Source organism: Polyergus mexicanus, unplaced genomic scaffold (genome assembly GCF_030449975.1).
Source record: "Polyergus mexicanus isolate NDT 795.1 unplaced genomic scaffold, iyPolMexi1.0 SCAF_22, whole genome shotgun sequence".
NCBI lineage: Eukaryota > Metazoa > Arthropoda > Insecta > Hymenoptera > Formicidae > Polyergus > Polyergus mexicanus.
Genome location: NW_027223342.1, coordinates 5,067,903 through 5,134,808, shown reverse-complemented (window position 1 = coordinate 5,134,808; position 66,906 = coordinate 5,067,903). Strand labels below are relative to the sequence as shown.

At 43.8% G+C, this 66,906-nt stretch overlaps 1 protein-coding gene and 1 pseudogene across 1 annotated transcript; both read left to right on the top strand.

The window, feature by feature from the left end:
• The first annotated feature begins 16,780 nt into the window (after positions 1-16,780).
• LOC138942312 (uncharacterized) lies at positions 16,781-17,362 on the top strand. The gene has a single exon (XM_070312448.1). The coding sequence runs from the start codon at positions 16,781-16,783 to the stop codon at positions 17,360-17,362; it is 582 nt and encodes a 193-aa protein (XP_070168549.1).
• A 21,189-nt stretch (positions 17,363-38,551) lies between these two features.
• LOC138942311 (uncharacterized) lies at positions 38,552-39,791 on the top strand (annotated as a pseudogene).
• The last annotated feature ends 27,115 nt before the right edge of the window (positions 39,792-66,906 follow it).

The window sequence follows — 66,906 nt, the reverse complement described above, 5'->3', positions numbered from 1 at the left end:
GTACTGCATCCTGCGCCCGCGTGTACAAAACGCCTGCGTAATGAGTTCTTCAATCCCTCGAGTCGTGCGATTCGGGTAATCATCGATTGTCGAATCCCGATCGATAATCGTGGACGTTTGATTCGGCTTTGCTCTTCTACCGATTCGATATATTCGTCGCATCGTTGCTCCCACGCAACGTACTCCTCTATCGAATTCAACCTTGCAGATTGCTCGCGTAGATTTCGTTCGGCATTGTTTTCCGCCATATTTCTAAATTTATGCCAAAAATTTTTGCTAACAAGATGCGCTTATTAATAGCTCTTGTCTCGGAACTCTTTGCGAAAATACTGACAGGGTATGCCTCTTTACCATGATTTTATATTCTATCTTGATGTTTCTTTTCATCATGTGTATCAACTAAATCTTTATTTCGCGATTTGTCACGTACATTTTGACTAATGTCGATTATTGCATTTTTTGTCGTCTAGAGATGATGTCGAATCCCAGGTGCATCGCAAAAGTTTCAAATTACGCTGCTGTCCAAGTATGTTAGTGCAATTTAACCTTGATAATTATTCTTATATTTCACGATTTTGTCATGTTTTGACACGCGCGTTTGGATATCTGAGGATGATATCATCGCGAAGCAGTCGCACATTAGCGCTTGAAAATTTTATATTATGTTGCATTTTTGTGCATTTGGCTAAATCTCACACCTGGTGATGATGTCATCGCGAAGCAGCCGTATATCGGCGCTTGAATAGAAAAATTGAAAAAAATATCGCGTCATCAATGATCTCCACTACATTGCAATTTTGCAACGCTAATACATACTTTAAATATGTTCAATACGTTCAGTATTTCATCGACCACTTGTGTGAAAGGTTCATATAACAATGTATCCCGCTGAAGAAAGCCGCATGAATTATTACGTTCCGATTCAAGATGCTGATGAAACTTCACCGTGTAAGAAGAAGAAATGTAACAAGTAAGTTTTAATTAACTTGAAGAATTTTTATACTTTTTAAAAATTTTTTTACACCTTTTAAATATTTATATAAATAATATTGTTTTTACTCCCTAGCATTTCATTCGGGCCTCGTCGCGCGGTTCGTATACTCGGAAGACGATACACCTTAACCCCGACGTCGTACAAATATTTGGACATTGGAATAAACGTTGGAGCTGTATCTTGCGTGGAATTGGTTCTCGGCGATAATCGGGGCAATCAAATAATATTGCCTTTTGAAATGTGGAAATCGCTAATGCAAAAACGTGCGGACATTGAACGGCTTCTACATTCGACTGAAATCCCATTGCGGATTCGAGATTTGACATTCGAAGTGGTTAAAATATCTGATTCGAATATTATAAAAATAGGATTATCCAATAATTCTTTACATATGAAACCGCCAACTCTATTCTATTTATTCGATTTTTAAAAATGCATAGATCATATGTATTACTGGTTATGCGAAAATACGCATACTGTAAATGAAAAATTCAAACAATTTGTAACTGTTTTACAACAGAATAATATCGCTAATGTATGCGACGCTGCAAAAACGATACATGAAAGTGATATGTTTAACAGCGAATCGCTCATAGATTGCGAGTTATTGACATTTGCTGTTAATGATGTTCTTCACGAGGCTTGTAATAAATAAGTTATTTTACTAATTATCTGTGAATTTAATTATTTATCCCATCCTTTATGTATGAATAAAACGATGTAATAGATATGCACAGTCTGCAAAACTTAAATCTTTCTCTCGACACACTCTGCTAAAGATGTAGAAAAATGATGAGGTAGATGAGACGTGATACTCCAGTTAGAAGGGGACAAAAGATATAAAACTAAAATATATATAATCGAGAGGAGTGTGTAACTTTATAATACGCAATCGTCTTCGCCCTTATGACGATCTTAACAGTATGTGTTATGGCTGATAAAGAAGTTATTGTTATTGAAGATGAGAATGTCATTCTCGAAGATGATAATTTGATGGAAATTGAGAATTTGTCGGACGATTCATCAGACGAAGACCGCATACTTTCGGAGGATTCCGATTACAATAGTGATTGCAGTAGTGTTATTATGGATATAAATCAACGTACTTTAAACCGAGTTGAAATATATAGTTTAGGTTCGGTAAAAATGTGCTGTATATACTTTAATTATAAAAGTGAAGACAACGAAAAAATTTGCACATGCTGTTTTATGCGTATTTCAGACTTATTTTCGAATATTCGTGTTGTGCGACAGCATGAAAGTGCATTTTATGACCTAATCCGTTTTGCGGAGAATGTAGAAAACCGCTGTACCAGATAATGCTTTGCTATATGTGCCCAATTTGCACTGTATAAGCTGGACAAAACTTGTGTTGTGAAAAGACTTAAATAGAAAATATGGGGGATTCCGAACATTTTGCGGAATTAGAACAATTTCTATGGGAAGATTTCATGCAGGTGAACTGGATGTGTGCATGCGAGTTATGGGAAAGAACATGCTTTAAATGTCTCGAGTGGTTGGAAGAACAGTACCGACTCGAGATGTTACAACAGGAGCATGGAATTCAATCGCTGGCTAGCCAAATCGCGCGACTTGAATGTTTGAGGCATTCGTTATGCAAAAAATACAACGCTTAGATGTCCGTGTCCCGGCGCTATCGACAAACACTCCTGTTACGTCAATTGTACAAATGGTGCAAGGTCAAGCAATCGGCTTGAAGAAATCTCGTACAATAGATTTGGATCATTGTCTGCGAGATCATTATACAGTGACGTCCAAGGATTGGGAATTTGATATATAAAACATTGCTGACGTCTTGTTATGGGTGAGAACCACATTGAAATACTCGAAGAATTGTATCTATTTAAAAAAATTTTATATTTGAATTATTTAATAAAATTTCTTTTCTGTTTCAGAAGGAGCGCCGCCTATATATTTTATATTTTTATTATTTTTTATTATTACTTTTATCACACACACACACACATACGCGCGCGCGCGCGCACACGCACACATTGTATTATATATACAATTATTGAATAAACTTATTATTATTATTATATTAAAAAATATCGATTATTTCTGCATCTTCTTCTTTCCTTTTCCCACATGCATGCCTCGCATTATCTCTCTTTCTCCCGCGAATGTCATCTTTTTCCCACGCCAATGCGGACGCTATCCTTCTCCTACACGCGTGCATGCCCCGCGCTATCTCTCTCGCACCGCCTTGCGAACGCCGTATCATCCACGCGCATGCTTCGCGCTATCCCTCTCTCTCTCTCTCTTTCTCTCTCTCTCTCTCTCTCAAGTGCATGCGGACGCTATCCCTCTCCCACACATTGCGAACGCCTCGCGCCATCCTTTTCCAACGTGCATGCAAACGCTATTCTTGTCTTACGCTTATATAGACGCCTCGCGCTATCCTTCTCCCACGTTCATAGAATATCATTAGCGCTATCCTTCTCTTACACATTGCGGACGCCTCGCGCTATCTCCCTCACACCTACTCGCGGCATCGTATCTTCGCGTTCCCTCTTTCCCGCGGGTCCATCGCTAACCGATTTCGTGCGGTCCCCCTGTCGCCTCTCCGCGGCCCCCGCGCCTACCGGTTAGGTAAGGTTAGCGGGTCCCTCGCCTATCGGTTAGGATGCGGCCCCCTCCCCCCTCTCCGCGTACCCCTCGCCTACCGTTTCGCCGCGTTTCCCCTCCCCCCTCTCCGCGGACTCCTCGCCTACCGTTTCGCCGCGTTCCCCCTCCCCCTTCACGCGGCCCCTGCGCCTACCGTTCCGCTGCGGTCCCCCTCCCCCCTATTCGCGGCCGCCGTGCCTACCGTTCCGCCGCGGTCGCCCCGCGTGACGTCATACCCCCCGCGCCGGTTTCCCCTCGCCCCTTACCCCCCCCTCTCAGAGGACCTGAGTTAGAACCCGCATAGATACACTAATTCAGTCAAACAGAGATTTTCTGATGCGGTTTTCTATTGGTCTATCAGGAAATTAAACATAATGTTTTGTCCATTGATGTGATCTTTTCTCAATTCCTTTACTAAGCTCACGCAATATCTTAAGTCGAGACTCTTCCATAGTTAATGTAAAGGCCGCTTTATAATGTGGATTGGCATTCATTTTGTTGATCAAGGCTAATTGATCCAAGTTAAGATAAATCTGCTGGAACTTAGGAGGGTAGTCAACTAAATGCGTTAGCTCTTGCAAATTCCGGAGAGGAACGATCGATAAGATTTTTCCTCGCCCTATCTTAATCTTGTAATTACAACTGTATTCCCCGTCATCGTTTAAATTAATCTCAATTATTCGAATTCCTTCCTCTTTAGGAACTGAGCTCGGAATGAATATCCGTGAGAGGGGCGGTGTGCTTGTTAATGGCAGCAGCTCTAATTTGGATACTTTTACTACCGTTTGTTCAATGACTTCCTGAAGTCCCGCAAGGTTTGCAGACACATTTGAAACTTGTGAAGTAAATCTGACAGTTTCTTCTGGATGAGCAGCGGACTCATCTATTAATGAGATAAATGACTAGTAAGAGCAGCAGCCTTATCTTCGAGAGTCTTTATCGCTGTAACAGGATTTGCCCATAAATGCCGTACACGACTAAGGAACTTTAAATATAGATCAAGGGCTTTAGGGTTTTCTGTCATATAATATGCCAGATCACATGCTATTTCTGGAGCATCTAGGTATAGTAGCGCGGGTAACAAGGTATTTAATCTTTTCCACAGAGCCATAGTTCTTGGGCAGTCTATTGATTTTCCGACTTCCTCGGCCCCTTTGAGCAATGTGAAGGCATCCATTTCAGACTCAGTCACTCGTTTAAATAAACTAAGATAGAGTCTCGTGTTTTCACCAAACGTGGTTTCATCCCATTAATGCGGATACCTGTCTGCAGTTGGAGAAATAGATGCAGGAGAGTGTGATGTTCCGGGTAAGTCTGGCGGAGGAATTGATGATGCGGTTGGTAGAGTAATTCTAAAAGCTGCATTATTGCTTGAACCTCCATCACCCATAATGGTTTCGGAAAGCGCAGAAGCACCTGACCTGAACACATGCTGGAAAAAGGCGAGAGGAGTGGCCTTCACTTGGACGGTGTCCAAACGAACGGTGGGCAAATAACGGTGTCCAAACGAACGGTGTCCAAATGAACGGTGCGCATCTTTCTGTGTCCAAACGAACGGTGTCCAAATGAACAGTGTCCAAGTGAGCGGTGTCCAAGTAAACGATGCATATTTTCTTATGTGTCCAAAAGCTACTGTATCCAAAATTACTGTGTCCAAATGCACTGTGTCCAATTGAAGCGTGTGCAAAATCTCGTGTCCATTTGTAACGTGTCCATTTGCACCGTGTCCAATTATACTGTGTCCAAGTGCACCACTCCCGGCGAGAGATGTGTCTTTTAATTGATCTTTCAGATCACTCTTGGTAGAAGTTAAGGAATCCAAGCTGGGCTTGTCTGGCTTTATGGATTTTGTTACTTTGGTTGATTTGGCTATCAATTTAGGATCCTTTGGAGTCGTCCCCGTTTCTCTTAGTCCAGGAAATTTGGTTGATTTGTCCATGAAGGCTGCCGAAAAGTAGACAGGTGCAGAGAAATTGTATTGATAATTCATATAAACTATATTTATCTTCTTCGTTAGCGTTTATGGTTACTACCTCTATTCTTTTTTATAATCACGTCGGGGTCACATCATTTATGGGTCACATCATTTATGGGTTGCTGCGTGTGATGTGCGGTTTTATATACAGTCTATATGCGCAGTCTCTATATACTATATATAGTCTCTATATACAGTCTCTATTCTTAATCCAATGTTATTTCTAATCGTGCAGATAGTGAACGAGTGGCTTTAAGGTATATAAAATATTTATTCAGTTAATATTACATTAATATCGCAAGTTGCGGTTGCACATGTATAGATTATTGTTATTATGCATGGGCTTAGATTTGCCCCCACGTTTCTTGGTCTGAGTCGAGGCGTCGGCCGTTTCCTTGGCCCCGGTGAACTGTACGGGTCTGCTCTGGGTATCACAATTTCTCCTTTTTACTGGAGAGGCCTTGATTGGCGAGATTAACGGAGGTGGTTGCCACGTGACCGTGGGTGACGCCAAGATCCGTTTCAACCGTGATGAAATAGGCCGGTCCTTCTGCCGTTGGTTATTCTCCTCGCGAGTGTTGTCCAGAGAATAGCCACTGAAAGGTGGCCAGAGGTCAGAGACTACGGGCGAGCCAGCGCTGATGGGAGAAAGCGACCCGTCGCTAATTGTGATAGGGGAGCAGGTCCCGATGATCGTCGGAGAGCAGGTCCCAGCAGATTATGGCGACCTGATGCTGAAAGATGGCGGTCTGGCGCCTGAGGATGGCAGACGAGCGCCGGAAAACTTCGGCGGTCTGGCGCCTGAGGATGGCGGACGAGCTCCGTAGATCTTTGGCGGTCTGGCGCCGGAAAATGGCGAACGAACGCTGGAAGGCGTCGGCGGCCTAGCGCCTTCGGATAGTCGGGAGGATCTTTCCTCCGTTTTCCTCCTCTTCGTGACTCGGTGCAGCGGCGTCGGTTGAGTCCTTCGCCGTATGGCGATTTCGGCTACCGTGGGTAGCGTGGGTGAAGTACCTTCTTGCGACGTTTTGAGGGCTTCTCGGCGACTGGCGCCGTGTTTTTCAACGTTAATAAACGACTTGCGTTAGAAAGATGAGGCGTCTAGCGCCAGGAACTTTCTACGTGTCTTTTCTTCGCAGGGGGTCTGACCTATATTCCGGCCAGACGGCTTTCCAGATTGGCTCCGGCGCCTTGCACCGCCTAGCGGTGCCTCCCGCACTACGCGCGGACGTACGAGCGCTTGCGAAAAACGCTAATATTCCGCGAATAATGTGCTACCGTATTTTTGTGGTTACCGTAGGTCGCCACATGTATATTATTTTACATCTTAAGTAGACAGTAAATGGATAATTTTAACTTTTTCGGACATTTATCCGCCCGATTTTTAATAAAAAATCAGTCCAATATCTGAATTCTCTATGTTGGGATTGTATCAAAAATTAAATTGATAGAAATAATTACATTTTTGATCTTCTGCCAGTTGCTCTTTGCAAGCTTTATTTACTTCTTATGACTGAAACTCAAATACGAGATGGGGCGCATCGCGCTTCGCATAACGGTAAATAAACGAACTAGCGGTTGAAATATGGACTATCTTTTTGTAAAGTTTTGAAATGTTTTACGCAGTAACATTTTTCATGAAATATTAAATAAATAATAATTTTGGATATAGCTAAACATGCACATTCAATTCAATTATTTGTTGTGTTTCTAGCCGCTAAGGAAGAGGTCTTTAGGGATTTATACGCCCAAAGGATTAGGATGCACGCTCGTAATAAGACACTCTCGGTCGTTAGGTAGAAATTACTATATTTTGCAAGATTCTGTACACTTTTCACTTATTCGCGATTATAATAGTCGGACGCGATATGTACGATACTTCGATACTGTGCGATAATATTACTGAGCGAGTGAGAGCGATGTTAATGAGCTATGTTACTGAGCTAGCTAGCTTCGGTACATCTCTCGTCTTTATTATATATCATAATTAATTAGGTCGTTGATTAGGGAGGAGTGTAGTAGTAGTAGTCTCTGACCGGAGCATGTCTCGTGCTCCGCTTATCAGTCTGTGTTGTCAGTTGCTTACTCAGCTTCCGAGAACTTGATCGGGACTTTTTTCTCTTTAGTTATGTATCTTTATTTTATTTTATTAATAATCTTTTATTCTTTATTCTTTCTTAATTCCTTTTCCTTGGGCTCTTTTTCTCATTTTAATATTTTGCTTTAGTCAGCTCTTTTCTAATGTTGTAATAAACCGCTTTCGCGAGGCGGTCGTGGGTAACTCGGTCGGGATCCGGGGCTCGTGAAAGGGTATCGAGAGACGAACGAGAGCAGCGTAAGATAAAATATAATTTATTGCGTGTAAGTATGTGTGTATACAGAGTGAGTGCATGTGTATAAACGCTGTATGCGTTGAGCGTATGTAGTTGTGTACGAGTAAGACGATAGGCGAGCGAGTGCGTGCGCGAACGTATAGTATAGAAGTATGATGTAACAATGTATTGAAAGTATGTATGTGATGCAAATGAAGATATGTGTGTGACAAAATGCACTCGTGTATGTGTGAAATGCGGAATCGGTTAGCGGTGCGGTAGTGTCGGTCGCGGTGCATCCGAATTACATGCACATAGGAGCGGCGCGGAGCGCGATTTCGGCGGTTCGATATAATATCGATTACACTAGCGGATCGTGATTTTGGCAGAGGCCGCTAACTGTCGGGCGATAATTTCGGTCGGGCCGGTGGGCGGTCCTTAGACGCGCCTGTATCGATTCGGGTGCGTCGATCGATGTCGCGGCCGGATTAGATCCTCCCCCCTAAGCGGGACTTAGCGCGCCGTATCAATGGCGAGTCCGATCGCGGTAATGTCTGTCGCGGTATCCCTGCGAGTTCGCGGATATCGCGGTATTGTTTTCGCCGGGATGATTTTCCCGTAGAAGGCAGGAGTGCAACGGCCGACGGGAACACCCGTCAATGGCAGGGAACTCCCTACCACTGGATGATCGCCGTTGCACGTAGGTGGACGGATGCGTGTGAGGTGTCGAGAACTCCCGACGGAGGCTGAGTACGCCCAACCTCGTGTTCCTCGGTCGCAACGATTTCAAAGGATCGCTCTTAGAGATGCCGCAAACTCTCGGCGGAGGCTGGGTACTCCCAACCCCGTTTTCTCTCTCTTTGAGCGTGCTTTAGGATCGTTCTGGATTCCAGGCGTCGTACTGACTCTGGCGGTTGCGGAAGATCTGGTCTCGAGATAGAAAATTGGCTCTTATTTATACCGCTTTTTCCGGCGGGTGCGCGTGCGTAATATGCCTGATTGTTTTAAGGCATATTGTTTCAAGTTGAACCGCCGCGCGCGACTCGGGTGGTTTCGGGAACGGTCGGTACGGTTACCCGAGCGCGGCGACGATTCCCGGTAAACAACGCGTCTTGACGGCGGTTATAAATTCAAACGACTTTCTCTATATCTTAAAAATGGGCGCTCGGCGCCTCCGCATTATGCCCGACCGGTGTTTGTCGGGCGGCGGACTTCCGGCGGATCGACGGCCGGGTAACGGTGGAGGGATGCATCGTTACAAGACGATGCGTCTCCTAAAGTCGAGCGAACAGACTAGGGCCCCAGATAGATCAACGACCGGAAGGATCGCTCTTACTCTATCGAAAGACCGTTCGCTCGGCGGTCCCTTTTCTGGTAAAGGAACTGAATCCTTATTACCCGGGACGGGACCTTGCGCGATTTCGGATAACAGGAAGAAGGTCGGGTTAATAAATTACTCAAATTTAAATTTTAATGTTACATTTATTCAAGAAAATAGAAATAAATGATTTAAAGAAAAATAAAATTTAATAAAAGAACATTTAATTCGATTTACGAATTCTTATTTTAACAATACATTTTCTTAAATTCTAATGTGTAGTTTGTAACGATGCACCCCCCATCGTTACCCGGCAGTAGACCAGCCGGAAGTCTGCCTCCCGGCGAACACCAGCCGGGCATTGGCAGAGGCGCCGAGCGCCCTTTTTTAATACACGAATTACCGCCGTTGTGATAAACAACCGTACGGCCGTTATACAGTCGCCGTTATGCCGAAAACCGAGCACAGCCGAATGCTGCCGGAAGATCCCAAGCGTCATCCGCCGAAACGCCGCGTCGTTTCGCCCAGAGGAAGCGACGCGTTTACCGTAATAATTACACGACGAAAACAACGCGTCGTTATCCTCATCCAGGGGCGAACGACGCAATTACCGCTAGACGCTCGGTGATAAAAAGGCAGCATTTTGGCATTTCAGTACCAGAATGATTCCTGAATCCGCTCGAGCAGTACGCTCCGAGCTGATACCAGAACCGATCCTCGAAAACTCGCATACACACGAAGGAGCGTGAGATTGACGCGTACGCAGTTTCCGCCGAGCATTCTCGGTCTCCTCGCCGCCTGCGAAATCCTATCGAAAGTCCGACCTTATCAAACGAAAGCGGAGAGTTCGCCGCTGTCTAAGATCCGACCGCTACCGCTAAACGGACCGTGGGCCGGCGAGTTCGCTGCTCTGTCGAGACTTCTCGACTTCATCTAGTCAACTTCTATCCGCGTACGGAAGCAGGACGGAGAGTTCTCCGCCCGATCGAGGATTTTCGATCTCCGGCCGCCTCCTTCCGCCCACCTGGGAATACGCGGATAAGAACACGCGAACGCACCGACACGGTTGTACCGTGATCCCGCAGTTATAATCGCGCCGAGATACGGAATTACATCACCCGATACAATTCTACGTGCTGTCAAAATAAACACGGCCTTGCCGTACATGCACCGATCGACCGCGCCCTGTTTTTTGCGAATTCCGCGCGCCGTCAAAATAAACACGGCCTTGCCGTACACACGCCGATCGACCGCGCCCGGTTTTTTACGCATTTCGCGCGCCATCAAAATAAACATGGCTTTGCCGTACGCTACCGCCGAATATCTTAAGCGGTTCGATATATCGAACATCGCGCACCGAATAACGAGCGCGAATTACATCTACCGCGTTGCATCATCCGCCGTGCGAGACATATTGTAAATCGATCATTGCCGAAAGAGGCAAATAAATACACTAGATTATAATTCAATCTTTTCGTGTGTCTCACCGAGTCCTGATCCCGACCGAGTTCATCCGCGCGCGCTCGCGAAAAGTAACCCCCGAACAGTAGGACCGTCCGGGACACACGATTTTTTTTCACTCACAAATTGTACCACTTATTGAACTTTTACGAATTAATCTACGCACTTTATCGATAAACTGAATTTATTAACGATTATAACGGTCAATCACAATCTACCGATTACTACCGATTAATTATTAAAATAACTCGAAGAAAGAAATGCGTTATTCGATGCGGAGACTGCGCGACGACAACAAGCAAGTTATGTCGGTACCAGCGTTGCCGGCTGCCAGTTGCCGAACGATTGAATGTATCACATTACGCCTGATCGACCCGGACGCTTTCATGTGTCCTGTGATCGGCTAAAGTCTTCGACATTATAAATTCGATAGTTTCGAAAACATGAAATTATAAAATATGAAAAAATAAATTCAGTTGATCGATAAAGTGCATGGTTTAATTCGTAAAAGTACGATATACTTATCGTAGTAGTTTATTTTGATAAGTAGTACAATAAGTAGTACAATTTGTGAGTGAAAAAAGTTTGCTAGTTACTCGTTGTATCACACGGAAATATTACTTATTGAGTCGTATGAGGGCGGGGTTGGGGTGGTGGTCGCGGCCGCGTGTGGACGTGTTTGGCGTGTGCTCCATGTACAATTATCGTTTATAGCGTGTAGGGGCGTCTCCTGACGTTTAGTTAACGTTTAAGTTACTCCGGAAACGGCTCTGCATCGACGGGCATACGAATTGTTAAAATGACGATGATTTTCGAGGAATTAGTAGACATAGAATACTCGGAGAATATTCGGAGATAATGGAGCATGTAATGGCGATCATACGGGCATATGCATGCCTACGGATGACGTGGAACTCGCGAGAATATAATGTAGTGTATCGCTGTAAATTTGTGAAGTGATTACGAACTTATTGCTCGGATTTTAAATATGTCGCGTGGAGCTAAATATCCGGTGGCATCATAATATTTATAGTGATTCATTGAAAGAATAGTGGTTGACAAAGACTGGAGTAATGCCGATCCTTGTGACGTCATCTCTGACGTGATAGGCTGATCGGAATCATTCCGGTTACTGCCTGTATCGAGGATCTTTTAGCTACCTTGACGGCTGATAAGGGCTTCGTACTTTATCTTGGCATACCCGGGGGACCCTCATTATCGGATTTATCGGATTTGCCCATTTATCAATTGGTAATAGAGGTAAATTTGTAACATGTCTTCTCCATGATGGGCTGGCTGGTCGACGTGGAGCAGACAGTACAGTATACAGAATATGGGGATCTCTCTGTTTTATGAGAGACATATAGTGGGGACTTACTCGACCTCTGAATAATATTTTATTTTGTGTTTCATTTACTCTATTTTGTTTGTTAATTGCCTTCTTTATTATTTTGTAATTATAGTTATTATACTCGCACATTTGTGCTTACTTATATCATAATAGTATAACTGTTATAGATGTTAAAGTATCATTTGATCTCCTTACGGTTTAGAATTGAGATACGGTATTGCTAACTTAACATACCTGAAACGCCACGGAATATGCAATGAGGGAACAATTATTATATAACGAAGATAATGCCGTACTTTTATTGCATACTAAGACTGTGAAACTTGCTCTAAGGTGAATTAATTCTAATTAAATGTGTTTTACTCCTCAGGAATTTACTGGTGGCGATCGCTTCAAACTGATATGTGGAAGTCTCAATGTATGACTTACGTGTGGAGGTAGGGTTAGGATGACCATTACCTGGATCCCTACATAATCTTACGAGGTCTTGAGAATTGTATTGTTGCGTCTTGATACTGAGGTACATTCAACGTATGCAGTTGTAATGTGTCCGGACATGTATGCATTGCGTCACCATAATACTGCTTTGTTCTTCCATTTTATCGTATTGTAGGTCATGCATTGACACTAATATTAACGAATCATATATGTCCCCAGGATTGATGTATTGCAGGTGTATTTGTGACTTGTGGTTGGTACAACTCGTATGAATTGTCTATGCACTTGAAGAGTGGTTGTCCTTAATGACTAAGAAAATGAGTTGAGGGTATGCTGCTGAGATATACTCGCGCCGGTGGACCTCCAGATCATGGGTGCTACCGGCGCGGGAGCTCTGGAAGTGGATTGTCTGAGTAATGTAAAGCGCATGCACCATAAAAGCAAGAACTTGCAGGGCGAAATAAGTGGTAAAATGAGACGGGACACAGAGAGAGAGCGAAAGAAGTGATCAATACGCTCATATATAAGGCCGAAGCTATCGGTGACCCAGCCTCTCTGAAACCAAAAAATAAGGAACTTGAGCCCAACTCGAAAAATATAAACTTGAGGATATCCGCCGGAAAAGAGAGATGGATGATATGAGGTCATTAGTCGAAGAGCTCAGAAAGGAAATTTTCGGACTAAAAGATAAACTAGACCGAGTTGAAGAGGAGAGAAAGAGAGAGAGAGAGAAGGAGAGATTCGCAAAAGGGGTAGAATCGAAAACACAGGGACAAAAAAATAGAAGTTTCCTAGAAAAGAACAAAGATACACTCAAGTTAATAACAATGACAACAATAACAGTAATATACTTACCTTACCTGGTGGAAGTGCGGTGGCGGATGCGCCCCCCATAGGGTTTCCATTGGATGAGGATAATTACCCAATTAAAAGGGACCCTAAAACTGGAAAACTCCGTTTTATGCAGAAGGTGACCCGGATGGAGCCTGAAATCAGGAAAGAAGACATGCTGATAGACATTGGAACTGGCAGTGACTCTGTTGAGAGTAAAAGCCCCTGCCAAAACGAGCCCCCAGATTGAAACCTAAAGTGATTGCGAACGTCCAAGTGGCGCCTCCAAAAGTAGGTGGCAGTAAGGCAACAACAGGAGGTAGTGAAGAACAAGAGCAGATCCAAGATAACGACCCCGAGGGGGAAAGGGATTCGAATGAAGAATGGAGCAGAGTTCAGCGGGGCGGAAAAAAGATTCTGAGGGAACGCGAGGGACAGGTGGGTGATCTCCCCACCACCCAGCTCAAACAACTTCTGGGAGGAAAGGCTAGCGTCGGAGGGGTAAGTGACCCCAAACTAGGCAGGGCTATCCGTAAAGCACCTAAAACGGCGGCCGTTATGATTACCGGCCGCACACTGAATTTTTCGTATGCGGATGCGTTTATGCGAGCGCGACATGCCATTTCGTTGGCTGAACTGAAGATTGACCGCATGAAAGTCAGGAGAGCCGCAAATGAAGGCACGATCATCGAGGTGATTGAGGACAAACTCCGTAACATCTTTAAAAAAAAGGCTAAGATAGTCAGACCTGCGGTTAAAGGAGAAATTCGCCTGGTGGGTCTAGACGACTCGGTCACTGGGGATGAGGTTGCATACGTCGTGGCTCTAAACGGCGGCTGTACCATGGAAGAAGTTAAAGTAGGCCCCATCCGACCATTGAATAACGGACTGCACACGGCGTGGGTACAGTGTCCTCTGGGTGCGGCGTTGAAGACGGCTAATAAAAGAAAAGTTAAAATAGGCTGGACTTTGGCCCGGGTAGACCTCCAGGATGTAAGACCTGTACAGTGCTACAAATGTTGGACATGTTAGGCAGGCTTGCACCTCTAAAGAGGATTTTAGCGGGCTCTGCTTTAAGTGCGGTGGAGGAGATCATATGGCTAGGTGTTGCACCCTGTCCACTTTCTGTAAGATCTGCTCCATAGAAGGTAGGGACCCCAAGCACAAATTAGGCTCTATCCGTTGCCCTATGGAACGAAAATCAGGTAGGGATTAACCGGTTCTAACGGTTGAACAAACTGCTGAGCGTAGTCCAGCTCGGGGGGCTGAAAGTATGAACCTGGATGAGCGTTAGGGTCCTGCAGGCTAATGTTTATAGGAGTAGACCAGTGCTCGGATTTAGTTGCACATTTCGGCCCGATTTCGTAGCTCACGCCTATGGGAGTGGTGCACTTGGACACAGTATAATTGGACACGGTGCAAATGGACACGTTACAAATGGACACGAGATTTTGCACACGGTTCATTTGGACACAGTGCATTTGGACACAGTAATTTTGGATACAGTTGCTTTTGGACACATAAGAAAATACGCATCGTTTACTTGGACACCGCTCAATTGGACACTGTTCATTTGGACACCGTTCGTTTGGACACAGAAAGATGCGCACCGTTCATTTGGACACCGTTCGTTTGGACACCGTTATTTGCCCACCGTTCGTTTGGACACTGTTCATTTGCCCACCGTTCGTTTGGACACCGTTCATTTGCCCACTGTTCGTTTGGACACCGTTCATTTGCCCACCGTTCGTTTGGACACCGTTCATTTGCCCACCGTTCGTTTGGACACCGTTCGTTTGGACACCAAAATTTGATTTAAATTATACGACGTAATCCACACCAAATTTTTGTTTTAAATAAGAAATAGGTTTGGGTTAGGTTATATCTTCCGGAAGTGGAGCCCCCCCGCAGGGGGGGCGGAACCCACTGTATCCATGCATGACATCCAAATATGCGAAAGGCTAAACAAAGTGCTAAAAGCAATGTAAAATTAATGACATCAGTATCAGAGATATATAAGTATGAATATATTTTATTTTGACAGATATTATAACCTTCAAATGTATCTCCTTTTCACGATTTCATATTTTACATAGATTTACCAGTATAAAGTGTTATAAGAATACTGATTATATTTTCCCAAAATGATTTTTATTTCTCTCCATCTGTTACATATTCAAACAAACAGTGCGCATGTTTCTGTGTACAAATGAACGGTGTCCAAACGAACGGTGGGCAAATGAACGGTGTCCAAATGAACGGTGGGCAAATGAACGGTGTCCAAACGAACAGTGGGCAAATGAACGGTGTCCAAACGAACGGTGGGCAAATGAACGGTGTCCAAACGAACGGTGGGCAAATAACGGTGTCCAAACGAACGGTGTCCAAATAAACGGTGCGCATCTTTCTGTGTCCAAACGAACGGTGTCCAAATGAACAGTGTCCAATTGAGCGGTGTCCAAGTAAACGATGCGTATTTTCTTATGTGTCCAAAAGCTACTGTATCCAAAATTACTGTGTCCAAATGCACTGTGTCCAATTGAACCGTGTGCACAATCTCGTGTCCATTTGTAACGTGTCCATTTGCACCGTGTCCAATTGTACTGTGTCCAAGTGAAGACCACTCCACGCCTATTGCCCCCCACTCACCGCTCGTACGTTAGCGACGAGTCATCAGATATGCGTAACTAAGGACCGCGACGCTTTGTCTCAGGAGCGTCCGTATATAAGAATGCCCAAATATAATAATAAGACAATACTTCTCTATAATTAAAAGTTTTTCTTCAATATTTTATATCAATGAAATATAAAATATTGAAGAAAACTCTTAAAATTTTGATAATTTTTGCGGTGGATTTAAAAAAATATTGTTTTATTTATTATATTTGGGCATTCTTACATATAAACGCTCCTGAGACAAAGCGTCGCGCTCCTTAGTTACGCGTATCTGGCGTCTCGTCACTAACGCACGAGCGGTGAGTGGGGGGCAATAGGCGTGAGCCACGGAATCGGGCCGAAATGTGCAACTAAATCCGAGCACTGGAGTAGACCATCATTGGACCTATTAATACAGTAAGCGAAGGAGACCAATACGGGACTGTTGTTGATCACGGAGCCTAACAATATTCCGGACTCGGCATCCTGGTATGTCAGTGCGGATAGGAGCGCGGCGATATATATAGACCCTAGCCTTATTAGAACGAGATGCCAGTTGGTTAGACAAGGATCTCGATTTGTAGCGGTGTTCTGTGGACCGTATTTAATCATCTCCATGTATATTTCTCCAAGCATTGGCTCTGGATGAACTCTCCGAAATATTTTCATCAAGGATGGAGAAAATTGTTTTGGAGGGCGATTTTAATGCTAAGGCTGAATTATGGAGCTCCCGGTTCACAGATGGTAAAGGATCCCTCCTTACGAGGTGGACGGCAGAACGAGATTTGCGCATAGCCAATGTGGGGGATAATCCCACATGTGTGCGGCCACATGGGAGTCGATCGTAGAGCTCACTTGGGTGTCCCCGGATCTGCTCCCCTTGATAAGAGATTGGTGTGTGGCTGAAGAAATGGAATCGTTATCCAAGCATCTATATATCGCGTTCACCATAAGCACGGACCGACCTCATTCACCTGCTGGCCGGTTGGCGCAACGAAGATGGAACCTGGACAAGTTCAACGATGACCTTTTTCTAGCGGTGCTAGTATGGAAGGGGCACACACCTGAGGTAGAAGATCAGTCGGATGTGACGCAGTTGGCAAACTGGCTGGATAGACTATTAGAGTACGCCTGTGATGCTGCGGCACCGAGAATATGGCCACGGAAACCTCGGCGAAATGCGTACTGGTGGCGGGATTCCATAGAGATCCTGCGTCGGCAGTGTATTCATGCCCGTAGGTTGTGGCAAAGGTCCAAAAAGAAGAAACGCTCGGAGCGGACAATTAACGACCTTGGAACGCTATACAAGGCCAAACGCAAAGAATTACGCACGGAGATCAATAAGGCGAAGTCCGCCGCATGGCAGGATCTTATTAGTTCAATTGATCAGGACCCATGAGGGGTACCGTACAGGATTGTACTTAAAAAACTTAAATCGGCTTCTTTAAGCATGACGGAGGTATTGGAACCGGAGATACTTATCGATCTTCTGGACTCTTTATTTCCAAAGTATAACCTGTTGGATCCGATTAAGGATTGGTCGGACTTTGATTGGTTGGACGAGTGGTCGGTCGCTTCAGCTGAGGTCCTCAGGGCAGTAAAGAAAAACGCACCATCCTCGAAGAAGGCTCCTGGTCCTGATGATTTCCGTTCAACAATCTGGAAGAAAGTCACAGGTGAGGTAATGGACTGGATTAGGCACTTATTCGACATGTGCTTTATGAAAGGCGAGTTTCCAAATGCGTGGAAACGTGCTAACCTGGTTTTGATCCCGAAAGCGAGCAAACCAGATGCTGCGGCGACGAGATTACCGAAGGTAAAACCCATTTGCCTATCAGATGAGATAGGGAAGGACTTTGAACGAATACTCGCGGAAAGAATCTATTTGTGGCAGATGGAACACCCGAGATCTGAGATTTCCAGAAACCAGTTTGGATTCAGAAAACAACGTTCCACATACGACGCGCTTCTCTTAGTTAAGGGAACTGTCTCGGCGGCGATCGAGGCTAGAAGATATGCGGTAATGGTTTCACTCGACATTCGGAATGCATTTAATAGCATACCGTGGCCAGTTATCCGAAAGGCTTTGAGGCACAGGGATTATCCGGTGTATATACAGAGGATTATCGACTCGTACCTCTCAAACAGAATTATATGTTACACCGGAGCACACGGTAAAAAAATGCGTTAGGGCTATGGAGACAGGTGTGCCTTAGGGCTCTGTCCTTGGCCCGGTGCTCTGGAATATCGCCTTTGATAGCGTCCTAGATGTAGCTAATGAAGACGAAAACTGTGAAATTATCTGCTACGTGGACGACACCCTTGTCGTAACAACCGGCAGAAACCTGAGGCTCACTTGTCTAAGAGCCAGTGTCATAACCACCAGAGTCGTAAATCGGATCAAGCGTTTAGGCTTAGGAGTGTCAACGGACAAAACGGAAGCTACCTTGTTCCATGGTAGAAGCGTTGAAGAACTACCAAGATCAATAGTTGTCAGCGAGACCTCAATTAATTACGCGAATAGTCTTAAGTATTTAGGCGTATATATCGATGTAGACTGGTCGTTTAGCGATCACTTTAGATATGTGGAGCATAAAGCAAACAGGGTGATTCGGATTCTGAATCGATTCATGCCAAACTTAAGAGGCCCGGATGAAAAGCGTCGGCGTTTATACGCGAACGTCGGTAATCCTGTATGGCGCTTCTATATGGGGTGAGGCATTGGCCTCTAGTAAACGACGGGCGATATTTAACCGTCTTCAGCGCTCGGTTGCGCAGCGCGTCATATCGGTGTACAGGACGGTGACAAGCAATGCGACCCTTCTCTTGGCCCGGCTTCCTCCGTGGCGTTTGGTGGCGTTTATGCGCAAACGAATATACGAAAGGGTAAAAGAGTATAAGGAGGACGGTGGAATATCGCAGGAAGTAATAGCGGTAATCAAGGAGGTAGAGCATGCGAGGATGCGAGAAGAATGGCGCGAGCACTTGGAGAAACCAAATACACCCGGATAGCTGACGAAAATTGCCGTTATGCCTAGACTGGAGGCGTGGTTGGATCGCGAAGAGGGGAACATGACTTTTCACATCAGATGCTGACTGGACATGGCTGCTTCTCCAAATTTCTATTCCGGATTGGAAGACGCGCGGATGCAAGCTGCGATTTCTGTGGAGAGGACGTTGATGATGCGTTGCATACGATTAGAGAATGTCTAGCGTGGGACCCCCAAAGGATCCGTCTAAAGCGGAAATTGGGACTACAGCGAGACTTTACTCTCGCAGACATTGTTGATGCTATTGTCGCGTCGGGTGAGGCATGGGGAGCCTTTTCCAGTTTTGCGGAAGAAGTTATGAGAGAAAAGGAAGAGGAGGAAAGACGCCGCGAGAGAGCGATAATTACCCCTCCTCCTCCCGGGGAAGACGACTCGGATTGGTGACCCTACTCACCGAGGTCGTAACCAGTGAAACAGCGATTATACCTATTTTATTATTCATATCTCACTGCGGCTTCATTCACACTTCGTTCATTTCACTTCATTTAACTCATTCACTCATTTCACTTCATTTAATTAATTCATTGTATTTCATTCTTCATTTTCTTTCATTTCATTGTCATCTCCAATTTTCATTTAGGCTACTTCATTTTATCCTATTATTACTAATTTCTTAGTTCTGCATGGTTTGGTTTTGTTCGTTTGTTTATCGTCGTTACGCTGTAGTGTTAGTAATTTATAGCTCTATATGGTGAGTAAATTGAGATAAATCATCACTGGCGGCCTTACTGTCTCGTTGGTTGGGTGCTGACGAGGAGTGGGGTTGCTTAGTGTTTATTTAATTCTGAGTGTTCAGAAAATATCGCGACTTTTGCGTAATCTCCTCACCATCATCTCACTCATTCTAGTCCTTCTCTTTAGTGTACTTTCTCTCTCCCTTTTCTCTCTCGTACGCGATCTCAACCCAATCCCGATGCCGGTCTTATCAATCCAATCAGCATCGCGCCACGCTATCAGCCAATCATAATCAAGCTCTCAGGAACTTTTCCGCGCTCCTGCGTCGATATCGACCCTTCCGGTGATCCTCGATCATTTCTTCGAGTAACGGTCTTTCATAGCGTACGCTGTCTTTGGAAAAATCGACAACGCTCTCGGAATTTGGTTTGCTATTCGGATCGGATCTAGAAATCAATCTCAAGATGTTCTCAAGAATCTCAGTGAACGTAAGGACATTATCAACCGGCAGTCAATCATCGAATTGAGTGTAAGTGTGAATATTCGCGAGGTACGGCTCGGACCAACGTACGTGTCCGTGGACTCTAAGCGTTCTTCCCGACACCCCCCGAAACCAGAGACTTCTTTGGTACTTTATCAAACACTGAGTATTTATGTGTCTGTTGATTCGAGATAGTGTGAGGTCTTCATTTATTGCACTGCAATGAATATTAGATCCTCTTAGGCGGGAAGGGATGGGATGAGACGGGTGGGGGAGGGGGAGGGTACACACTTTTGTATACACTAGGGTAGGGTATTATAGGATATTAGAATAATATTGTACTCTAAAGGGAATTTAGGAAAGTAAATTCCTAATTTAGGGATATATATATATATATATATATATATATATATATATATATATATTGTTGCGTCCCTGCAGGTCGTTTGTGACCGTTATTCCTGAATCTGCTGTACCCGTCTCCGGGAGAACGTTGCTAAGGGTTGTTGTTAAACAACGGCGTTCATCTGAAGAGAGATCGGCCATCTTAGAGTCTCGCGACGGATGCCATTCCGGGCGGACATATTCAAGATTACGATAACCGGTATTGTTCTGTGTTCCTTGTATAATAGTGTTCTGTGTTATTATATTAAAGTTCCTTTCGTTCTTTCAAAGGAGTGTTAATTATTTACTTGCGGTACGCGAGTGTCGGTTGTGTCACGCGGATTCGAGTTATATCAATTTCGATCTGCGGACGCAACAATATATATATATATTTACGCGGGAAATGGGGTATTACATATTACACGTATAACGCAGTATAACATGGCATTTATACATACACACACATATATATATATATATATATATACACATTTACACACATATATATTACACAATACAGACAGGGATGAGATTGGAGGAAGGAGGGGGCCGGGCAGGAGCCACGGGGGATGGGATGGGAAGGGGTGGGGTGGGGAAAGGGGGTAATGGGATATATACACAAATGGGGGCGGGGGGACAGAGTCAAGGAAGGGCGTGGTTTTGATTACGTAAGGAGTAATAGTTTGGGCTGTCGTAGCTCGGGAAGTCATGCGCCAGCGGGTCCCCGGGCTGCGACGGGTACGGTCCGAGGTGGCCGTGGAAGGGGAGAGTTTTTAGTGGGTGAGAGTTCCACACTACCTCACCACACCGGGTGGTGAGGTGTGCATAAGGCATTTTCTCTCCCCACGCAAAAAAATTAAAAAAAATTAAAAAAAAGTCGTATGAAAACAACAAATCTTTACATACAAGATAAGAGTGAGTGAGTGAGTGAGTGAGTGAGTGAGTGAGTGAGTGAGTGAGTGAGTGTGAGAGAGAGAGAAAGAGAGAGAATGTGTATGTGTGCGTATACGCGTATACGTTCTTTCTCACACATATACCCCATCGCATGTAGCAAATAGTTGATCGCAGCGAGCGCCTCACGTAATCACCAGCATGGGACGGTGAGTTGCGCCGCTTCTGCCTGCCTCGCGTACGCGGCCCGTAATTCGTTAACTATTTTGGCTTATAATTTAAAAACTAAGCTTCGGAAAAAATTTTAGCAAAGGAAAAATCGTCTTAGAATTGAGTCAAGTATATGACATTGTAAGGACAGAAGGTTGTTTTGGATCACCCTGTATATATATATATATATATACATATATATATATTATAAATAATTGTTTAAAAAAATACATTGTAAATAATTTTCTTAAAAACAATTTTTTTTTATTATCTATTTTTTATTTAACTAATTGATTTGCCTCATTATTCTGTACATAGAAATATTACGGTAAGATTATCAAAAACTAAATATGTAACGAGATATTTAATTTTTTATATCAAAATATGTCAGATTAATATATAAAATAACTCGAAAAGTACTAAATAAAAAAATACTTTATTATAGTGTTTTAGAAAGTTTTCGATGTCAGCTACAAGAATACTAAATAAAAAATGGGGGTTTCCATTTAAAATTTTAAAGTTGACCTTTACATGACCTTCAAATGATTTTTCAAGATCAAATCATTGTCACCATCTTATGGCCCCCTTGAAGCCACACAACTTTTGTTTGAAACATTTTTCGATTTAACGCAGTGTTTCTGAGATATTTGAGTGGGTCCTTTAAAATGGGACACCCTGTATATCGGCTTACCGCGAGCCGGACCAACGGACCGATTCGAGTCGTACAATCTAGAATTTTCTATTATATCGAAGCGGAGTCACGGGCGTGCATAAAGTAGTTACCGGTGCATCCGAGAGATTTCTTTAGTTGTCGCGGCCTAATTAAGTCTCGTACGGCGGAAATCCTCGTGGCCGAAAAGTCGAGTTAAAGCACGTAAAACGCCCGGTAATTTAATAATGTTGCGCACGATGTGGGCAGGAAATGCGTAAAGGCATTTCCCCTCCCTGCTAAGGCCAAAAAAAAGGCTATTATTTATGCGAACTGCTCTATACTCTTATTTCTTTTTAATATATTATTGTTATCTCTATTTTAACATATCGAATGCTCATTTTGGCTCCCGTGTTCTCGACTCTCAAGATTTCTCCCGTCTCCCCCGAACCTCCCCTTCTATCATTTCGGGTATACTGAGTAGCCGCGGAATTTCGCCGTCGCGTTAATTATCGGTCTCGCAATTGTCTTCCGGTGTTGCGTTTATCGTGAATGGTGCAGCCTGCCGTATCTGGCGTCCAACTCGGTTTATTTTGCGATACAGTGAATTTTTGTGGATCGCAAAGTCGATAATCGAAATACGCGCCGAAGGTGTACCGTGGGCATCGAAGAGCCGCCCGCCGAATAAATAATTATTATTTAAATAATTTAAAAGAAATTACGGTTACAATATATACTGGGTGGCCCATTTTAATCCATCCAGTCGAATATCTCAAAAACCAAGCCCGAAAGAAAAAAATGTTTCAGACAAAAGTTGTGTGGCTTCAAGGGGGCCATAAGATAGTGACAATGATTTGACCTTGGAAAATCATGTGAAGGTCAACTTTAAAATCTTAAATAGAAATCCCCATTTTTTATTTAGTATTCTTGTAGCTTGCCTCGAGAGCTTTCCAAAACACTATAATAAACTATTTTTTTATTCAGTACTTTTTGAGTTATTTTATATTTTAATCTGACATCTTTTGACATAAAAAATTAAATATCTCATAAAATAATTAATTTTTGATAATCTTACCGTAATACTTTTATGTACAGAATAATGATACAAATCAATTAGTGCAAAAAAAAACAAATAATTGTTTAAAAAATACATCGTAAATCATTTTTTTAAAAACTATTATTTTTTCATACTAATTCCGCTCCATCACCCCGCCAATAAAAGGGTTAAGGGACCCGGTCTGTGTCTCTTGGTCCCGCGTGGTGGGAAACTCGGTCACGCGCGCTCCGCTGGAGGTATACCTCCGTCGATCCTGTAGGGTCCGGAGCTCCTGCAACTCCGTCCAAAAGCATGGGCAGTTGTGGCTCACGTGGCGGAACAGATCCGCGTAACGGGTCTTGAAAGAGAGCCATTCTCGTTCGGCCGTCCCCTCCATCACTTCTCGACAACTACCTAGGATGTGAAGGGTGAGAGGATTTGAGGTCCTTTATGTGTGTTTTACCCACGATATTTCCCTCCAAATTCGCGAGCTCGTACACCACACTCGATAATATCTTATTAATTCTAAAGGGCCGTGGAATTTCAGTGCCAATTTGGCCGCAATATTATGTGCCGCAGATGACAATACATGTTGTCGTTTCAGCACTAGATCTCCAACATTAAATACAATATCGCGACCTCTCAAATTATAATAAGTAGACTGCTTCCGATAGGTCCGCTCGAGATTTTCCTTCACCCAATTGTGCAAAGATTGAATTTTCCGCATTCTCCCGGACCATTCTGCGGGATAGCATTGTTCGACCTCATCGACGTTCGCGCATCGCTCGCGTATCGAGTTTGGCTCCCGTCCGAGATTTAAAAGCGACGGTGACGTGCCGATAGATGAATGGTGAGCGGTGTTATACGCGAATCGAAAATCTCGCAAATGCTCATCCCATTCCCTATGATCTCTCTCTAAAAAGGCAACTATCATGGTCTTTAAAACCCGATTGACGCGCTCTACTGGATTAGCCTGCGGATGGTATGGCGGAATCGTCGTGTGGGTTATCCTGTGTTCTTCCGAGAACGCTCGCAACGTTTGATTTGCGAATTCCGTGCCGTTATCCGTCAGCAAAAATTTTGGTGTACCTCAACGCGAGATGACTTCTCTCAAATTTTCTTGCCGTTAGCGGCCCTCAACGCGAAACATTCCATCCACTTGGTGAATAGATCTTGTACTACTAAAACGTACGCAAAACCAGCCCTGCTTGTCGGAAACGGACCCATTATATCGGCAGCCACCGTGGTCCATGGGCCTTCCACGATGCGGTGCCCCATGAGATCCGCCGGGTTGGCTTGCTCGACCTTGGTACGCTGACAAACATCGCACTGCCTAACGTACTTCGCGGTATCCCGAAACATATTCGGCCAATAATATGCGACTGCTAGTCGGTAGAACATTTTCTCCACCCCTAAATGTTCCGACTGCGGTGTGTCGTGGGCCTCTAAGTTCTGTTTCCCTCAATTCTTTCAGTAGTACCAGTTTCCATCGGTCTAAGTCCTCCACAATATCCGATACAATAGCTTTGGGCCTGCAATAATATAATTGACTATCTACTATTCGCCAATCTGTAAAACGTCGAGGTCCATTCGCGATCTCTCCGCAACGCTTAAGATACCAAGCGTCGGACGTATTCGCGATAATGTCCGCCTCTACGGCAACCATTATTTTTACCTCGGTGTCACTCTCATACATACGTGATAACGCATTCAGTACGTGATGCAAGGCGTCTTTACGATGGACTATTTCATAATCGTACTCTAGAAGTTCTAGTGCCCATCTCGCGAGTCCGCCCGTCGGATTTTTAAGATTATGTAGCCAACGTAAGCTACTGTGGTCCGTCACGACCGTAAATTTATATCCCTCTAAATACGGCCTAAACTTCTTAATGGCCCATACGACCGCTAAACACTCTTGTTCAGTAACTGAGTATCTTTTCTCGGGGTCTGCTAGAGCTCGACTCGCGAAAGCCACGACATGTTTGGTCACATCTATCTTTTGGGTCAGCACGGCTCCTATTCCTACCGAACTTGCGTCAGTCTGCAAAACAAACAAAACGTTAAAATCCGGACACGATAACGTAGATGCAGTAACTAAGTGCGACCGAATTTGCTCAAAAGCACGACTCTGTGCATCCCCCCACTCCCAGCGCTGATCCTTTTTCAAGAGCCGGATTATCGGTTCGCTAATTGTTGCAAACTGTGGTATAAATCGACGATACCAAGACGACATGCCCAAAAATCTAAATACTTGCTTGATATTGCGCGGAGCTGGATAGTCTAGTATTGGCTGAACTTTGTCCGTATCTACTTTAAGCCCGTCTCGTTGTATGAAAATCCAAGATATCGAACCTGCGAGCGACAAAACTCACATTTCTCCGAATTTATCGTGAGATTGGCCGCAAAGATTCTTGTTAGCACGCGCTCGAGCCACTTTAAATGTTCGTCAAAAGTTGGCGTTACTATCACGATATCGTCGAGATATGCGAACGCGTGAGGCTCCATTTCTGGCCCGATTATTTTATCTAATGAGCGCTGGAAAGTCGCGGGCGCTCCCGTTAATCCGTATGGCATCCGCGTGAAGTGATATAAGCCTTTCCCCGGGACGCTAAAGGCAGTAATTTCCCGACTTCCTTTCGCCAGGGGTATTTGGAAGTACGCCTGGCTTAAGTCAATCGTGGAAATATATCGGGCTGATCTTAGCTTGTCTAATATACCATTCATATTTGGCAGCGGATATGCGTCCTTTTTCGAAACGTTATTTACTTTTCAGAAGTCTAAACAAAATCTATACTTTCCGTTCGGCTTTTTCACCATCACGATCGGATTCGACCACTCACTATACGAAGGTTCTATAATACCAGCATCTAACATTTTATCGACTTCATTACGAATCGCTTCCTGTACTTTACACCTTTGTTTTATAGGTCGGCTCGAACCGATATCTATCTCATGTTCTGTTAGAGAAGTGACATCGGGGTTAGCCACCGCTTCCGGTATTCTACCCTTTAAAAAATTTCCCAATTGTTCGGCCTGTGAGGGCGTTAACTCAGGGAGTCCACTGCATACTGTCGATGTTTCGCTCTGTGATTCAAAAATATACCTCACCGCGGACTCCTCCGCAAAGTAACATTCGGTCGTCGCAAAATCTAGTCCAATACCGAACCTGCACAAAAAAATCTATCCCCACGATACACGAGACTGCTAAATCCGGCAACAAACAAGTCGAAATTAGGCGACTCTGATTGTTCAATGTGAACGGGACATCCACCTCCTCCCGCACCTCTGCTAGTTGTCCGTTGGCCGTGCGAATCCGTGTAACATGATTTCTACGCGTCGGCATCCCTAACTGCCGTATTATTCGTATACCGTCGGCCTCAAGGATCGTTCGATTCGATCCTGAATCGAGTAATGCTTGTAACGATTCTCCGTGTATAAAAATCTCGAAATAATGAAGTGATTGCAACTTCAAAGACTTTACGGGATTAAGCGCGAGAGACTGGAGGCTTCCCGGCCTTCGGGTGCAACGGGGGCCGCCTTTAAGATTTCCGGAGTCGTGGGGGCCCGTTTTATCGACTCCCTTCCTCGTTTCCCGCACACGCGGGACACGTCCTTACGGTAACGCTCGGTTTGTCACACCGATAACAATGAACGCGTTTTCTTTCTTCGCATTCTCTCGCGAAATGCCCGGTCGATCGGTCTTTCCGCAGTTCCAGCACTTGGTATTCGAACCAGAACCGGGGGTGGAGACATCGGCGGATTTAACCATAGTTGAAGAGCTTGGTGGAATCGCAGCGACAACTGAAGCGGTGGCGGGCGCGCTGGCTCGTTCCCGCGCTCGATTTATCGCGCCACTCCCTATCTTCGGCGTCGTCTCTTAAAATCCCGCGGCTGCTATAGCGGTCGGGTTTTTGTGGGTCTTACGCAGCGGGCGAGACGCGAGATCCGGAAAAATCGACTGTTCCGGCGATGGCGGCATTCGATAGTGGTTTACCGCTTCATAATTACGTTCCACTCGTGAGGCTAAGTTCTCTAAAGAATGGAAATCGTATATATCGCGTCGGTGTACAGCGATTTGTAAACGTGGTAGCATATTCCGATGTGCGTTTAACTGCTAGTCCAGACTCCACGGGGGTCTCAATCGCGCAAACAAAGCTCTCATACAGGTTAAAATGTCCGCAATAGGCTCGTGATCCTCCTGCGTGCAGCGCATGATCTCATCCCGCAATGCGAATTGGAAGTCCAGATTACCGAATCGCGTTCGCCATGCCGACCCAAAATCCCGCCAATTACGCCACTGTCCGCGCTCGTTACGGTACCAATACAGTGCGATGCCCGACAAGAAGAACGGGATGCATTTGAATATTTCGTTGTCGTTCACGGTAACCAACGCGCGTCCCTCCTCTATTCGCGTGAAGAACGCTTCCGCGTCGCTACCGCGCGCACCCGAAAATTGAAAATCCCATCGACGCATCAGCTGATACGCGTCGAGGACCGACGAGGTAGAGTGCGTGGAGCCTCGCGCCTCGGCCCCGCGGGGCGGTAGATCCATCCGCGGCGGTCGGAGGTGCGCCCTCTTAAGACCGGCCTCCCCATAGTCAACTAACCTAAAGCCCATCTCGACTGGGCTATCGGGTCGCGCCGACGCCTCCCCGCCCGGGATCGGTAACTCGAATGGGCCCTTCATAGGCGTAGGAGCACGGGGAAGATCACCCCCTTGCAACGCGTCACTTTCAAATATAATTAGTCGCGACCGGAGACGGTACCCTCCGGGTCTTGACCACGCTTTTTCAACTCTCGCTGGAGTTGCTCCATCGAAAGTTCATAGACCCATTCGCTGGTGAGCGTATCTACCGAATCCATTTTGGAAATCGTTATTGTTCAATACGGAAAATCGTGCAGCGAACTCCCGAAACGCGACAGCCAGAAATCTTCTCTGGGTATACGCTAATCCCCGAGGGCGTGAACCGCTTAGGCACTCAACACACCCGACAACTACGCAATTGTTGGCCGAGCCAAAAAAAGGAACAAAAACGTACATCAACCATACTCGGTCACCCAACACGATTCCCGAGAGAGCGAATCTCAGAAGCAGCCAAATAACAAAAATTTTCCGTTCCGATACCATTCGATTGTCACACGGAAGTCCAATGACCGAAATCCCACGGATCTCCCTTATTACTAATTTATCCGGTAGTAATTATTACCGTTAACAGCCAAAATTGGCGTATCGCAAATAAAGCTGAGAAAAAAAGTATATAGTTAGCACAAATATACAAAAAGAAACTTTCCAACATTCATAATAAATAATATTTCAATATCGACAAATAGCGAAACACATTGTATAAATATTAAACATAATAAAGCAAGAAAGATACGGGTGATCAGGCAAGGTCGAGCAAAGACAGCCAACTTCGATTCAAAAGATTATTATCTGTATTATTTTTCGGCACGGGCACACCGATCTCAAAACATCAACACCGCGAATCGTATAAGGTGAATATTCTTTTCAAAAGAAAATTGCCACGTAGCCAGGGAACAAAAGAAATGGAATACGAAAGCCAGAAATAATATCTTTCCTCAAACAATTCAAATAAATATTCCCTATACTTGTTAACTAAAGTATTCCAAGAAAATAATACAAATTATCACGTTAGACGTCGTGAAAAATTATTCCGGCTTCGGTAACTACAAGAAAATGCTCGACATGCCGTCAATCATGTACTCGTCGCTTGAAATAATCGTAGGAGCTGTTCTCCTTACAGACAAAAAAAATTCCTTCTCATACGCAAATATAATAATGCTCAATATTATTTCAAAAGCTCCGTCGTTCTTGACCTCTTACTTCCCGTTTCCGTGGGCCACATGTTGGGCGCCAATTTGTAACCGTTATTTCTTATTAATTATTTAAGTAATAATTATTTGATTATTCGGCGGGCGGTTCTTCGGTGCCCACGGCACACCTTCGGCGCATATCTCGAATATCGATCCCGAGATCCCGAAAATTTCAATATGTCACCGAATAACCGAGTTGGGCGGCAGACCGCACCGTTCACGATAATAGTAACGCTTTAGGCAATTCCGAGATCGATGATTAACGCGACGGCAAAATTCCGCGGCTACTCAATATACTCGAAATGGTAGAGGGGGTGGTGCGGGAGGAAACGGAAGAGATCTGGAGAGTCGAGAATACGGGAGCAAAAATGAGCATTCGATAAGTTACAAATAAAGATAACAATACTAATATATTAAATGAAACAAGGGTATAGAGCAGTTCACGGAAGTAATAATCGTGGATGACAATGATTATTCGACAGGCGGAGAAAATGTCATAGTATCCATAATTTCCGCGGATATCAACACGACCGTGCGCAACAGTATCAAATTACCATCTTACACGCTTTTGACTCGGCTTTTCGGCCGCGAGAATTTCCGCCGTACGAGACTTAATTAGGCCGCGACAACTAAAAATATGTCTCGAATGCGCCGGTAACTGCTTTACGCACGCCCGTGAATCCGCTTCGATAGAATAGAAAATTCTAGATTGTACGATTCGAATCAGCCCGTTGGTCCGGCTCGCGGTAAGCCAATATACGTCTCGATAACAATGACGATGACCTTTGCGTCGAAATGCCGAATCTATAACTCGAATGACTCGCGGAAACTAATAGCGGGCTCAACGCCACCCGCTAGGTTTCTTGCATGAGTTTTTAGGATTTCGCTTTCCCATGACTCCCATCTCTTATAATACATACAAGGTACGCGCTAACAATACAGGAATAATACGGAAACTATCGATAGCGACTATGAGTCGTGTAACGCAAGACTTTACGCATGTCGGAATATCGGTCGCGTGAACATAAAAAATCCCGATAATTTACAACATACAATGATTAGAAACACGAAACTAACATTAACGACTGTCGGCGGCGGCGGAATGAATAGAGAGAGCTTATTTTATATAATTCGGATGAGCGACGTGTGCCCGTCGGCCGTGCGACTCTACTAAAATGTTTACCACGTTAATTCACCAATACGCGTGGCTCGACAACTATTAAGAGCGCGACTCATCCGAATTAATTACAATATGTCGGCAACAAAATCGGTCGACGACGCTCGTCCCACCAGCCGGAAGTTCTCGATGCTTCCCTTAATCGGTCTAATATTCCGCTCGCTCCTCGGAAAACCCGCGTCCTCTCGTACAGCTCGCCAAACGGTGCCGAGCGAAAGTCCTGCAGGAGACACGCCGGCGCGATAAATCGCTATCGTGCCACCTGTGGCGCTTTCGCGTTACACAGGGCCGTCATGCGGCCCTTGTGATCCTTGTCGTCATCACGGCCGTGTTGGTGGATTCATTGCCCCGGAGTTTTCAAGATTTTCTGTTGTTCGGCTTAAAAGGTGCGGCTTACGGCCGCGCCCGATCGGCTCTCTTTCCTATTTAGCCAAATAGGCTCCGGATTGAGAGTCCGCTCGTCGTTCCGTCCTTGGGACTCCCTCGCCTCGTGCGGGTGGAGTGGCCGCACCTTTGGCTGGATTATTCCGGCCCTCCGCGCTCCTTTCCTGCCATAAGAAATATAAATTTACCGGCAGCGATGTTTACTAGCCCTCAAAAGTATTTTTAATATTAGGCAATTACGACCTGACGTCTCCTGTTTCCTGGGTGTTCTGGACTCTCGCTCTCGGCTATCGCTCTTCTCTCTTCCCTGTCTTCCGCCGGATGGGATCCCGCCGCTCGACCTCGTGCCGACAACCAACTCGCGGGCTTATCTCGAGCTTACATTTTCGATAACTATTACTAACAAAAGTCGGATCTCGTCGATCTGACGCTTAGGCCGCTCTCTCCCTAACTAGGAAGGACGCAGGCCCCCGAAAAACCGCCCCCGATCGGGTCATTCGACCCTTGTGACGGACGTCCCGAAAATGTCACGTCACAATGTATATACACATATATATTAATTATCGTTCAATTATTGTTTAATTATCAATAAATAATATTATTTTTAATAAATAATATTGTTTTTTATGCAATTTTGTTTTTTCGCTATAATTTTGAAACAATCAACTTTAGGGCATATATGTATATATATATATATATTTAGAGATTTTATATATATAGATTTAGAATGACAAAAAGGATACACAGTTTCAGTGTGGACATCACGTTGTGGGATACCCTGTATATATATATATATATATATCCTTTTTGTCAGTCTAAATTAAAAAGTCTTAATACACATATGCCCTAAAGTTGATTGTTTCAAAGTTATAGCAAAAAGCAAGATTGCATAAAAAACAATATTAATTATTAAAGATAATATTATTTATTGATAATTAAACAATAATTGAACGATAATTAAACAATAATTTACTTTATAAACTACTTTATAAATTGTTCAAAGTGACCACCATTTTGGTCTACACGCACTTCTGCTCTTTTAATTATTGATATTGTAGAACACAAAAGAAGTTCCGCTTCGTTAAGTATATTATTACAAGCGTCTGTTATTTTTTTTAATAACTGCTGCCGATTGATTGGCTTACCCGCATAGACTAAAGATTTCATGTGTCCCTACAAAAATTAATCCAGAGGAGATAGATGGGGAGATCTTGCAGTTTATTGAACCTTCTCGGCCAATCCAGCGCCCAGGAAATTTTTCATTTAGATATCTTGTAACAATTCTGCTAAAGTAAGGTAGTGCTCCATCTTCTTGAAACCACATTTGTTTTCTGATGTTTAAAGGCAGATCTTCAAGAAGTTCGGGCAATTGTTTTTGTAATAAATGCAAGTATCGTTCAACATTTAAATGACCTTCAATAATGATGGGCCTTATTAGACGATTACCGATTATACTGCACCAGATATTCACTGAAAATCGATTTTGAAAATGTGTTTCAGTAATAGCACGAGGATTTTCTTCTCGTGGTGACAAAAGTTTTTATTATTTGTAATGTCGTCTCTAGTAAAAGTAGTTTCGTCGGTAAATAAAATTTTTGTATGTATTTGTCGATTTTTTAAAAGCCAGTGACAAAAATTGACGCGTGTAGAATAATCATTTGGTTAAAGAGCTTGAACATTCATAAAATGAAATGGGTATAAATCACGCAGTATTTTCCAAATTGTCGTTTTAGAGACGTTAGTTTGCGCCGAAAGTCTTCTAACACTAATAATAGGAGTTCTGTCCACCGTTGCTGGTGTCTATCGCATCCTCAACTTGACGATGTCACTTCGGTGGACATTGCTGAAAACTCTTCGATCTGGTATTCTACGATTAGGAAACCGTCGATGATATTCTGTTACTGTTGCACGTGCGCTACCATTACAGAAACCATAAATAAAATGAATATCAGCATATTCTTCATTAGAAAATTTACTCATGATTGGTAGGTAAGAGAAATTTCTAAGCTATGTTTATGCGATGTTTTCACTTAAAACGACAGTCAATTTATTAATATTATCTTATGTAGCAAATGTGGAAAACAAGAAATTATGTCGAGTATGAAGTTGCCGCATTTGCTTCAGCTCATACGGCAACTTCATGCGCGACGTAGTTCGTTGTCTTCCGCACATGCCATACATACAATATTTTTTGTAATGCTTGTTATTTCCGCACTACTAGTGCGATAAGATAAGTCATAAAGGTGCTTTTCTAGTGTGAGAAATAATTACTTTTGCATTTTTCGCTATAACTTCGAAACAAGCGACTTTAGGGCATATGTGTGTGTATTAAGACTTTTTGACTTAGAATGACACAAAGAATACACAGTTTCAGTGTGGACATCACGTTGCGGGACTGTATATATAGGGTGTCTCCAATTTAAATGGCAAAACTTCAAGAGCGTGTAGGGGACCGCAAAACTAAGACAAGAAGTCCTTTAGAGGTTTGTTCGTTTTTGCTCTATTTTAGAGAAAATCGCAAAAATTCAATCTCTCATTGTCAGTTGCTCTCTTGAGTTGATTGGCACCGAATAAACTTTCTGCTTCAAGGTTCCTTACATTTGTAAACACTTGATGTTACGGTGCCAATCAATTCAAGAGAGCAAGAGACCGAATCATAGATGCAGCGCACTAAATATCACTAGAACAGTCTAGCTGCAATTAAACAGGTCAGTATTAGATGTAATGCTTGCATTGGTGTAACAGGGCAACACTTTCAAGAATATCTGCATTAAATAGATGATAACATAAATAAAATGTAAATAAATAAGTAAAAAACGAAAACTTGTTTTGTTTCTTTTTTGTGATCTTCTCCAAAATGGAGCAAAAACGAGCAAACCTCTAAAGGACTTTCTGTTTAGGCCTTTTGGTCCCCTACACGTTCCTGAAGTTTTACCACTTAAATGGGGACACCCTGTATATATATCCATCTTCACCTTCATATAAAGTTTAAAACTTTTTAAAACAGACGCTACCGTGTATCATTTACCGGAGTGAGGACGTTTTTTGAAAATTTTAGAAAATGAATTCGAAATATCTCGTACGTCGAACCATCCTTTCGAGAGATGAACATATCAATCGAGAACATGGATTTTTCCGAATATAATAATATCAAAATAACACTGGTACTTGCACTTGATGTACAAATCTCGATATTTCATATGAATTTTTCGGCCAAAAAGGTGTCACTTTTCGAGACGCCATATTTGTCCAGGTTCACTGATACGCCGCTAGGCTATGCTGCTAGGCCGTTTTCCAGGTTCACTGATACGCCGCTAGACGTATGTCGCTTTGTTCGCAAGACGCCATATTGTTCCAAATTCATTGATATGTATACGCATGCATACATATATACTATATACCCGTAATAAATACGCGCGCACACACAATTCGCGCACACACGTAACACATACACGCATATACGCACGTATACGTACGCGCGCACACATGCACGCATAAATACTTACGCACGCATATATGTCATAAATATTAAAATGAAATTAATAATATATTAAATAATAATTTTCCATAATTTATGAAAATGTACTGCATTCTTTCCGTGCAGTATAGAATAATTCGAAATGGGGAATTATGAAACACCCTGTACAGCAAAATCAAGAAACGCGATAGCGTCTTCCGTTAATATATAATAAATATATATAATAAATGAAATATATAAGTATATCTTTCGTCTTTCTCGTTACAATAAATACATAATTTGTTGACATATTAAATACATGATATGTTAACACATCTTACGGTAAAGTTGTTTGGACATACTTCCAAAATAAACATTACAAATACAAAGGCGCTGGTGAGGAGCGAATGAAGTAAAAACATTAATTTAATATTTAAGAAGAAAAAGAACGTTTTACATATGGTACACTTTTACGCAGATCGTAGCATAGCGCACAGCGCAGAGTGATTCTCGATTTCGTTGTATCAACGCGATTCACTATGTTATAGTTTGTGCAGTGTAGTAGTTTTAAATATTGATGATTGGCGTGAGGAGTTAAGATAATTTTTATTTCTATTTTATTCTATAATTCTATATTTATTTATTACAGAAAATATCTGAGGCTAACGTAATATTTCGCATTAAATTTAGTTACATTACTTTCAATTTTATCGAATTGTATTAAATGTCTTAATATTTATTATATTTACAATAACCTTTAAAGTTTTAGTAATTGTTATACGATCGGGAATAGAGGAATGCCTTGACACATAAATTTATCATATTTGACACGCGTGCTTTGTCTCTAAATAATCACATATCATGATTGTTGATTAATTAAAATATTATTTTATTCATCTTGTTAATGAAACATTATTGATAAAATTATTATTATTAATAATAATAGTTAAATATAAAGATAAATATTAAAGCACATTTCTCTTGTTATTTTATATATAAAAATAAATATTGAAGTATAGTGTTAAGTCATGAAAGAAACTCATATAAAAAATTTTACATTTTACAAAATATGTATTGCGACGACTTTTCCTACCGTCTCGCGGCTGAGCGATAAACGCGGCCGCCGACTCGTTCTCTCCGTCGCGCGGGTGTAAATTGCGCCGACGAACAGGAGCTAATTCGCCGAAGGGGAGAAGCGGAATGGTCGTTGACAAAAACGGGAAAACGGAGAAAAAGATCCACGCGCCAGGTGGGAACGGGATGTTAGGAGTTCCGCGCGTACCGTGGCGAGATCCGAGAGATAATCGCGAGAATCGAACTTGGGCGCCAGATACGGTCTTTCACGTATCAATTCACGCGAAATAAACGCGAAAGAAACGCGAAAGAAATTTGTCGGAATTCGCCACGGGCTGACTAGCTCGCCTAACGGTAGAGGGGCAGGGCGAGTGTTGATCGAACGCGATAATTTATGCAAGAGGCGACAATTACGGAAACGACAAACACAACTGAAAAGAAACTCGCCAATTAAACAAAGAGGTCAACAGATTTATTATAATAGCGGGAGCCGCAGCTCCTCGAGAATAGTAATGGTAAACCATGCGGATATACGGCTGCAGTAAAAGAAACGCGGCTGCGGGACTGGGTGTTAGACGCGGGGCGTGAAACTCCGTAATGCGTACGCCGAGACCGACCCGTTAGATCAGCCGGAATGTTCGCTCGGCTTGAATTACGCCTCGCACGGCGAAGAAATTGAATAATTCGTTCTTCTATAATTCGGGTGCAAGACCGCATCCATTCTCGATATTGCCTCGCCAACGGCGATATTATCGCCCGCTATTACCGCGGAATTATTACGACGCAACTTAAGATTAACAGGCACTTAATACAACGCAGACAGGCTTCGATTTCGGACGGACATTTTACGCAGAATCGAATGCTCGGCACACACACGCACGCAATTCATGCAAGAATCGCGAGGAAAGTCTCACCAAAACGCGCTCACCATTTCGAGACGCGGTGCTTTTCAGCCGATATGATACGTCGAATTTACGCGATTCACACTCTCACATAACCCGTATAATAATCGCGAAAGAGAGTTGCATCGAGCGTGTACGCACAGTTTCGACGCGAAGATTCACAAACGAGAGACAAAAGAATATGACAAATTGACGCGAGACACACTCACATTCAGACGACCGACATACAGTACGAACGAGTCTTAAACGCTAGACGTGCGAGACCCAACGCAAATATAATCTACGGAATCCGAATCTCCAGAGAGACGACACACGGTTTATTAAAAACGCGAAGGAAGGTCTCGATCCGCGGAAACCGATACTTTCGAGGCTCCGGGGCCCGAATCGCTTGACGACGTAGCCGTGACGCGAAAATCTACACTAAAGAATCGGGCTTAGCCCGTACACCAAAGTACGAATTCACGGCGACGACGACAGAACGAAACGATTCCGGGCGCAATCGCGAGTGGCGAATATGGCAGAGGGCAACCTCACCGGTACTCTTCCTCCCGTCGGGACGGTCAGGGGTCGACGAAGTCCTCTCGCGCTCACAATTCTTCGCCGACGATCGGCGGGATCCTCTCCGCTCGTTCACGCAGCAACGACCTCGCAATTGTTCTCGCCACAGACAGTCCTCTCGATTATGCTGTTGCTCGCACGCAAGCTCACGCCAGTCTCTTCCTGGATCGTCGCGATCCAGAATCGATACTTGTGAGCCAGCCGGGGCTGCGCACACGGGGTGCGTATTATCGCGACCAATCACGCGTTACCACGCGTTGTAACCGGCGGGCGGCGCGCTCACAGTCGTAACGGGGGTGCGCGCGCCCCCGGTCTTATGAACAATAATTCGCTGGGGCCCGTTCCGCGGGGCCGTCGCGAGGTCTAAGGCGAACGGCTTGGCCGGAAACATCGCTGCCACCTCTCCTTCCGTCTCTCCCGGGGCTGCGTCACGCCATCGGGTGCAGGATTATAGTCCCTCCGCGGGGACCGTATCCGCACGGGCCTGAGCCCTTGCGCGAGGATTTTCTCGCTGTCCCGTGCGTCGCGCATCACGTGTGCGGGTCCGGATCCCGTCGTGACGTAGCTAGCTTGGCCGTTAGATAATTTGGATTTCCAAATTGCTGGTTCCTTGCCCCTCTAAGATCTTCTTTGATTGGCGATCGTAGTTTCCGTGACGTTTCAGCGACTCTCCGCTCCTTCGCCGATGAGGCTCCCAAATGAATTATTCATACGAAAGAAAAGCATAAACGAAATTAATATTAAGCTCGAAATCTCAATTAATGACGCCTCTCTGGAGGTAACGGTACGGTTCTCGCAATGATTCGACTGGCGCGGCCTTTTAGTCCGCGCTTTTCGATCGGAGAGGGACTCGGCGGACGCGCGCGAGACGGCAACGTCACAGTATATACAGGATGTCCTAAAATTACGTATTTCCTCTTAATGGCAGATACTTTAGAACATTTCAAGATAAAAATCCTAATACAAAAATGCCGAGACTATAATAGTTTTTAAACGAGAAGCGATTAAATTTTACGATTAACAGGGCTACAATTTCGCGCGCTTTATTAAATTGGTACTGTACAAAATATACTACAAAATCCGAGTCTAATTATGCGAATGATACATTCAAAGCAATTAATTCTACAAAATCATTGCGTAGTCGTCTTTCGAACTTTGCAATGCGTAATTTAAATAATAGAGAGTGTGGTGTTTTAGAAGCATGCGTCACACTTCTCGGTATATCGTTATATGGAATGGATCTATGTACAACAATTAAATGGCAAGATGTTAATTAAATTAGAAGCCGAAGAGTAAAATCGCGGAAAGAAGTTGAATCGTTGGACGCAGATTCAACAGACATTTTTTGCAAATCAATAATTGATTATTACTATCCAGCCAGACCGCAAGAACTCGAGTTGTTAAGTCTTTATAATTTTGCAGAATGGTATGATATCACAAAGAAAAAACCTGTCAACAATTTTTATATTTTGGAAGATGGTAATAAATATCCATATTACATTAAAAAAAGACAGCGTGGATATCTGGTGAATCATTATAAATATAATGTTGAAATGCAACCAGAAAAATATTATTATTCAAACCATGGAGAGATTTATCAGAAATAAAATCAGAATACTCTACTTATGCAGAAGCATTTATAAGTATATGTTCACAACTACCAGAAGCAGTATCTTATCATCAAAAAATTGCTAATGATCAAAAATACTTAAAAGACATTAAAGAAAATATTGAAAATTACTTAAATGAAATAGTAAAGTCACGAGAGGAAAATAAGCAATCTAACAATGAAACAGAATTTCTTGCTTTCGAAGCAAAGAATGCTATGCAAGAATTTAGAAATGTCTTAGATAAAACAGACGAAACAAATATCGATGATTTAATTTCTGGTCTAAATGATGATCAAAAAAGAGTATTCGATACAATAGTATTTGTAATAACAAATACCATTAATTTTGATTCAAAGTGCTTGAGACATTATGTAAGCGGCGAAGGTGGAACAGGTAAAAGTTATCTCATAAAAACTATTAAATGCTGAGTAAAACAATTTTTAAATAAAGATGTTGCAATAACTGCACCCACGGGTATTGCTGCTTTTAACATTGACGGATTTACTATACATAGACTTTTCCAATTACGGGTGGAGCATGGTTATACTCCTAAATACAGACAATTATCTGATATTGTTTTAAAAACATTAAGAGACGAATAATACTTTTTATAATCGATGAAATATCAATGGTATTAAATATCACTTTCATGTATATACATCTTAGATTAACAGAAATATTCAACACGTTTGATGATGGTGATGGATGGTTCGGGAAAAAGTACGTATTATTATTAGGTGATTTGTTGCAATTGCCACCAGTACACGAAGAGCCCGCTTTTATTAAGATGAATAAAGTTAAAACAGAAAAATATTTGGAATCATTAGGGGCTACAAATTTGTAGAATGATCTGTTTACTTATGATGAACTTAAGATTAATATGCGCCAAAAAGCGATAACAGTTACAGAGATTTACTTTCTAGGATTCGACTTGGAATTGTAACAGATAATGATATTCGGACACTGAATTCCAGAAAAATAAACTTTAAATCTACATCGTGTAATGGTAGATTGGAAGAATTATGTAATTATATTGCAAAATTGCCATGCGATACGGTGTGCCTGTTACCAACATGTAATTTATGTAATGTTCTTAATACCGCAATGTTGGAACGCATATCTTCTGAAAATATTTTCTTGTTAGCGCAAGATACTATTGATTGTCGACAATATTTAAAGAAAAAAGCATTAAAAGTTATCGCTACAGATGATGAAGATAGTACAAAAACTGATGGACTGTCGAGAGAGATAATTGTTAAAATAGGAGCAAAAATTATGCTACGTAGGAACATCGATGTCACATTAGGACTCGTTAATGGAACTATCGGTACAATTACAAAATGTTCACGTAATATTCCCAGCAAGCAAAATGATGCAAACTTTGCACAAAGTTTGCAGCAAATCCGAGTGCCTTTACAGCAAAATTGTAACAAGGTGTGTCCGGATAAAGCTTAGCTTTTGCTGGCAAGGCTTGTCGCAATAGTGTGATGCACATTTTACGCAAATAATAGAGCAAACCTTGCCGTCCACGGCATGACAGCAAATTTGTGGCAAGAACAGGACAAACCTTGCTGTGCACGGGATGACAACAAATTTGTGGCAAGAATAGAGCAAACCTTGCCGTGCACGGGATGACAGCAAATTTGTGACAAGAATAGGGCAAATCTTGCCGTGTACGGCATGATAGCAAATTTGTGATAATTCTCTGTATAGGATGATACAGAAACTCTGCGACAAACTCTGAGGAACGATAAATCTCGCAGAGAGAAATATTTTTTGTGAAGCAATCCATCATGTTTTCTGACGCGTCGTTTAAGAATATGCGACCGAGCAGACAAGAGTCTTAGATGGCATTTATTATAATTATGAGATGATGATAATATATGAATAATTGAAAATGAATCCATAATATAATGAATATATGAATTTTATATATATTTATATATATATTTACATTTTAAGTAAACAATAAACGGATGATTTAAACTTTTTTAGACATTTATCTGCCCGATCTAAGAGAGACAATCAGTCCAATATCTTAATTCCCTATGTTTGGGATTGTATCAATACTAATTGAACTGATAGAAATAATTATATTTTTAATCTTCTGTCAGTTGCTTTTTGCAAGCTTTATATACTTCTCATAACTAAAAATCAAATACGAGATGGATGCATATAGCGCGTCGCATAACGATGAACAAACGAACTATCGGCTGAATACTATATTTTTGTAATAAAGTAAAGTTGTAAATTTGCTGTCATGCCATGCATGGCAAGGTTTGCTCTGTTATTTTCGTGAATTTTGCATCTTGTTGTGCCAGAGTATACTTTGTTCTGTTTTTTTCGTAAATATGTTATCATATTGTGTACAATAAGGTTTGCTCTGTTCTTGTCGTAAATTTGCTATTATAGCGTGTATAATAAAATTTGCTACTAATTGATGTAAAGTTTGTGTTACACCATGAATAGCATCTGTTATGCCTCGGGTGAGGCACGGTAAATTTCGGGATCGTTGCCGGATTAAGATTTAGGAATCTGGGATGCGTCTGGCGGGTTACCCGTAGCACTGCACACTTTTTATGTTAAATAAAACTTTTATTCATTACAAATGGTTTTAGTTATAATTCGTTCTCGTATTTATTATCTACTCATGTCGCGTATCGCGTTAATGGACACTCGCGTGCGCGTGTTTGGAGTCGGGTTTACGTCGCGAGACTCGCTTTTCGATCTCCACGATTTTTACTAAGTGTGACTACTCGATATTGCAATAATTACCAACGCTTGCTGTTGACACTCGCGACTGTTAGGGATACTGCTCGCGTAATATTGATTAAGGATTAAGACTGCCCGCCGTTCGTTAGCGGTGGGCCTTTTTATTAACTCCCCTTGGATTCCCGGGAGGGGGTCGTTTAGCGACAAGGCTGTGTGTCGTGTCGCTTGATTTTGGCAATATCCGGATGCAAGCTAAGAAGTTCTAAGTAGGACTTCTTTGCTTGCACTTTCGCAATTTCTTTATTCCTTTTTATTTCGCTTTTAAGTAGGACTTCTACGTTCCCTCTCGACGGCTGGCCACCTTGGCGTGGTGAGAGGGCTCCCCTGAAGCCTCCTGTCTTGTGCAGGAGGTGGAAAGGATCTAAGAGCCAGCCAAAGGAGGAGCACACCTCTGGAAAAAGCCGGGCAGGGCTCGTTAGGCGTGGTGGAGCCAACCGTCCTAGGGGAAAGAAAACCCAGTTCTTTGTTTCAGATGGGAATGGACAACAGAACGAGAATGAACTCTGGGGGTTCGGATACCTCAGACCGGCAGGTGTGGAGTACTGTCCCGGCTCCCCACAGGTCGTCATCCTGCGACGGGTCGTATGCGCTGTTGCCAGCGAGCAACGCAGAGGAATCGGCGATCGCTGAGGCGGGGAAGAGGAAGAGGGCGCTTGACCGCTACGTTGCGAAAGTGACTGAGCGGTACGAGGCTCGGGAAGCGACAAAACCACGCGACCGGGAGAAGGAGAGGAGGCCCATCGTTCTCCTGGAAAGGCTTTCAGAACATCTGGGTGAGGTAGGTATGACCACCGAGGAGGAGTCCTACCAGACGGAGGCCTGCTTTGAGGACTTCATCGGCCCTTACTATGAACGTAAGGGTCGGTGGATGCCTCCGAGCCCGAGGAGGGTCCCGACGCCGGTGGGGGTGGCTCCAGGGACAAAGTCCAGGGGGCCCTCCCCATCGACGGGGACTACCAGCGCGGAAGGGATGCCGCCACCGCCACCGCGGATTAGGACGCCGCGGAGGAAGAGGGCAAAGAAGAAGGAAGCGTCGGGGAAGGCGAGGTCGCGGTCGCCCCTGGTGGACAGAGATTCCGACAGCGAATCGACCGAGAGCGACCGGGGGGTCCTGACGCAGGACGCGGAGGTCCCCGGGCTCTCTCAGGAGGATCGGCGGAACATCGCCGACGCCAAGAGAGGAAGGGGCAGACCACCCACTACGGGTGAGTATGTCGGACGGGCCAAGGCTATGCAGGGCCTAGCCGAGGCCAAGGAGAGGGAGCTGCGGGCTCTCGAGGAGGCTCGTATCCTACAGAAGGGATACGTGCCTCCTCAGACGCAGGGGACGGGGACCCTTCCCCGCGAGAAAGAGATCCTCGAGCAGGCGAGGGACCTTACGACCCTCGAGATCGAGAAGCGGTCTCGTGCGTCCCTGGAGGAGCTCGAGAAGATGATATCCGTCTCCAGTACTCTGAAGGAGACGTACAAGAGGAGCATGCGTCTTGTTGCCGTGAAGGTCAAGGCGTATTGCACCGAGCTCCTCGGAAGGTCCGCTTCTTCGGTCTCGGGAGGGGACGCACAGATGGGCCTCCTCAAATCAGCCAACGAGTGGCTGAAGAGGAGACTCACCTCGTGCGAGGAGGAGATTCGGGCGCTGCGGGAGGAGGTGACGACTCTTCGGAGTCGGAACTACCCTCCCGCTTTTGCACCGCCCGACGGGAAAAGTTCGTCTGCGAAGGTTCCTCGGGCGCGGGAGCCCGAGAGTCCTTCGAGGATGGAGGGCGGTAAGGGCGGGGTGGCGCGACCGTCGAAGGAGGGTCGCGGGGACTCGGTGGAGTCCTTCCCGGGGGGGCGCTCCGTTCGGGGGCGCGGCGAGTCCTGACGGTCTCGCCGAGTCCCGCACCCATCGTTGCCCTCTCTGGGGGCGACATGGAGGTGGAGGCGGGGGGGGGGCGATGCCAAGGGCTCTGCGGGCCCTCTGTCCATGGCCCAGGTGGAGGCCCTTCTGGCCGAGGGGCTGAGAGGTGTGGAGGAGCGTCTCCTGACCGCGCTGAAGCGGTCAGGGGGCGGAGTCGGGACCGGAGGTGAGTCCGGGGGGGGGGGCGGTGGGGTCGTGGCTGAAGCCACCCCTCCCGGCCCAGCGGCCGGTTAAGGCCAAGTCCCGGAAGGGGGGTGGGAGGAAGGCTGCGGCCCCTCCCGCTGACTCCGACAGGGCCCAGCAGCCCGAGAAGGGCAAGTCCCGGAAGGGGGGCGAAAGGCTGCGGCCCCTCCCGCCAACCCCGACCGGGCCCAGCGGGCAGCCCTTGCGGCGCTCCCTCCCGCGCGAGCGGGGGAGACGTGGGCGCAGGTGGTGCGGAGGAAGAGGGGTGGAAGCGGGACCCGCAGGAGACCTGCCTCACCCCAACCCCCTCCCCCGGGGTCTGGAAGGCCGTCCGGTAGAGGAAGGAGAGGGGCGGTCACCACTCAGGCCGCCACAGCGGGAAGGGCGAGGGTGCGGAGGCCCCGGCCTCCGGGTCCGGCAGCGGTCATGCTGTCGGCACCGGAGGGTGCGGGGTTGTCCGTGGACGCGGCGATGGTCAGGGCCCGGGAGCGTATAGACCTCCCGGGTCTGGGCATCGCCGATTCGCGTGTTTGGGAGGCCATGAACGGGGGGATCCTGATTGAGATCCCCAGGCCAGTCAGGGCCCGCGAGGTGGACCCGGAGCCTCCCACATCCGCCGAACTGGCGGACAGGCTAGCGGAGAGCCTTAGGGGGGTCCTTGCGGGGACTGGGGTCCGGGTTGCCCGGCCCACTAAGTTCGCGGAGATGCGACTTAGAGGGCTGGACAGCTCGGTGACCCTCGGGGAGGCGCGAGAGGCCTTCATGGCCCTCGGGGGTTTGGGGGGCGGGGATCTCCGAGTCGGGGAGATTCGGAGGTCCTCGTCCGGCCCGGGGACCATGTGGGTGCGGGCTCCCGCGGCCTTCGTCAGGAAGCTGGCGGTGGCTAGGAGGGTGCGCGTGGGGTGGACGTGGGCAAAGGTGGAGGTGCTCCGCGCCCGCCCCCTGCAGTGCTTCCGCTGCCTGGCGATCGGCCACGTCAAGCAGCGGTGCACGGGAGGGGTGGATCGGTCCGGGCTATGCTACCGGTGTGGCAAGCCCGGCCACCACGCAGCTCGGTGCGAGGGGACCCCGAGTTGCCCGATCTGTTCGGGACTCGGGCTCCCCGCCGAGCATCGCTTGGGGGGTAGGGGGTGTAACCACTCCCTTCGGGCGGGGAAGGGAAAGGGGGGAGGCCGCCCGAGGTACCTCGGGAAGCCTTGGGCCGGGCGCAGGAGCCCGATCCCTCCGGGGCGTGTTTCGTCCCGGAGCCCTCGACTGCACAAGAGGCAGGTGGGAAAGGGGATAATCAGAGGATGGAGGTGGAATAGCCTCTACACCCTCTGATCACCCGTTGGAGGAAAGCGCCAGAGGGCGCGCCCTGAGGTAGGAGTAGTGTATCTAAGCCGGTTCTAAGCCAAGGTCCTCTGAGGGGGGGTGAGGGGTGAGGGGAAACCGGCGGGGGGAGGGGGTGACGTCACGGGGGGGTGACGTCACGGGGAAGGGGGTGACGTCACGGGGGAGGGGGTGACGTCACGGGGGAGGGGGTGACGTCACGGGGAGGGGGGTGACGTCACGGGGGAGGGTGTGACGTCACGGGGTGGGAATGACGTCACGGGGGTGACCGCGGCGGAACGGTAGGCGCGGGGTCCGCGGAGAGGGGGAGGGGACCGCGGCGGAACGGTAGGCGCGGGGTCCGCGGAGAGGGGGAGGGGACCGCGGCGGAACGGTAGGCGCGGGGTCCGCGGAGAGGGGGAGGGGACCGTGGCGGAACGATAGGCGCGGGGTCCGCGGAGAGGGGGAGGGGACCGCGGCGGAACGGTAGGCGCGGGGTCCGCGATGAGGGGGAGGGGACCGCGGCGGAACGGTAGGCGCAGGGTCCGCGGAGAGGGGAGGGGACCGCGGCGGAACGGTAGGCGCGGGGTCCGCGATGAGGGGGAGGGGACCGCGGCGGAACGGTAGGCGCGGGGTTCGCGGGAAAGAGGGAACGCGGAGGTACGATGCCGCTTGTAGGTGTGGCAATGGTGTTGGAAAAGGATGACGTTCGCGGGAGAAAGAGATAAAGAGAGATAGCGCGAGGCATGCATGTACCGATGAGATAGCGCGAGGCGATGCGAGAGAGAGCATACGCGAGGCGGTGCGAGAGAGAGCATATGCGTGGCGGCGCGAGGCGATCACAGGCACGAGGGAGAGGATGACGTTCGCGGGAGAAAGAGATAAAGAGAGATAGCGCGAGGCATGCATATACCGATGAGATAGCGCGAGGCATGCATGTAGGAAAAGGAAAGAAGAAGGTGTAGAAATAATTGATGCTTTAATTACAATAATAATAATAATAATTTATTTCATAATTGTGTGTATATTACAATGTGTGTGTGTGTGTGTGTGTGTGTGTTAAAATAAAAATAAAAATAATAAAAATAAAAATAATAATAATAAAAATAATAATAATAAAAATATATATATATATAGGCGGCGCTCCTTCTGAAACAGAAAAATATTAAATATTAAAAATTAAATTTATATTAATATAATATTTTTTTAAATAGATACTTACATTTTTATATATCAAAATCCCAATCCTTGGACATCACTATATAATGATCTCGCAAACAATGATCCAAATCTATTGTACGAGATTTCTTCAAACCGATTGCTTGACCTTGCACCATTTGCACAATTGAAGTGACAGGAGTGTTTGTCGATAGCGCTGGGACACGGACATCTAAAGGTTTGTATTTTGTGCGTAACGAATGTCTTAAACTTTCAAGTCGCGCGATTCGGCTAGCCAGCGATTGAATTCCATGCCCCTGTTGTAACATCTCGTGTCGGTACTGTTCTTCCAACCACTCGAGACATTTAAGGCATGTTCTTTCCCATAACTCACATGCACACACCGAGTTCACCTGTATGAAATCCTCCCATAGAAATTGTTCTAATTCCGCAAAATGTTCGGAGGCCCCCATATTTCTTATTTAAGTCTTTTCACAACACAAGTTTTGTCCTTTTTGCTTATACTGTGCAAATTGGGCAGATATTGCAGGGCATTATCTGGTACAGCGGTTTTCCACACTCTCTGCAAAACGATCCCAAGATTAGTTCATAAAATGCACTTTCATGCTCTCGCACAACACGAATATTCGAAAATAAATCTGAAATACGCATAAAACAGCATGTGCAAAATTTTTTGTTGTCTTCACTTTTATAATAAAAGTATATACCGCACATTTTTATCGCACCTAAACTATTTATTTCGACTCGGTTTAAAGTACGTTGATTTATGTCCGTAATAACACTACTGCAATCACTATTGTAATCGGAATCCTCAGAAAGTATGCGGTCTTCGTCTGATGAATCGTCCGACAAAATCTCAATTTCCATCAAGTTGTCATCTTCGAGAATGACATCCTCATCTTCAATAACAATAACTTCTTCATCAGCCATAACACATATTGTTAAGATCGTCGTAAGGATAAAGACGGTTGCGTATTATAACGTTACACACTCCTCTCAATTATATATTGTAGTTTCATATCTTTTGTCTCCTTCTAACTGGAGTATCACGTCTCATCTACCTCATCATTTTTTCTACATCTTTAGCAGAGTGTGTCGAGAAAAAGATTTAAGTTTTGCAGACTGTGCATATCTATTACACAGTTTTATTCATACATAAAGGATGGGATAAATAATTAAATTCACAGATAATTAGTAAAATCACTTATTTATTACAAGCCTCGTGAAGAATATCATTTACAGCACATGTCAATAACTCACAATCTATGAGCGATTCGCTGTTAAACATATCACTTTCATGTATAGTTTTTGTAGCATCGCATACATTAACAATGTTATTCTGTTGTAAAACGGTTACAAATTGTTTGAATTTTTCATTTACAATATGCGTATTTTCGCATAACCAGTAATACATATGATCTATACATTTTTCAAAATCGAATAAATGGAATAGAGTTGGCGGCTTCATATATAAAGAATTATTTGATAATCCAATTTTTATAATATTCGAATCAGATATTTTAACCACTTCGAATGTCAAATCTCGAATCCGCAATGGGATTTCAGCAGATTGTAGAAGTCGTTCAATATCCGCACGTTTCTGCATTAGCGATTTCCACGTTTCAAAGGGCAATATTATTTGATTGCCCCGATTATCGCCGAGAACCAATTCCACGCAAGATACTGCTCCAACGTTTATTCCAATGTCCAAATATTTGTACGACGTCGGAGTTAGGGCGTATCGTCTTCCGAGTATACGAACCGCGCGACGAGACTTGGATGAAATGCTAGGGAGTAAAAACAATATTATTTATATAAATATTTAAAAAGTATAAAAAATATTTAAAAAGTATAAAAAATATTTAAAAAGTATAAAAATTTTTCAAGTTAATTAAAACTTACTTGTTACATTTCTTCTTACACGGTGAAGTTTCATCAGCATCTTGAATCGGAACGTAATAATTCATGCGGCTTCCTTCAGTGGGATACATTTTTATATGAACCTTTCACACAAGTGGTTGATGCAATACTGAACATATTGAACATATTTAAAATATGTATTAGCGTTTCAAAATTGCAATGTGGTGGGGGATTATTGATGACGCGATATTTTTTTCAATTTTTCCATTCAAGCGCCGATATACGGCTGCTTCGCGATGACATCATCACCAGGTGTGAGATTTAGCCGAATGCACAAAAATGCAACGTAATTTGCAAGCGCCGATGTGCGGCTGCTTCGCGATGACATCGCCTATAGATATCAGATTTCAAACGCGCGTGTCAAAACATGACAAAATTCTAAAATATAAGGATAATCCTCACGATTAAATTGCACTAACATTGGGCAGCTGCATGTAATTTGAAACTTTTGCGATACATCTGGGATTTGACATCATCTCTAGACGACAAAATGCAATAATCGACATTAGCCAAAATGTACGTGACAAATCGCGAAATAAAGATTTAGATACACATGATGGAAAGAGACATCAAGATAGAATATAAAATCATGGTAAAGAGGCACACCCTGTCAGTATTTTCGCCAACCGAGACAAGAGCTGTTAAAAAGCACACCATTCTCAAAATTTTTTGTATAAATTTGGAAATATGGCGGAAAACAATGCCGAACGAAATCTACGCGAGCAATCTGCAAGGGTGAATTCGATAGAGGAGTGCGTTGCATGGGAGCAACGATGCGACGAATATATCGAATCATTAGAAGGGCAAAGTCGAATCAAATGCCCACGATTATCGATTGGGATTCGACAATCGCTGATTGCCCCAATTGCACGACTCGAGGGATTGAAGAACTCGTTACGCACACGTTTTGTACACGCGGGTGCAGGATGCAGCACGCGGCAACACGGATTGATTTGGCGAGAGATCGATACGGCGTTCGAGAGCCGCATATTGACTGGTGCGGTTATAAATCATAATCACATCGAGCCTCGTCAATTTTTCGAGGATGCTAAAGACAATGTGCTCGAACACGTGCAAACCATGCTGAAAAAACACTTTAATGTGAAAATTAATACAGTGTTCAATGGTGAATTTGTGACGGGTGATAAACGTGCAAATAAAAGTATCAATACGAGAAACTATGAACTCTTTCGCACATCCGATTTACGCGAATGGTACGAGCGGCGCGTTGTCGAGCCCACTCTAGCATCGCTTGAAGAATTTCAAGAACGCGATAGCGGGTGGGCATTATCGCGAATACTCGATTTAAATGTAAATATAAATAAATATAATCCATTGCGCGCGGGATGTCACATAAAATTACCGCGAGAAATAACGATGAAGAGAGCAGTAATCAACGTGCAATCTAATGACAATGCGTGTTTCGCGTGGTCTGTGGTTGCCGCTCTATACCCAGCTGAAGATCATGTTTATCGGGAATCTTCGTACCCGCATTACACGACAGTGCTGAATCTCCAGGACATTGAGTTTCCAGTGAATGTGAATCAAATTAAAAAATTCGAACATGCCAACAATATCTCAATCAATGTATATAGTATCGAGGAAAAGAACATTGTCCCGATACGTCTGAGTGAGCTGAAAAAAGACAAACACGTCAACCTGTTGTACGTGGAAGACAACAACGTTGGACATTTTGCGTGGATCAAGAATCTATCCCGCCTCGTGAGCTCGCAATTGAGCAAAAAAGAACACAAGAAATATATCTGCGATCGGTACGTATATATTTAATAAATTATATTAAAGAAATCTTTGAACAAAAATTAAAAATTATTTCTTTTACAGATGTTTGCACTACTTTGGCTCGAACAACAAGTTACAATCACATATGGTGGACTGTCGCGAGATGAACGAGTGCGCTATCCGATTACCGAGCGATAAGGACAAGTGGCTCACGTTCACCAACTATAATCGGAAGGAGCGGCTTCCTTTCGTCGTGTACGCCGATCTGGAGTGTGTTTTAGAGAAGACGGAGGAAGAGAGAAACTACCAACATCACAAAGTATTTAGCTTAGCATATTATGTACATTGTTTGTACGATGATTCGTTATCCGCGTATCATTCTCGTCGCGATATCGATTGCATATCATGGTTCGTCGAAGAACTTAAAAATTTAGCACTGCGTGTAAAAAGTATTTTATCAGCTAATGTCCCCATGGTAAATTTAACATCTGATGAATGGGAAAATTTTCATAGCGCGACACAATGCCACATTTGCGAGAAACCATTTGTACAAGACGATACACGCGTACGCGATCATTGCCATCTGACCGGGCGATACAGAGGTCCCGCGCATTCAAATTGTAATCTAAATTATAAAGATTCTTTTTGCATTCCAATAGTTTTTCATAATTTATCCGGTTACGACGCGCACTTCATTATCAAGGAAATAGCTACAGCGTTCGAAGGGGGAATCGAGTTACTTCCAATAACAAAGGAAAAATATATATCATTTACGAAAAATGTTAATCTTACCGAAGAGAAATCAAAACATCATATTAAATTGCGTTTTATCGATTCGTATAAATTTCTCACAGCTAGTCTCGATAAATTGGCATCATTCTTGAATAAAGACAAACTCAAAATTTTAAAATCTGAATTTCAAAATTTATCGAATGACAATTTCAATTTATTAACACGGAAGGGCGTCTTTCCATACGAATATATTGACTGCGTCGACAGGTTGCAAGATACGTGTTTACCGCCGCGCGAATCATTTTACAGTTCCTTGACCGGTGACACGATATCCGAGAGCGATTACGTGCACGCCGAGAACGTGTGGGAGCGGTTCTCCATTCGAACGCTGGGCGAATATAGCGACTTGTATCTCAAAATTTATGTCTTGTTATTAGCAGACATTTTTGAAAATTTCCGCGAGAGTTGTATTAAAAGTTATGGGCTCGACCACGCGTATTACTATACTCTTTCCGGATACACGTGGGACGCCATGTTGAAGTATACAAATATTACCTTCAAATTGCTTACAGATATCGACATGGTTTTATTTATCGAACGCGGAATACGCGGTGGTTTGAGTCAATGTTCCAATAGATACGCACATGCTAATAACAGGTACATGCAGTCGTACGATCCATCGAAACCTTCATCGTATCTCTACTCACATACTTTGATGTAAATAATTTGTAAGGATAGGCAATGTGTCAACCTTTGCTTTATGCAGATTTTCGATGGGTCGATAACGTATCCGATTTTGATACATCATCGATCGCGCACGATTCGCCTATAGGCAATATCCTTGAAGTCGATTTCGAATATCCGCAACATGTTCACGATGTGCACACTGACCTACCGTTTTGCCCGACACGCAACTAACTACCTGGTAAGCGGCAGGATAAGCTGCTCGCAACCTTATGTGATAAGTAGCGTTACGTGATACATTACCGCAACCTGCAACAATGCAGGCGACACGGACTTCGCATTACAAAAATACATCGAATATTACAGTTTTTGAAATCTCCATCGCTTCGCAGTTATATCGATCTCAATACACGATTCCGAACACTCGCGAAAAATGATTTTGAAAAAAATTTATATAAATTAATGAATAATGCAGTATTTGGCAAAACGATGGAAAATGTGCGCAATCACGTTAATATTATGCTTATAACACATTGGGATGCAAGATATGGCGCAGAGGCGATGATCGCGAAACCAACCAGCATTTTCATAGTAGAAGCGTGTTTTCGGGGAATCTGATCGCCGTTGAATTGCGCAATCTCGAAGTTAAATTTAATAAACTAATCTACGTGGGTATGAGTACCGACATATGTATGGTATACTCGACATATCCAAGACATGTTTGTACGAGTTTCATCACGATTATATGGTACTCATGTATCGAGAGAAATGTAAAGTCATGTATATCGACACCGACAATCTCATATATCACATCGAGTGTGAAGATGTATATGAGAATATAAAGTGCAACGTTGACAGATTCGATACCAGCGATTATGCGGTGGACAATGTGTACGGTATACCGCTCGCGAATAAAAAGATACCGGGTTTAATGAAGGATGAAAATAATGGCGCCATCATGACCGAATTCGTCGGGCTTAGGGCAAAAATGTACGCGTTGCGAGTAGATGGTAAGAAAGACACAAAAAAGGTAAAAGGTGTCAAGAGTAACGTCGTCGCGAGAACGATAACGTTCAACGATTACACGCGGTGTTTGAACGAAGAGATTGAAATGACGCGTCAGCAGTCTTGTATAAGATCTAAATTACACGAAGTATACACTATTCGCGAGACAAAAATTGCTCTAAGTCCGTACGATGACAAGCGGTATATCGTACCCGAAACCACCGACACGCTACCGTGGGGACATTACAAAATACCGTTGTAAATAAAAATCATGTATATTTATTGAAAATAAAAATTGTATATTTATTGTAAATTAAAATTATATGTATATTTATTGTAAATTATATGTATATTTTATAAAGTGTACAATTTTGTTTATATATTTGTAAAATATCTTTAATATTATGTATTATTGTTAACATATTTATAATATATTATTTTTATGTATCCAAGAATTGTGCGTTGCATCAAATCCCAGCCATTTCACATAAACCTCATCGCCCTTTTTGCGTATTACCTTTTCCACGAGATGTATGTCGGGATTGGCAACGCGTTGTAACTCGTATTCGTAAAATCCGCCGGCGACGGCATTTCCGCGCGAATCTTTGAGTACATAGGTCACGGGATTAGTTTTCTGCACTTTAACGATCTTAAACACTTCGGTTGACCAATTTGGCGTATAACCTTTGTCAAAGATGGTCTTGAATTTACTCACGCGTACCGGATCGCTTACTTTGAATCTTGCCGGTGCCGCAATCTTTACGTTGTTGTATACCGTATTTAAAAGTTTATCGGCGATCGCGGGGGTAACATCGATAGGTCTCATGCCGATAGTGCGATGTTTTCGCGCATTGTACTCTCTAACGAGCCGGGACAACGCGTCGATCCACTTGTAATTTCCATTAAACGTAAACATTTTCCACATATTGCTCTTTAACGTTCGGTTAAATCGTTCCACGACCGAGGCTTTCATGATAGAGTACGTTGAATAATGATTAATGCTGTGTTTCTTCACGAGTTTCTGTACATTTGTGTTGTAAAATTCTTTTCCTCTGTCGGTTTGAAAATTTTTCGGACATCTTCCATCGTCTCGAATTATCTTTGCGATAGCATCAGCCGTCTCGTTTCCACTCTTGCTCTTGAGCGGTACAGCCCACGCATACTTGCTCAACACATCGATAACTGTGAGTATATAGTTGTAACCTTTGTTGAATCGTGCATATGGACGCATCTCGACCACGTCCGCCTGCCACAGATCGTCGTATCCTCGTACTATGACACGTCTACGTGGGAAATTTTTTCTCGCTGGAGCATGCAATTCTTCCACGAGCAGCTGTTTTTCAGAGATCTTTTGCGACATATTTGATCGAGGCATAATTTGCAATAACGAGATAATTCCTCCACATATATTCTTTATATATCTTTCTTCTCATGCGCTGAATTAGATGTAGTCTGCATGTGAGTTGCATACCGAAGCATTTTCCGCATCTCATCCATCATTATTTGCAGCGTTTGCATATTCGTCTCGAGCGTGATTATTTTTTTCTCAAGTTCTTCCTGTCTGTCTTCCAAAAGCTTGACACGTATTTCCACGTACTGTTTGTTTGCTGCATCAGTATCATCTTCCGGTTGCGCTACGCGTCGTATCTTGCGCGACCTTGCGTCAAAGCCGGAGGCTGTCTGACACAGAGCGTTATCGCGCACGTAATTTCTTAGTAATCCATTCCATTGATAGTATGAGTTGTTGGGTGTTCCCAACGATAATCCAAATTTATTAATCGACATTTCGATACAAACAATAATGACAGACTGACTCGTTTCGCCGACACATAGATTAATTTATAATAAGGCCAGCTTCGCAAAGTTCCTCGATAATTGATAATATTTCATTGTCGTGGGCATTGTTGCCGGCTTGACGCGAAGCTTCCAGCAATCGCAAGCGATCAACCAACTCGTTGGGATCATTCCAATGCACGTAATCGATCTTATTATCGTTTAACGTCATAGCGCGCGGTATGTTTATACCTCTTCCAGCTTTTTTTCCAGGCGCTATTATATTTTTAATAGAGATTAATGGTGCTATTATATTTTTATACTTGTATCCCTTGTTACTTAACACTGGATTACGCATATCATTGCCACGTCTATGTGCATTTGTTGCCAGTAATATATTTTTGTATTTAATTTTATCATCATCATTGTATACGTCACCGTCGGGTATTCTCTTGAAAATCAACTCATAGAGACCTGGTGTTCCCACATATCTTATTCCACCGATAATTATATTGTCATCTTTATCCACATCAAAAATTTGATCACCAAGCATCATTCCTTCGTTGCAAAATTTAACACCGTAAACATAATCCATACTGTTATTTTTATCTTGACTCAAAATAGCTCCAACATATTTTTGTCCTAGTGGACCCAGATGTGTGCGCAATGTATTTTGACCCTCGGACGTTTGTAGCAGATGTTGAACCGATGTCACAAGCGTTTCAGGCATGGTTTCGAAAACTTCTTCCACATACGGAGACGATCTTTCGTGCAATATTTGACTCGATTGTACATCTTTTATCGGAGTAGAAGTAATCACATTCGATAATTGTTTCATTCGCTTACGTTTCGATTGATTTGGAGTAGAAGTTATTAGCGAACCGTTCAATGATATATTTGACCTTGTTCGCTTTGTTCCAGACTCTTTTTTCAGATGCTTGTTTTCGAGCATACTCGATGGTTCGATTTTCGCTTCATTAGATTCCACATTGATTGTATTTTCGACAAGTTGTTTTAGAGGTTTGATAATTGGTTTAAAGTGCCTCTCCAATGCGACGTCTTCCTCCATTTGACCGGTTTTTAAAGAACGATATTTTTTGCGGATTGATTCGCTCGTTTTTACAATCTCTCTCGCAATCTTCTCACGATCGTCACTGTCAATCGTCGTCGTCATGTTGCTCGATCGATGTATCGATAGCGACTAACCACTTTAGGGTATTGCAAAATCGTTAAATCCTTTTCGATATCTTCCATTAGTCTGTAAACTGTCTTTATCAATCACTACAAATCCATACTTGTGTTGCCAACATTTCTGACAGAATGCGCGAAAATCGCTGTAAGACATGTCAGTATTTACATGATCGTTGTATACATGTTTCAAGTTTGTACCATCTTGTTTAAATAAAATCAGTAAATTTGCATTGTCCCGTATAAGATGCTTGGGTATCTTGGCATACGTTTGACAAAGATAGAAACAGTCGACGCTCGAGTGTCGACCCATTGCAAAGTACTCTCTTATCGTATCTTGCTTATCGCACGCCACGTCGTCAAAGATAAAAATGGAATTCGGAAGCGCCTCGCTCGGTGGAATAACGTCACTATTATTAGAGAATGTAAAATAGTCAATTTCATCGATCGATAATAGCAAATTTTCCAAGTATCGATATTTCGGTTGTTGAAGCGATTTCGAATATACGTACACATTCTCGAAATGTACACCGTGTGGACTTTCTATCAAACTTATCAACACGTTAGTTTTACCGCAATTCGAAGGACCGCAAATGATACCGCGTATAGTAGTCGGCAGCATGTTTCCATGCTTGCGTATTACTTTCTCGGACATTACTCGTGTTTTATCGTCAAAATTTATCACTTTGATTATCGTCGCTTGTCGCGCGAACCGCATGTCTGCTCTCGCAAATCTCAAATCAGATTTTGGAAAATGAGTCATCGGGGCCCTATTTATAGAGGCGCACCGAATCGAAACCGCTCAGTCTCAAAAATGTTTTTTCTTCTATCGGTTGACAGCGATATTCTCGAGCTTTCCACCGAGCAGTTACAGATTATCTCCAAGATTGTTTTACTGCGAGACTTTGGTAGCTACGTGGAACAATTGTGGAACAAGCTTCCCGAACATATAAAAGCTGACTCAGAGGTTCAACAGTATCGTCGATGCACGCGACATTATAATTTGTCGTGGCAACAAACACATTTCGACGGTCCAACACCGTTAATAAAAAATTGTGACAAATGTCAGCAAAAATTATAAGAGGTAGCGGTTTGTTAAATCGTGCGATAAACGCACTTCCTATCGAATTACATATTCCAGGCTATCAGTTTTGCGGACCAGGAACTCATTTAGAAACACGATTGGCTAGAGGCGATCGAGGTATCAATCCATTGGATGCCGCGTGTCGCGAGCACGACATAGCTTATTCCCGAAGCAACGATCTTGGTCAACGACACGTTGCGGATAATATACTCGCTACGAAAGCGCGAACGCGTATTATCGCGAGAGATTCGACTCTTGGCGAAAGAGCAGCCGCTACAGCTATTTGGGCGGCTATGAAGGCAAAGACAAAATTCGGTATGGGGCTGAAAACAAAAAAATCATCGATGAAGAAAAAGACTGCGAAAAAACGAATACTTCCTATAGCGAAGCGCGGTGGTATCTTACCAATTTTACCATTATTGGGAGTTCTCGGTTCGTTGGCTGGCGGAGCAGCGGGAATCGCGAAGGCGGTGAACGATAGCAAGGCGACGCAACGTCAGCTCGAAGAAATGCAGCGTCATAATCGCGCTATGGAAGGTCATGGACTTTATCTCGCTCCATACAAGCGTGGACGAGGGTTCTCAACAGCAGCCAAGAAAAAAAAAATGTCAAAATAAAAATGCCTGCCGGTGTAACAACCAATGTACAATTGGAACAGCTTGCAAGACGTATGCGTATACAATTTTTTAGAGGTGTTTTCATGCGCAATAATTTACCGATAAACGGTGTACGACGAAATGAGAGCGGTATCGTCAATTTGGATGAGGTCGATGGTTCCGGTACTCATTGGGTTGCGTATGCAAAGAGGGGAGATCGTGTAGTATATTTCGATAGTTTTGAAAATCTGCGACCACCCAAGGAATTAGTGCGATATTTTGGACAGAATGTTGCAAATATAGAATACAATCACACGGCCTATCAAAATTATAATCAAAGTATTTGTGGACAATTGTGTCTTGGATTTCTTCAAACGGTTGATGATCGATATAAATTTAAAGCCTGACAATTCACCATCGCAACTCAGTATTCGTTTGACAGTTTTCCAGCATGTCACTTACACTTACGTTGACCGGCAAGAGTAGCGCGCTTGCTGTAAGTTACTTTCCAGCTATAGATTTAGACGATGGCGATTACGAGCTTGGTTTAACGGACTTTGAAACGTATCATACGATATCGAACGTGAATTCTTGGAATAATAAATTTTATTTTGATAACGACGATAAGGAAATTACGATTTCTGAGGGATCGTACGAATTACACGCTATAAACGAATATCTCCGACATGCAATTTTACGACATCGACGCGTAGTTGATTCCAACGATATTGTTGATGACGAAGAATACGATGAATATCCAATAACGCTTCGCGCTAATCATAATACGCTAAAAAGTGAAATCAAATGTGTCTATAGAATAAATTTTAGTAAACCGGGCAACGTTGGATCGTTGTTGGGATTCTCGTCGAATCGTATATTACAGCCTCGGAAATGGCACGAATCGGATGTACCAATAAATATTATTAGCGTAAATATTATTCGTATAGAATGCAGCGTAACCACTGGCGCGTACAGCAATGACAAGCGCGTACACACGATACATGAATTTTCACCGAGCGTGCCGCCAGGATATAAAATATCGGAAACGCCAGCACAGATCATTTATCTACCGATCGTCGCACGGAGCATTACTGATTTAACGATACGCATTGTTGATCAAGAAGGACATTTGCTCGATTTTCGGGGAGAGGAAATTACCGTAAGATTGCATATACGGCGGCGGCAAAAATAAAGCCTTTGACAAATGAAATGCTTGTGTTGAACGGAAGCACGGAGCACGCGAGAGACAATATCTTTGCGAGGGACAATATTTTTGCGAGAAGGCGAGTGGCTGCTGTATCGTTTGACAATAATCAGATATCTGGTTACGCTAAAAAGAAGCTCAGCGCGTTGAATCGCGAGTTTTTAAAATCGTTGGGATTCGTCGTACGAAATACATAACAATATGATTGACATCTTGAATATCGGAGATGAGCCGATCTTTGACGACCGTATCATCAAGATTGAGACTCATACGTACAATCCATACGCCAACACAACGCTTGGATATAGCGACGAGATACGGATACCGATACAGCATCAAGATTTGTACACGTTACCATGTGAAAGTTTTCTATACGTCGAAGGAAAGTTGATGGTGCGTAAAGTAGCTGAAGAGGGAAGAGTGGTATTGGGAAACAATTGTGTCGCGTTTATGTTTGATGAACTTCGATATGAACTCGACGGTGTGGAGATTGACCGCAACAGAAACGTTGGAATAACTTCCACGATTAAAAACTATATCTCTCTAACAACCGAGAAAGGTAAAATCTTGGGGAATGCTGCGTGGAATATGTCACATAATGCTGTTGAATCTTACTTCAATTTTTGCGTGCCGCTAAATATACTATTGGGTTTTTGCGAAGATTATAAGCGAATTGTGATCAACGCTCGTCACGAATTAATTCTGATACGTTCGCGCAACGACAACAATTGCATATTTGGACATGCTTCGACTGAAGCTGATATCGAATTATTCAAGATACAATGGCGTATGCCACATGTAATATTGAGCGAGATCAATAAACTATCCTTGCTGCGCGCGTTGGAAAGCGGGCGATACTTGAATATCAGTTTTCGCTCTTGGGATCTATACGAATTTCCTCTATTGCATAATACGACCAAGCATTCGTGGACCGTGAAAGCCGCCTCTCAGCTGGAGAAGCCGCGATATGTGATCTTTGCGCTGCAGACTGGTAGAAAAAATGCTGTGTCAAAAGATATTACTACATTCGACGACTGCAAATTGACCAACGTTAAACTCTATCTAAACTCGGAATTTTATCCCTACGATGATTTGAATTTAGATTTCGATAAAAATAGATTCGCCCTCTTGTTCGATATGTACTCTCGTTTTCGCAAATCTTATTACAGGTGTGATAATGATGATGTGCTATTAAACATTTCAAAATTTCTACATTGCGGTCCTCTCGCAGTTATCGATTGCTCGCGACAAAACGAGTCTGTCAAAAATTCCACCGTGGACGTGAGATTAGAGTTTGAGTGCAAGGAGGATATACCGACAAATACTACCGCCTATTGTCTCATCTTACACGATCGCGTTGTCGAATATTGCCCATTGACCAACGTAGTTCGTAAAATTACCTAAATCAGCAAATATCCCCTCCAATGTCAAAATATATAAAGATTGAGATTTTGGCGATCGGCAACAGTCGTACATCGTTCTTGTAATCGTACGGTAATATTATCAGCATGATCACGCCAACGTTTGTGGATCTGCAGGGATTCATTATCGGGAGAAACTTTGTTGTGAAGGAAGTAGCGATATTGAGAAATGGATCTGTTCTCTCTCATTACTTTTTTGCAAGTACCGTACCATGGCGTGCGCTTACAAAATCTGAGAGATGTCAAGCTTCATGGCTAATCGGACATCACCATGGACTTCAATGGGAGGATGGAAACATTCCATACAGCTTCGCTAGGCGTTTGATTACGAGAGCTGTGATGGGTGCGACGGAAGAGGAAGATGGAGCACCTCCTATCGTGTACGTTAAAGGATGCGAAAAACGAGAATGGTTGGTCGATATACTTGACGATGATGCGAGAAACGACGTTATTATTGAGACCTTGGATGCGGATTATGAAGATATCACTTCGTTAAATAAGCTAGATGTTACTAATACTATGCGCTGTGAAAAACATTTGAAAAATTGCGCTTTACAAAATGTATTTAAAATATTCAATTGGTGGACGAATCATCATAAAGATTCACCCAAACATTATTTAGAATAAACTACTGTTAAAATATATTCTCTCTTATTCTTCCCTTTTGATCTTTCATATCCCAGTATGCGAGTATTAAATTTCAGTACGTGACGTTAGATAGCGGCGTCAGCCACCTTATCAGGCTACGGATGTTACATTTCAGTACATGCACATAGACTTTAAATATTTGAATGGTGTATAAATAATTGTTTTGTCGTTCATTAGCCGTTCAATAGTCGTTCAAAGCCGTTCGAATCCGTTCGATAGCTGTTCAGTACTCTGCGTTGATACCACTGCTTTGGTTTACATATTATAATATATTATTCATATTTAAAAGGCTTTAGATATTTGCTCGTGAAAACATGCTAACTTTTGTTTTCTTATCAAGAGCTGAGAGTAAGCGTTCTTCGTAAGTGATACATCTCCTACTATAAAATGTTTGAGACAATGTCTATCCCGTTATGTTCGTCACAAAGTGTTTGACTGTCAGAAGTGAGTAACTTAAAGAACGACGAATAAAAATGTTTCGTCTTAATCTGGTAAGTAGTGTTCAGTGTTTTGGTATGTGTGTGCGACATTATGTGTGATATGTATTAATTAATAATATATTTCAGTTTGTGCAAATTGATGTCATCCACCGCCGATACATGCGGTGGATGAGAGGAAATTTGCGTTGGGCGCACGCAAGCTTGTGGGGTGACACTCGCGAAGCCCGCGAGTGAGCATGCGTGCACCCAACGCAATACGAAGACATTTTTTATTTACGGCCTCTTTTCGGCTTGGAGCCGTACGAAGAAGAGGAGAGTACTCTGCGTTGATACCACTGCTTGGAAGAGGTGTCAGATGTGGAAGAAAATTTAGAGGAAGAGGTGGAGGAGGATTGGGAGGAGGATTGGGAGGAAGAGTTTGCGGCTCCAGGAGGATAATGTAAGTATCTATTTAAAAAAATATTATATTAATATAAATTTAATTTTTAATATTTAATATTTTTCTGTTTCAGAAGGAGCGCCGCCTATATATATATATATATATTTTCTTTATTATTATTATTTTTATTATTATTATTTTTATTTTTATTATTTTTATTTTATTTTAACACACACACACACACACACACACACATTGTAATATACACACAATTATGAAATAAATTATTATTATTATTATTGTAATTAAAGCATCAATTATTTCTACACCTTCTTCTTTCCTTTTCCTACATGCATGCCTCGCGCTATCTCATCGGTATATGCATGCCTCGCGCTATCTCTCTTTATCTCTTTCTCCCGCGAACGTCATCCTCTCCCTCGTGCCTGTGATCGCCTCGCGCCGCCACGCATATGCTCTCTCTCGCACCGCCTCGCGTATGCTCTCTCTCGCATCGCCTCGCGCTATCTCATCGGTACATGCATGCCTCGCGCTATCTCTCTTTATCTCTTTCTCCCGCGAACGTCATCCTTTTCCAACACCATTGCCACACCTACAAGCGGCATCGTACCTCCGCGTTCCCTCTTTCCCGCGAACCCCGCGCCTACCGTTCCGCCGCGGTCCCCTCCCCCTCATCGCGGACCCCGCGCCTACCGTTCCGCCGCGGTCCCCTCCCCTCTCCGCGGACCACGCGCCTACCGTTCCGCCGCGGTCCCCTCCCCCTCATCGCGGACCCCGCGCCTACCGTTCCGCCGCGGTCCCCTCCCCCTCTCCGCGGACCCCGCGCCTACCGTTCCGCCGCGGTCCCCTCCCCCTCTCCGCGGACCCCGCGCCTACCGTTCCGCCGCGGTCCCCTCCCCCTCTCCACGGACCCCGCGCTTACCGTTCCGCCGCGGTCACTCCCGTGACGTCATTCCCACCCCATGACGTCATTCCCACCCCCGTGATGTCGTACCCCCGTGACGTCATACTCACTCCCGTGACGTCACCCCCCCCCGACGGCATTCCCACCCGTGACGTCACCCCCCTCCCCGTGACGTCACCCCCTCCCCGTGACGTCACCCCCCTCCCCGTGACGTCACCCCCCTCCCCCGCCGGTTTCCCCTCACCCCTCACCCCCCCTCAGAGGACCATGGCTTAGAACCGGCCTAGATACACTACTGGTAGGGTTACGGAGGAGGGGCGCTAGGAAGCGCATGTGTGGCCCGGCGGTGGTTGTAAAGCGTAAGCACATCCCGCCGTCGAGCCGGGAAGCGCCAGGTAGGAGCCTGGCGCCACGGGGGGGGTTTTAGTGGGTATTCCCCGGGCCGTTTGTTTAGGCCCGGGGGGAGTCCCACATACCCCTGCCCACTGAAATGTGGGCAGGAAATGCGTAAAGGCATTTCCCCTCCCTGAGGGGCTAAAAAAAAAAAGGACTTCTACGTTGCATTTTCGCAATGTCCTTCCATTTGCCCTGATTTCCGTGTTTTCGCAATGAAATGATTGCACGGTCGCTCGGGCTTAGCGCGTGGCTCGCGTTGTTAGCGCTTTGTTCGGTCAACGCTCGTAACGTGATCTGTATTCGCGTTACACGTTGAGCAATCATATAAAATAATATGTATTTAGAATAATATATTTAATAATTCGTGTATAGCCTGTTCGGGCTATAACACATCATACGTGTTCTTCTTTGCGTAAAATTTACGAGCAAACCTTTTTCTATTATTTACAGCATCGTGAGACAAAAAATTTTGCCGTCAATTTGCTTTAAACTTTTTGACAAACCAAAACAAGACAAATATTTGCTAGACAATTGTTGTCAAAATTAAAGCACACCTTGTCGCAAAGCTTTGGCAAAACGTGATTTTAACATTCTTGGCTATCTGGAGGATTGATAATCAGGATGTAAATACACTAACAATTACTTCATCAAATGAAAAACAATTCAATATAAAACGTGTAAGTGTTAAATTTGAAGTAATGAACAAAGCATATGTTATTCGAAGACAATTTCCGTTATCACTTAGTTATGGGATAACAATCCATAAAAGTCAAGGCTTAAGTTTGAATTCGGCTGTCATTGATGCAGGAAATCTTATTTTCAGTTGTGGTCAAATATATGTGGCATTATCACGAGTCACGTCCCTAGAGGGATTACATTTGATAAATTTTGATCCAGAGTCTATAAAAGCTAATGAATCAGCCATTGTTGAATATAATCGTTTCAGAAACTTATATCGTCAAGATATAGAAAGCATTTATATACAAAAAAATCAATATAATAAAATTAAGGATCGATTATGGACAGTGCCTGTTACTGGACAGGAAATTTATGAAGAATCAACAAATTTTGAAAGTATTTTATTAACGTCCATTAAAGGCTTTACCAACACAGATAATGTTTTTTGTTATGCAAATGCCGTTCTACAATGTATTACACAATGCTGTTATAAGAAAATTATTATTGAAGCACGATGGAACAGACGAAGCTTATGAAGCTATTTATTAAAGATTACATTTGTAACGATGCACCCCCCATCGTTATCCGGCAAGTAGACCAGCCGGAAGTCTGCCGCCCGGCAAACACCAGCCGGGTATTGGCAGAGGCGCCTAGCGCTTTTTTTAATACTCCAATTACCGCCGTTGCGATAAACAACTGTACGGCCGTTATACGGCCGCCGTTACGCCGTTATACGGAAAACCGAGCACAGCCGAATGCTGCCGGAAGATCCCGAGCATCACCCGTCGAAACGCCGCGTCATTTCGTCCAGGGGAAGCGACGCGTTTACCGTAATAATTACCCGCCAAAAACAACGCGTCATTATCCCCACCCGGGGGCGAACGACGCTCGGGTATAAAAAGGCAGCATTTTGGCATCTCAGGGCCAGAACGATTCCTGAATCCTTTCGAGTGGTACGCTCCGAGCCGACACCACACCCGATCCTAGAAACTCGCATACAAACGAAGGAGCGTGAGATTGACGCGTACGCAGTTTCCGCCGAGCATTCTCGGTCTCCTCGCCGCCTGCGAAATCCTATCGAAAGTCCGACCTTATCAAACGAAAGCGGAGAGTTCGCCGCTATCTAGTCGCTATAAGATTCGGTCTAAGATCCGACCGCTACCGCTAAACGGACCATGGGCCGGCGAGTTCGCTGCTCTGTCGAGGCTTCTCGATTCCAGCTAGTCATCCTCTATCCGCGTACGGAAGCAGGGACGGACAGTTCTCCGCCCGATCGAGGATCCTCGATCTCCGGCCGCCTCCTCCCGCCCACCTGAGAATACGCGGATAAGAACACGCGAACGTACCGACACGGTTGTACCGTGATCCAGCAATTATAATCGCGCCGAGATACGTAATCACATCACCCGATATAATTCCACGCACCGTCAAAATAAACACGGCCTTGCCGTACACGCGCCGATCGACCGCGCCCTGTTTCTTGCGCATTTCGTGCGCTGTCAAAATAAACACGGCCTTGCCGTACGTCGCCGAATATCTTAAGCGGTTCATACATCGAACACCGCGCGCCGAATAATGAACGCGAATTACATCTAACGCGTTGCATCATCCGCCGCGCGCTAGCTTCACGAAACATATTGTGAATCGACCATTGCCGAAAGAGGCGAATAAATATGCTACATTATAACTTAAGCTTTGCGTGTGTCTCACCTTTTCATGAGTTCTGATCCCGACCGAGTTCATCCGCGCGCGCTCGCGAAAAGTAACTCCGTTAAAGCTGGATTGATAATGTGTTAAATAAATAGTCTTTTAAAAGTGAACATTGTGTAATTAATTTGTTCTGATTACGGCGAATGTGCTACAAGATATTATATTGTAATTTATTAAATATATTTTTTTAAATATTGGAAATAAGCTTTATAACGTAACTTTTTAGTTAGATGGTGTTAGTTTTTAATATCATTATTATTATAAAATATATTTTACAAAGTATTAAAATAATATGTAAAACATTTTTTACTCCTTAAAATAACACTATTTTGTACAGATTAAAATAACTACTTCTCGATTAAAATAACACTATTTTAAAAATAGTTTTCTCCAGTAGATTTTACAGTTGAAATAACACTATTTTGAAAATACATATAACAGTTTTTCACAACTGGTATGCACTTGTACACTTGGGGTTTTTCTTTACCTATTTCTAATTAAAATGTAAGATTTTAGCGATTACATCGGTCCACCCGTACCCGTCCGCAGTATCTACATACGTGCATACAGACCCATAATCGCAATGATACGTTATATACACATACACACACGCTGTTACCGATACATATACACACATAACGCGCATAACCGATATGAATGCTTGTATATATGCATATACCGTAGGCATATAGAGTGAGCGCATACATGCATACATGTATGCCAAAGAGTCAAAATATCAAGACATGACATCTAGCTTAAGGGAAACTTTATAAACCTCACGCGACATTTTCAGCACATACTTACAGATATAAATAGCACTGTTATCAATATTTGAGGATATCGATATTGCTTAATCATTGTCGACCGATTCTCAGCATGGCCAAAACGATATCAATACGAGGCATAAATAGTCGTTCAACATTTAATCGCAAATTGAATCGCACGATACGGCACGCCAGGATCATAATTGATCAAGCAGTTTGAAGCCGATCTATTCAAACGTCTAACATTACTAACTGGCTCGGCGCATTTGGAAACAATACCCTACCATGTAACAGCCAACGGAGCACAACATTACAAGTCATCTTTATACGACGTTCCAAAAGGAATTCTCCAGCCGCCATACGAAGTGTTCATCAGAAGTAAAAAGACTTTCAAGCTAAGGATCAACGGCAAACATACTAACATCACGATCGATAGATTAAACTCAGCATACATATCCTAGGGAGAAATATCCTAAGGGAGAAATCCCGGAAGAAGCAAGAGTAACACAACAGAACCAAACAGTAGAATGACAGACCAGAAACAACCGAAAGAACATCGCGTTCAATAGTCAGATTTACCAATAGCTAATGGATGACTTTCCCACAAACAGAGATCTCAGTATTTCACCACCACAAGCGAAAGCATACGCAGCGCTTGCGCGCAGGCAATTAGCGCGTGAGTAGTTTTCACGCACAAAGCATGTGCCGCGGAATTTTCTTGCAAACGCACCACGAGTAGTTCGTGATTTCGCCGAGACGCGGCGATTTACGCGAACAGTATCTCGTAAGAGGAAAGCCGTTAGGAGGGTACTTAAGACCTCGCGCCACGAGCAGAAATTAATTAATGCAAAATTAATATGTGCTATCTCTGCTGTCGTTGTAACCGCCATCGCCACTTAGGCCGACGTCGAGTGAGACGCTTCAGACGATTGCGGGCTCTCCTCGGCTTACGGCGGCACAGGAATCAGCATCAGGGGCCAGTAACACCGCCTGGGACGCCTCCACCACTACGCCGTGCAGTCTCATCCTGGGCTGCTGAGCAGGATGCGATGCAGCGTCATCTGGCGAGAACGCAGAGCTCTGCGTAGAGCATCGAGCTCGCATTCCAACGGCTTTTTTTAGAGCCAAGCAACTTTATTGCAATCGGTCCTTTTTAGGACCATATTCCAACGGCCTTTATCCAGGGCCGGTGATGCCAGAATGCCCACGCTAGCAACATGTAACCGTAGTAGACGGGATGACGCATACAAGCGCAAACCGCGTATGTGTGAGCTTGGCGTTTCGGCTAGATTCGGATAGCAAAAGGGGGCAGATATACTGTTTTCTGTCTCTCTCCTTTCAACCGAGGCGGCGATAAAGACAACGAGCAACGCTATTCGCTTCTCGTTTCTCGCTTCTTGATAGGCGTTAAATAATTTTTTTAGTCTTTCCGTATGAAATATGTATTATATAAATTTATTATACATATTATATAATATATTTATGATGTTAAGGTACGTATATAAATTATTAAAAGTTCTTATCCACGTAGAAATACGTCTCAAACCGATGACTTGAAAAAAGTATATTCGTGTGAAAACAACAAAAGGAAAAGTCCATAAATATATCCATAAACAATGCTAATAGGATTATGTCTGTATAAATAAGAATATACGAATATAAAGAGAGCTGTAGAGCAAGAAAGAAAAGAAGATTCAAGGCTAATATCTTTAAATAAACACTTTTATTGCTAACAAGACTACAAGTTTAACTGAAACGGTAAGAAGCCCCTGGACGATCCTGAACTTCCCAGTTCTAATTTGGCCAACAATCCCCATAAAATCTCCGTACATTCTCAGAAGCACAACATGCTTTATTGATGTTATTTTTGAGCGTATACAATTATCATGGATTAACGCTATTCTAGATATTTTTATTAATGCTGATTTATACGTCTTTTGC

Excerpts from the sequence above, each read along its gene's own strand:
- LOC138942312 (XM_070312448.1), top strand. The coding sequence starts at position 16,781 with ATGTGTGCGGCCACATGGGAGTCGATCGTAGAGCTCACTTGGGTGTCC.